Genomic DNA, 72089 nt, shown 5'->3' on the forward strand with positions numbered 1-72089 from the left:
CAAATATCGTATGGTTTCACTTATATGACGTATCTAGAATAGTCGAATTCAGAGAGACAGAAAGAATAGTGGTAATTAGGGGCTGCAGGGAGAGGAGAAGGGGAAGTGATTGTTTAATGAGCTTCTGTTTGGGATAATGGAAAGTTCTGGAAATGGATAGTGGTGGTGGTTGCACATTGTGAATGTACTTAATGCCACTGAATTGTACACTTAAAAATGGTTAAAAGGTTAACTTATGTTATATATATTTTACCATAAACAACAACAACAGCAGCAGCAATGACAAAAGGAGACAAAATTAGACTATCACATAGAGTGCTGGGCTTAAACGAGATAATTCATGTGAAGTGCTTAGCATAATGCTGGGCTTATAGGGAATCCTCAATAAAGGAAGGACAAATGTATTTCTAATAATTGGAACCATTTAAAGATGGAAAGAGCTTCCTTGGGGATGAAATAGTGAGTTTCAGCTACTGGAAGTGTTTAACAGGAGGCAGAACAGACTTCTAAGTTTTGTATGCAAATGAATCGCCTGGGAATAGTGTTAGAATGCAGATTCTAATTTAAACAAGTCTTTTGTGGGGCCTGAAATTCTGCATTTCTAACAACATCAGGTGATGTTGATGCAGCCAAGTGAGCTAGATGATTTTTTGGGGTGGGTGGATGCTGGAGAAGGTATGTGATAATCTATCAGGTGGAGCATAAAGTTAGATCTCTGCTGTCCAGTACGGTGGTCAGATTGCCACACGTGACTATTGAGTATTTGAAATGTATCTAGTCTGAGATGAGTTGTGAGTGTAAAATATACAAGAACTTAGTATAAAAAGAAACTGTAAAACATCTCATTAATACTTTTTATATTGATTACATTCTGAAATGATCTTATTTTGGTTATATTGGGTTAAGTAAAATGTTAAATTTTTTAAAACGGCTATGAATGGAAGGTGATCGGGCAAAATCTAGAGGGTGTCACAGAGTTAGAAGAGGATTTTCTTTCTTTGGTAGCCTGGAAAGAACATGAAGTTAATAAGAAAGGGAGAAGTTGGCTCTCCAGGATCAGTAAGGGGGCGGTGAGTGAGAGAGCAAGGTCTACAAGGAGGCTGGAGGTAAGGCAAGGTTTATGTGGCATGTATACAGTTATAGAAAAGACGGAAAGACTGGAAAGAAACACATAGAAATGTTAACGCCAGTATCTGGGTAGTGGGGATGACGTTTACATTTTATTTTTACTTCTTTTGTAATATATGTTTTTGTATTTTCCTTTTTCCTCCATAAAGAGGCATAACTTGGGCTTCCCTGGTGGCGCAGTGGTTGAGAGTCCGCCTGCCGATGCAGGGGACACGGGTTCGCGCCCTGGGCCGGGAAGATCCCACATGCCGCGGAGTGCCTGGGCCCGTGAGCCATGGCCGTTGAGCCTGCGCGTCCAGAGCTTATGCTCCGCAACGGGAGAGGCCACAACAGTGAGAGGCCCACGTACCCGCCCCCCCAAAAAAAGAGGCATAACTTTTAAAACCGGGGACTTTTAAAATCGGGGAAATATAGAGGGACCATAAATTAGAAGTAGCCGGAAACACTGACTTTAGCACAAGGCCACCCCGCAGGAACTTGTGACAGGAACATGCAAATCACAAGAGTGATAGTATAAGCACGTGTGTAGGCATAGAAAGAGGACTGGAAGGAGGTGCTCCACACTGTTAAGAGGAGTAGTCTTTGGATGTTTGGCTTTCAGGTAATTTATACCTTCTTTCCACTTTTGTATACAGTTCAAATGTTTTATAATGACTATGTACTTTTTTACAATCAGAGAAATGAAGCTATTGTACTTTCAAAAAATAGGTATAGTCCTTTATCACAGAAAATAATAGTCCCACTATATTCTGCGTGGATAAAACCACATCTTAGGATCTTGCCTACTGCTGGCCTGGAAGAAGCAAGTGGCCGTACTGTGAACTGCCTATGGAGAGGGCCACATCGTGGGAAACTGGGGACTGCTTCAGGGGCTGAGAGTGGCCTCTGGCCAACAGTCAGCAAGAAACTGAAGCCCTTGTGGTACAGCTGCATAGAAGTGAATTCTGCAACAACCTGAGTGAGCTTGGAAGTGAATTCTTCCCCAGTTAAGTCTCGAAATAAAAACACATTCTGGCTGACACATTGATTGCAATCTTGTGAGACTCAGAGCCCGAGGACCCAGCCAAGTCACGCCTGGAACTCCTGACCTGCAGAAACTAAGAGACAGTAAATGTGTGATGTTTTAAGCCACTAAATTTGTGGCATTTTTTTTTAACACAGCAATAAAGAACTAATAGGGCCTCCCACCAGCAGTGTCTGAGAATTTGAAATGCTTTCCACCAAACCTCTTGTTTTTTTTTTTATAACATCTTTATTGGGGTATAATTGCTTTACAATGGTGTGTTAGTTTCTGCTCTACAACAAAGTGAATCAGTCACACATAAACATATGTTCCCATATGTCTTCCCTCCTGCGTCTCCCTCCCTCCCACCCTCCCTATCCCACCCCTCCAGGCGGTCACAAAGCACCGAGCCAATATCCCTGTGCCATGCAGCTGCTTCCCACTAGCTATCTACCTTACTACGTTTGTTAGTGTGTATATGCCCATGACTCTCTCTCGCCCTGTCACAGCTCACCCTTCCCCCTCCCCATAACCTCAAGTCCATTCTCTAGGAGGTCTGCGTCTTTATTCCTGCCTTACCCCTAGGTTCTTCATGGCATTTTTTTCCTTAAATTCCATATATATGTGTTAGCATACGGTATTTGTCTTTTTCTTTCTGACTTACTTCACTCTGTATGACAGACTCTAGGTCTATCCACCTCATTACAAATAGCTCAATTTCGTTTCTTTTTATGGCTGAGTAATATTCCATTGTATATATGTGCCACATCTTCTCTATCCATTCATCCGATGATGGGCACTTAGGTTGTTTCCATCTCCGGGCTATTGTAAATAGAGCTGCAATGAACATTTTGGTACATGACTCTTTTTGAATTTCGGTTTTCTCAGGGTATATGCCCAGTAGTGGGATTGCTGGGTCATATGGTAGCTCTATTTGTAGTTTTTTAAGGAACCTCCATACTGTTCTCCATAGTGGCTGAACCAATTCACATTCCCACCAGCAGTGCAAGAGTGTTGCCTTTTCTCCACACCCTCTCCAGCATTTATTGTTTCTAGATTTTTTGATGATGGCCATTCTGACTGGTGTGAGATGATATCTCATTGTAGTTTTGATTTGCATTTCTCTAATGATTAATGATGTTGAGCATTCTTTCATGTGTTTGTTGGCAGTCTGTATATCTTCTTTGGAGAAATGTCTATTTAGGTCTTCTGCCCATTTTTGGATTGGGTTGTTTGTTTTTTTGTTATTGAGCTGCATGAGCTGCTTGTAAATTTGGAGATTAATCCTTTGTCGGTTGCTTCATTTGCAAATATTTTCTCCCATTCTGAGGGTTGTCTTTTAGTCTTGTTTATGGTTTCCTTTGCTGTGCAAAAGCTTTTAAGTTTCATTAGGTCCCATTTGTTTATTTTTGTTTTTATTTCCATTTCCCTAGGAGGTGGGTCAAAAAGGATCTTGCTGTGATTTATGTCATAGAGTGTTCTGCCTATGTTTTCCTCTAAGAGTTTGATAGTTTCTGGCCTTACATTTAGGTCTTTAATCCATTTTGAGCTTATTTTTGTGTATGGTGTTAGGGAGTGATCTAATCTCATACTTTTACATGTACCTGTCCAGTTTTCCCAGCACCACTTATTGAAGAGGCTGTCCTTTCTCCACTGTACAAACCTCTTGTTTTGACAGTCCTTTTAACTTCGGCCATGCTGGTGGGTGTGCAGTGTGATTTTAATTTTAATTTTCTAGATGACTAATAATGTTCAGCACTTTTTCATATGCTTATTGGTCATTTGGATCGACTCTTTTATGAAGTGTCTTTCAAGTATTTTTCCGATTAAAAAAATGAGTTGCCTGTCTTTTGGTCACTGAGTTTAGGAGTTATTTATACTGGATATGAGATGTTGTGGGATACATTATTAAAAATCTCTTCTCCCAGCCTGGAGCTTGCCTTTTCACTCCCTTAATCATGTCTTTTAATGAAAATAAAAATGTTCTCAATTTAATTTGTTTTTTCCCCAGTTTTATTGCGACATAATTGACATAATATTGTATTAGTGATGTGAACTTCACCTCAATTAATAAAAAAAAAAGGTCTTCTGACTCCAAATAAAATTCTCTTTTCATTTTTTAAGACCAAATGTTTCTCTTGGGAGAGTAGAAAGATGAAAGCACGTTTTGGTTCAACATAAGTGAGAGTTTTCAGAGTTGTCAAATAGTGTAATGGACTGACTTGTGATCTATACTTACACTGGAAGCATTCTAGCAGGGACCGGACAACTGTCTATAATGAATATTGTAGAAGGGACTGCTAAATCTCCTTCCAACATGAAGATTCAAGGATTCTATTCTCTTGAAGAGCTTATCTCTTGGAGAGATCAGAATTTGAGCATAACACAAGACAGAGTATAATCAAATATAGGTCTGTGTGGTAGAGACTACAAATAGAAGGCGATAATGTTGGAAACAAACTAAGCAAACTGCAAATGTGTCAAATAAAAGTGTGCTATGTGTTTATAATGCTATTTTTAAATTCATCTATTGTAGATCTTTTAAAATAAGTCATTTGAAAACAGTGCTCCTTTTTAACAAAATTTACCTAGGTGGTTGGTGAGATTAGCCGGTAGTGGCAGTGGCTGAAGAGACAAAAGTGCAGTGCAGTCTCGTAGAAAAGCTAAGATAGTGATTTGGTCACAAAGAGAGCCAAAATTCTACAAGGTTGAGCAATCTGGATGTGAGGGACAGGCCCAGGCCACAGCCACAGCTGGACATACAATTCATGTCACTGGAGAGAGTATAGTCCTTCCAAATAAGAAAGACTCTAAGCTACAACCCCCTTAGTGTGGCTGAAAGGGAGTACTTTGCTGAGACGTAAATTTAAGGGTATTCGCATTTTGGAATGCATGTACGGGTTTCTCACATTATCTCTATATTTAGTAAGGAAGTTTCTGAAGGTAACAAGGGTATTATTAAAGTTGAAAGCAGTATAGCAGTGGTTAAGAGCCTGGGCTCTGAAGTCAGAACTGAATTTGAGGTCTTAACTTCTTAAGACCTCAGTTTTCTCAGCTATCAAAAGGGGGAAATAATAGCGCCTGTCTCATAGGGTAGTTGTGCGCACATCCTTTTGGAACAAAGGTATTCCCAAAATTTATTCATTTAACAAATAATTATTTAGGGCCACAGGCCTTGCATTGACTTACTTTTACTTATACTCAACGTCTAAACCATAGTATTTTGTATTCTTGCGTGATTACGGAACTTCACGCGAGAGGCTTAAAAACATAGCCCATTGGTTCACGTAATTATCTATGGTGCTTTGAAGTTATTCCTTCTGGCTCCTGGGGTGGGGCTAGAGCCCGAAGCTGGTCACCAGGCCCTCTCATCATCTTCTGGCTGATTGTGAGGTGAGGATTAACTCGGATTTCCCCGTTAGTATTTCTACTCTTCATTTTCTTTATCTTGAACTTTTTATGGTCCCTTTTCTGCTTCTAACTTGCTCTTTCTCAACCATGTGCTTTGAGCACCTGGCGACCTCAGACCTGGTGCTGAGGTTATTTGCTTATTTGATCTTTATTTCTGCCCCCACCCTGTCCCACTCCTCACCCCCGCCCCACTCCCCCCACAGCTCAGGCACCTCTGTAAATACCGCTCACTCCCTTTCCCTCATTTTCCCACTTTTGTTTTAAGCATTTGCCCCGCCCCCTCACATTCCCTCCTTTTTGGTACTCTGCCCGCAGGCGCCCCGCTCCGCCCTTTCACTCTGCTGGCTCCGCCCCTCGTACCCCGCCCCTCCTTTCCCTAGTCCTTGTACGCGCGAAGTGGGTGGTGATGCGGTGACGGGGCGACATCTCTGCACCCACGTTAGCTGCAGAAGCTGCCAAATTTCTCATGTCTTAGCCTCCTCTCCCTGCACCTCCCTAGAGTCGGGTTGCCCCGTCTGGGCCTTTGCGCCTGCAGCCTGCCCGACTCCTCCGTTAAGACCCTTGTCATTTCCGCCTCCTATTTCGCGCCTTCTCTTTTAGGCTCGGAGGGGGCGGAGTTGGAATGGCTGTACCACCGTTGCCGAGGCGACGACTTGGTTACTTCCGTTGGTACCAATACTTCCGGGTTGGCGTTGCAGTGGCGCTTCCGACTGTGGGAGCCTCATCTTCCCAGTCGTCCGATGAGCCCGAGCAGGTGAGGGGGAGCTCCTGGGCTTCAAGGCTGGGGAGCGGGGCTGGGCCGCGCCAGGCCGCGCGGGGCCGGGCTGGCCTGGTTCCCGGCCTGGGAGGGGCTTAACGGTCCTTTGGTCTCTCTCTCCCCTCAGCTGAGTCCCTTCCCTGTCTTTCACTCTTCTGGCATCGGTGGTTTTACTTCTTCGATTGAACCCTGCTTCCTCGACCCCCCAGGGAGGCCGCCTCCTTCAGGCGCCTCCCTTCTCTCCACGAACTCGCTCTGACAGCTGAGGAACTGGCAAGATCCTGCTACCCAGAGGGTGAATGGGTATCTTTCCCGGAATAATCCTAATTTTTCTAAGGGTGAAGTTTGCAACGGCGGCCGTGATTGTAAGCGGAGTAAGCAAACACCTCCATTGTATTAGTGTGACGGATGCTGTTGAAAGATGCTCCCCTTCAGTTTCTACCCCCTGCCACTCCTTGAGGTCAAGGCATTGAAGGCATCTATTAAAATGCAGTTCAGCTAACTAATTGGGATGACAGCCATTATTAACATGAATTAGTTTCTCAGACAAGGTAACAGCAGGGACATTTGTAGTGTTCTGTCAGTGTTTCCTTGTTTTTTTCAGGCTGGGGATGCTTCAAGTCATCATGAACTCTTCCCTCCCCTTCATTCCCTACATCATCAAGTTCCTTTGTGTCTCTATTTTAGAAGTTTATCTCTAACCTCACTGCCAACAAACATCTTGTCTGCTTTACTTCACACCATCCTAAGCTAGTTTCCCTGCCTCTCCTGTTTGTAATCCACTGGTTGGCTGCAGCCCTAGTAGGCTAACTAAATGTGGTAGATTTCCTCAAGTCACTTCCCTATTCAAAAATTTACAGTATCCCTCCCACCCTGCCACACACACTTTGGTTTCAGGACTTTCAACTTAACCTGTTCCTTATCATACTTTTTGTCTGATACTGTTTCAGTCAGATAAAATAATTCTCTGTTCCAGTTAGATTGCACTCTTCCTTCTGAGTCAAACCATACTGATGCTTGCCTCCACATGCTGTGTTTTCCCCCACATTTGTATCTATCCATCCTGTTCTCCTCCCCGCACCCTCTCCTTACCTATACCTATTGCGATTCTACCTGCCCTCTGTCAAGGCCCACTTTAAGTTCTCTCATCTCCATAAGCCTTTTCAAATTATTCAAGCCCATGCGGATTGTCTCATTTTCCATGCTTCTCCTGCTCTTATAGTTTGTGCTACATAGTTTGGCACTTATTTTTTTCTTTAATGAACTACTCTGATTTCTTCCACCAGTTTATAAGCTCTTGAAAGGCAAGAACTGTATTTCATACAACTTTTATCCCCACACCCATCTCCTTAATTATCCAGGAAACATAAATATTGTCATGGTGTTAGAACATATGTTGTGTGTGTGTGTGTGTGTGTGTGTGTGTGTGTGTGTGTGTGTGTGTGTTTGTTTTAAACATCATGTTTATACCCATAGCACATTTGGGCATTTAGTATGCCTTCAATAAACATTTGCTTGACTCTCCATTATTACCTCCTGAATCTGAGAATCTCTAACGCCTACTCTTCCTTAAAGGAGAAAGCAAGAAAGGCACCTGCATTTTTCTGACCAGATCTTTGGAGTAGTGTAACAGGGTTATGTAATTTGTGTTCTAGATATTCTTCTCACTCTTTAGGCTATAAGATTTCCCTTAGTCAGACCTCAGAATACATGTCTGCATTTTGAAGGCATTTTTCATTGGCTTCTTAACACGATAAAAATATTTAAGGTACTATATTTCTACTTCAACTCAGATATGACTCTTTTCTTTTACCCATATCTGGGGATAGCCCCCACAAGTCAAAATCATTTTTAGAGTGCTTGGGGTATTTTACACAAGTAATTCTCTGCAACAAAAGCCACGGGAGAGAATTAGTAGGGAGAGAATCTCTGAGGACCAGCAAAGTGTTGTGTACAGTGTGTAGCATTGGTCAGGTCCAGTAAGTTAACTTTCAAATTTTCCCTGTAACCTTTTACATACAGGCTGTATACATGCATAAAGGACATCACACTGGAACCAACCAAGTATTTATCAATAATGGACGTGTACCCAGTTCTGTACCAGCTATTGTAGGGGTTATAAAAAGTACTGTGAGACATGGTGTCGGCCTTCAGGGATCTTACCTAGTTAAGAGAGAAAATGACATGGGGCAACCAGAAGATAAACCTCATCCTAGTCATTATTTGTATGCCTGAGATTTAAGATATATAAGGGATACATGAAGGCTCAAAAGAGCATTATACAGCTGTGGAATAGCTATGACATAACATGCATGCATATATACAGCCTTATGTAAAAGGTTTTAGCTGACATTTGAGTGATTCAGTAGTGTGATATGGCCCCTACAAAAGTGACTGAAATTTTCAGCTGTAGTAATTGAAGTGTAATATAGAGAATGACAAAAATGAGCACAAAGTAGGGTAGCCAGTCTTATTTTGCCAAATAAGAACACTAAACAGTATCAGCTACCAACTACTAATACATTTCATACAAGAAAGGTGATTTTTAAAAAATGCTCCAGGAGTAGGAAGAACATGATCTTGTAATAGTCCTTTACATTAAATACATTTAGCTGAAAGGCACTAGGTGCCCTTATTTTCTTTAGTTCAAGCCAGAATCGTGAACATTTTCATTAAAGAACCACTGGGCTAACGGACCTGAGATTGTGACTGGTCTTTCTGGTCCCTGCTGTGGCTTTGCCCCCTGCCTTTAATTGCTTTATTATTGCTCCCTGAACCCTGAGCACATCTTCTTTATTAAAAGGCTGGGTAGCAGGTAGTCAAGTCAGGCTTCTTCTGCGATGAAAAGAGTTGAAGGAAGTTATAAAGAGAAAGTGTTGGAGACAAGTATAGCAGCCATTTGAAATGTTTGATTGTTTTGGGCAATCTCTAAATTGGTGAATGGAAAGGGCATTCCACCTTGCCCCAACTTAGAGAAGGGATATGCCATGGTCCTTGCTTTTCCATGCCTACCCTCTCATCATTTGTGTCATGTTTTACTATCAGTTGTAATCTTAAAATATGGGCATAGCTGAAAATGTTGATAAGGTAGTATTTAGTACTCAAGACTTATCTCAAGCTGCAGCTGATAATTGAATTGCTTATTGCTACTTTGCTTTTTAGAATTATTTTCAACAGTTTTCCTCCAAAAGAGTTGTCTACTGCAGACTCTGTCAGATGGACTGGCTGATCATACTATGTTTGAAAGGAAGTTTCCATAATTATTTTTCTGGCCTCTAAAACATTTGTCTGCATGTTAGCTATCCTCTCTGGAAAATTGTTCTTTTGTGCTTAGTTACAGAGAATTCCTTATGTGGAAACGAAACAAAACCTTGTCTCCCATAAAAAGAGACTGTGATTCAATGGTGCTAACCCCAGATTGGGCAGTAGGGGAGGTGGGCAGTAAGTATTATCTGTTAAAATGTATATTTGAGTACTTAACTATTCAAAAATGTAATAATGATAATAGCTAATAGTTGAACTAGGTGCCGGGTACTTTTCTAAGTGTTTTACATATATTATTTAATTTTCACAACAACCCTATAATATAGTATTTATTATTATTCCCATTTTACAGTTCAGAAAACTCAGGCACACAGTGGTTAAATAACTTGCCCAAGGTCACAGAACTAATAAGTGGTGGTGTCAGGATTTAAACCTAGGCAAGTCTGACTTTAGAGTCTTCATTCCTGACTGTAAACCACTTGAAGTTGCTTTTGAAATTCAATAGTATGCATACCATGAAGATCTGAAAAAGGAATATTTAAAAGAAATCTGAGAATCCATCCTCAGAAAATAGATTGCTTCCAGCTGGACCAGGATTTAGTAGGCAATGCCTAGAGTAGTAGTTCTTAAAGCGTGGAAGCATCAGCATTATTTGCAAATTTGCAAATTTGCCAGACCACCAATCAAAAACTCTGAGGGTAAGGCCCAGCAGTCAATGTGTTTTAATCTGCCTTCTAGATGATTCTGGTGCACATTGAAATTTGAAAACCACTGATTTAGAAGGCAGAACTGGAAAAAATAAAATCCAAGAGGGAAATAGCTGGGAGTGGCCGGAAAAAAAGGCTGAAAATATTGAGGGTGACAGGTCTAATGGGGGCGGGATGGGGAAGGAGGTGAGGGGGATGGGGAGTAGTATACATTGTTAAAGAACCCAAACATCAAAGAAAAACAATATTTGTATGTATGTGCTTTAAAAGGCCAGGGAAAAGGAGATTCATTAGATGGATGTATGTTAAATGTCAGAGAGAGGAGAGACATCATCCATATTGCCATCATTCCTCTGGGAACCAGAAGGAAGGTGAAAATGTGCTTAACTTACCCTGGGCCTAGTGGGGGGAGGTTGTGTGTAGCTGGAAAGTAGCTAGATGAAATAAAACCCTAAAATTTAGTGGAGAGATGAGAGGACTAAGACTATGAGAGGGTAGTGGTGTCAGTCTGCCTTGCACCTGAATCAAGCTAACTGAATACCATGAACTGCTTTTATGAGATGCCTCAGCCTATATAATTTAAAGTCCAGGCTCCTTCACTTGTAATTGTCTAGTTGGATGTCTAAGTTGGGTGTGCTGGATGGAATGAAACCTCTTCTTTGGGTGGGGATGGGAATAACATTAAAGAAACTAGAGAACGTGAAGGGCACAGGTTGATATTTGAGTGAATCGAACACTTACCTCTACAGAATGGCAGTAAAGAACACATTCATGATCATCACATAAAACAGGAGCCTTCATTTTTTGTCATTCCACCTGGTAGGGTTTTTTCTCTACATTTGTTTTATTTGCAAATTTTGTTGATATAAATTATGTGATCATACACTAACAGATGCTCCTCACTCTTGTGCCTTGTTCTGATTTGTGTTTACTTTTAGCACCAGAAAAGTGCCACTGTAAGCCATGAGATGTCTGGTCTGAATTGGAAACCCTTCGTATATGGCGGCCTTGCCTCTATTGTTGCTGAGTTTGGTAAGAAAGTGAAAACTGAGAAACCTGCTCCTTAGGGTATAGATATGGTAGCGTTATTTGTTTTTTGTTTTTTTTTGCGGTACGTGGGCCTCTCACTGTTGTGGCCTCTCCCGTTGCGGAGCACAGGCTGCGGACGCGCAGGCTCAGCGGCCATGGCTCACGGGCCCAGCCGCTCCGCGGCATGTGGGACCTTCCCGGACCGGGGCACGAACCCGCGTCCCCTGCATCGGCAGGCGGACTCTCAACCACTGTGCCACCAGGGAAGCCCGCTTGCCCTATTTAAAAAAAAAATTATCATAAGAAAGTAATGTACTTTAAAAAAATATATTTATTTATTTATTTGGCTGCACCGGGCCTTCGTTGGAGCACGCAGGACCTTCGTTGCCGCGTGCTGGATCTTTGTGCGGCATGTGGGATCTTTAGTTGTGGCATGCAGGATCTTTTAGTTGCAGCATGCAGGATCTAGTTCCCTGACCAGGGGTTGAACCTGGGCCCCCTGCATTGGGAGCACAGAGTCTCAACCACTGGACCATCAGGGAAGTCCCGCCCTATTTGTTTTAAAAACTGTTGTCTCAAAGCTATCAAGTAATATTTTCTTTATATATGGAATCTAAAAAAAAATGGTTCTGATGAACCTAGGGGCAGGACAGGAATAAAGACGCAGATGTAGAGAATGGACTTGAGGACACGGGGAGGGGGAAGTGTAAGCTGGGATGAAGTGAGAGAGTGGCATGGACATATATACACTACCAAATGTCAAATAGATAGCTAGTGGGAAGCAGCCTCAGAGCACAGGGAGATCAGCTCTGTGCTTTGTGACCACCTAGAAGGGTGGGATAGGGAGGGTGGGAGGGAGATGCAAGAAGGGGGAGATATGGGGATATATGTATACGTATAGCTGATTCACTTTGTTATACAGCAGAAACTAACACACCATTGTAAAGCAATTATACTCCAATAAAGATGTTAAAAAAAAAGATGTACACCTTAAAGAAAAAAAAGTACTACAGACGGTATGGCAAGTGAAGTTAAGAAAAGTCAATTTTAGGAAGCTGTTTTGATAGTTTAATTATTTGTTAATTTGCTATGCTTAGGAAACATACATGAAAATATAGAGGGAGTGAGATAAGATAGGGGTTTCTGTTATATTCTTATACAAGTGGCCTTTCTTTGTGCTCAGTTGTTTATAAATTTCTTAGTAAGTATTCAGATTTCCTTTTTTCAAACCTCTTTCCCATTTTAGAAGATTGACCAAGATCAAACCAGATTCTTTTCTATTTGATTTTAATTTTGAAATACTTTTAGATTGCGTTTTTTCATCTTCCAAATTTTCTTTCCTAAACTGTTCATAAGTGACCCCAATCCACTAGTTTTTATTGACTTTCTTGGCATATTGTCTGGTGTTATGATATCAAGGTCATCAGTGACCAGAGCTGCATAAATATCTTGTTAGTTTTAGACCTTGAAATAGTCCTTGAAATATATTTTGCCAATGTAATGACCACTTCTCTGTGTTGATATAATAAGAGAAAGAAGTTTGGTTAAAGAAAATTTCCCACTCAGCACTGTGCTGGTGTTAGTCCTGAATTACCTAAGGAACCCAGATGAGTAGGCCAAATAGGACTTTGCCATTATCTTTCATAATACTAGAAAACTATTTCTCATAGACAGATAAAAGAAAAAACCCACAAAACTTTGTAATAGTATTTAAGAGTATGTGGAGCAGCAATCCCATGCTTTCCTATCTTCTTGGTGAAGATTTGGGGAGATTTTATGAGGGAGAAGTAGGGAGACTTGAGGTGGGAGGGGGCAGAAGGAAGAGACAGATAAATGCCAGATTGTATGTTAACAGATGAAATTAAAACATTTACGTATTTTGCATTTATACTGTATTAGGACTATCCTAAAGCACTTTATTATATCACAGTTTCAGTTATACTGTGGGTCAAATCCTGCTGCCTAGATATAGTACATTTCACTTTATCACATACAACTCTTGTCCTCTGATAGTGATATTTAAGTAGAGACCTAGGTGTTAGAAAAAGAACTTTGTCTTATGTTTTAAAAATTACCATTGGCTTAAATTCATCCAAAACTTAACTGTGATTCTTTGGAAAAACTTATAAATGAGTGTGTTCCTTCACAGGAACTTTCCCTGTGGACTTGACCAAAACGCGACTTCAAGTTCAAGGCCAAAGTATTGATGTCCGCTTCAAAGAGATAAAATACCGAGGAATGTTTCATGCCTTGTTCCGAATCTATAAGGAAGAAGGTGTATTGGCTCTGTATTCAGGGTGAGACTGGACTCTTTCCTTACGTCACGAATAGAAATACTTTTTTGAGAAGCCATGTATTTCAGCTGTCTGATAGTTTGTGCCCTTTATATTCACCATTTCAACTTATAATTCAATATTGATGTGCCAGTTTATATTTCACCTGCTTGTAAATCTTGAGCTTTGGATCTTGTGTTCATTTGGCTATAAGCAATACATTTTAAAGTGGATATCTCATTGCAGCATTGGCTTTTTCCTGTTTTCCTGAGAGTCATCCATAGCCACTGTGAATAGCGGCACCAATTCGCAGTATATATTTCTGTGATAATCTTCCTGAGTTGCCAAATACTGACTTGTAAAAAAATTTTTCCTCTTTAAAGAAATACTATTCTGGCAGTTTAAATAGAAAATGCAGAATGAAAGAGCGGGAGATCCATCATTTTTTTGGGGGGGTCATCTTTTGGTTATTCATATGTCAGTGGTTTATTGTCCAGTGTGTTGTTTATCTGCTGCCAATTTACTAGTCCACTCCTGCATCTAGGGTACCAGTTTATTGCTCAGAGAATGGATATCAGTTTTATTATTAACTTACATTAGCCTTAATTTCAAAGATAGTTTACTTGGGGGAAAAAATCAAGTATTACATCCTTAAGCAAGTGAATCATGGATCATCTGTTTCACCTTGTTCTTTTATCAGCACAGATGATCACAAGATTATTTTTTTCAGATAGCAAGCAATAAAGTCAGAAATATGCATGTTTTGTCATCATTTTAAAATCTTAACTGTTTGAGCTGCTGCTGTCTTTCTATTTATAACAGCTAAAGTATACTTCTGAAGTTTGGAAGAATCTCAAAGGAGGTATGAGTGAGAATGTCTCCAGTTTATAAGCAGAACTTAAATAGGGTGAAATCTTGGCTCTGGTACCTCCTTGATAGGATTGAAGATATATCTGCATCTGCTAGGAAGTAAGGTTGATTTAAAAAAAAAATCTATGAAGTGGGTAACGGTGTATACTTTTTCTACATTACTGGATTCAATATGCTGATATTTTGTTAAGGAGTTTTGCATCTAAGTTCATGAGAGATATTGGCTTGTAGTTAGTTTTCCTTTTCTGTACTGTTTTTTTGGTTTTGTTAGCAGGGTAATACTAGCTTCATAAAATGAGTTGGGAAGTGTTCCCTCTTCTGTTTTCTGGAAGAGATTGTGTAAGATTGGCATTCATTTATTAAATATTTGGTAGAACTCCCCAGTGAAATGATCTGGGTGGGCCTGGAGAGTTCCTTTTTGGGAACTTTTAAATTATAAATTAAAAAATTTTAATGATTATGAGATTATTCAGATTATCTATTTCATCTTGATCGAGTTTTGGTAGTTTGTAGTTTGCAAGGAATTAGTCCATTTCTTCTAAGTTGTTGAATTTATGAGCATAAGGTTGTTTATAGTATTCCTTTATTATTCTTTTAATGACTGCAGAATTGTAGTGCTATTCCTCGTTTTATTCCTGTTGGTGACATTTCTCTTTTTACTACTGGGACCCTTGCTAGAGTTTTATTAGTTTTATTGATTTTTTTTCAAAATAACTTTGTTTCATTGATTTTTCTTTATTTTCCTGTTTTCAAGTTTATTAATTTATGTTCTTTATTATTTACTTCCTTCTGCTTGCTTTGGGTTCATTTTGCTCTTCTTTTTTCTAGTTTCTTGAGGGTAGGAACTTAAATTATTGATTATTTTGAGACTTTCCCTCTTTTCTAATGTAAGCATTTTGTGCTATAAATTTCTCTCTCAGCACTGCTTTGGTTGCATCCCACATATTTTAATAGGTTGAATTTTCATTTTCATTCAATTCTATTTATTTAAAAAATACACCCATGTCACCCATGGATTGTTTAGAAGTATCATTTAATTTCCAAGTGTTTGTGGATTTTCCTTATTGATTTCCAGCTTAATTCCATTATGGTCAGAGAACATATTCTATATGATTTCAATTATTTTAAATTTTTGAGGTTTGTTTCATGACCTAGATGTGCTCTCTTGATGAATCCATGGATGCTTGAAAAAAATGCGTATTTTGCTGTTTTTATGGAATGAGGGGGGTGATGGAAGTGAGTAGGCTGTCTAGATATGTATAATCTGTGAGTGCATGTTAAGTATAACTGACTTTCTTTTTCTTTCCTTCTTTCTGGCAGAATCGCTCCTGCTTTACTAAGACAGGCATCATATGGCACCATTAAAATTGGCATTTACCAGAGCTTGAAGAGATTATTTGTAGAACGTTTAGAAGGTCAGTATAAGACTCCTTATTCTCTTTTAAGGTAACACTCAAAGGGATTGTTGAAATCATGCTTAATGAGAAGTGTTCATCACAGGGTGCCTGAGAATGGGTAGCAGTCATTGCAAGGGCAAAATAAGCTTGTACTGATTTGGGATTAATCCTTGCAGAGGTGATGTATAGGTTAGAGGGACCTGCTCTTCAAGTTTGTCCCTTTTCCTATCAAACGAACAAAAAAAGGCTTCTGGTCATCACAGAGAGAACATGGAGCAAACTTGTTGAGAAAATTAATGCTGTCCTCATCTACAAGAGGACTTCAACTATAAGGAATCCTCTAGCTGTGGGTTTTGATAAGCTTTGGTCAGGTAGAGTAGTTTTATATATATACAAAATATGGCCACCTTAACCCACATTCAGCATTACCATATGTCTCTCTATTTGCTGCTGTAGCTTTTTCAGCTGGATACTATACTAAAATGGTTATTTTACTACAGGCCTGAGGCTGTTGCATAGTTGGGGACAGCTGGAGAGCTTTTCGGTTGGTAATGTCCTTTGAATTGCTTTATTGTCTAAGTCAACTTTTTCTGGAGCCTTTTTGCGGTACACGGGCCTCTCACTGTCGTGGCCTCTCCCGTTGCGGAGCACAGGCTCTGGACGCGCAGGCTCAGCGGCCATGGCTCACGGGCCCAGCCGCTCCATGGCATGTGGGATCTTCCCAGACCGGGGCACGAACCCGTGTCCCCTGCATCGGCAGGCGGACTCCCAACCACTGCACCACCAGGGAAGCCCGGTTTACCTAGGTTTTAACTTGTAGGCTCGCTCTGGTGAGGAGGCGTGGTGAAGATTGAATTTTAGAACAATACGCTCTGTGGTTTCTTTGTTCTTTTTTCTAGCTGAGAGGATTTAGTTCCAAATGACTAGTTTTTCCACATTTAACTACAGAAATCTTCTGTCAATAAATAGAGGCTAGTAGATAATATGGCCAATTAAAATTAATATTTAGGTATTTTTTTTCCTATTAGACATAAGATTTTATCCTTTAACATTCGGTTCCTGAGTCTTTAGAGTTGATGATTCTCCAGAAAAAGACTTAAAAATTTTTTTCTTTAGATGTTTGAAATGATTGAAGGAGAAATAGTACATTCTGAATTTATATGGAATATTGGCAGTTATACAGAATAATAGGATATATTCCAGTGTGTTTTAGAAATATCTATTTTAATTTTATATGTTTCAGTACTGATTTGGAACCTAGAAATATTTGAGTTTCTTTATTTTCATAAGCTTTGTGGTTCATTTCTGTAGTCAGTTCTCTGACATGGTTCCCTTTCTCTGATAGCTCAGCGCTCTGTTCTCAGAAACTGGTACCTCTTACAAGCAGACCTTTCTTTTTTTTGTTCATTTTTACAGATGAAACTCTTTTAATTAATATGATATGTGGGGTAGTGTCAGGAGTGATATCTTCCACTATAGCCAATCCCACCGATGTGCTAAAGGTAAGAGAAGTCTGGCAGCGTTGGATGTATGCAGTGTGACACGAAAAGAGCATGATCTTTGAGTCAGATTTGGGCTCAGATCCCCACTCCGTCACTTGCCAGCTGTAAAACCTTGGGCAAATCACTTAACTGCTTTAAGCCTCAGTTTCTTCATTTGTAAAATGAAGATAATTCAGTATGTATTGCATAGGGTTGTTAAGGATTAAAGATAATATATGTAAACTGTTATCATTGTACTTGGTAGGTAGTTGATGCTTAATAAATAGTAGTCAATTTATTATGATGTGCATTAATCCATTGGTCTTCAAACTAGAGTATGCAAACCTTTATAGGTTCTTTCCAAGGGGGCTATGCAATTTTTTTGGGGGGGGGGCTATGCAATTTTAAGGGAATCAATTTCCAGATCCCTTACTTTCTTTGTACCCTTCTCAAAAACTGATCTGAAAATGAGCTTGTGTTTAGAACAGCCCTTGCCCCACTTTACAAAAGAAAGGCACATTCCCCCACCCATTCCAAAACACAGTATGGTATATTGACCTGTGGTGTAACCTGGAGTATCAGACAAAGAGATAAAGTGAAATACAGTTTTTAGAGAAGCCTCCTTTAATAACTAATTGAAATACTGTAAATCTATAATGTCGCTATCTTTTCCTGTCTTATCCATATTTCTATTAAGAATGAGATTTGGCTTTAAAATGATATATTTTGGCCTATTAGAGATATTCTGAATTCAGAACCAGAACAGTATAGGTTAGTGGTGCTGAGTTTTTTTACAACGTAATTGAATTTCTTTCAGATTTTATCAAAATTCAGAATAAAACATTTATTTAATAATATCAATGATATCAATCTATATCTTATTTAATCTAATAATCTAACTTAATCTAATAATAGCAATCCGCATCTTATTTTTGAGATAAAATCGTTAACATTTTTTACTTATTAACTCATTTACACTTATGATAATTAAAAGCACTAAATATATGATTAAAATGTGTAAGAGGATCCCAAGTTTTTAAAAATCATTTTAGGGGGAATGTGAGAAAAAAGAGTAAGAGAACATATGTTTTATTTATTTGAAACCACAAGTGGCTAGGTTGGTGGAGGGGAGATCTATTGTGATTCAGAGTTTTGAGAACCGAGAGAGTGACTTGAAAAACAACACACGTGAAAGAAACCAGTGGTGGTTGATGAAGAAATGATATGAAATGATATTTCTGGGTTAAATTGAGAATACTTTAGCTACAGAATTTTTATATCACTTTAGATTTACAGAACAAGTATTTTGAAGATAATTGACTATATCCTAAAACTCTAAAATATGTGCAATATAATTACACTGGTTAGAATGTGCTTTTCAAGAACAATAATATTTAATTCCCTAAAACTTCCTTTGTTATCCATCAGGGTCCTAAACTTAATCATATAAGTGATTCACTTCAATTTCCTGTTGCTCTGACCTGTCTGGTACAATTACAACCATTGACCAATGCTACAATCTCCCTTTTCCTTTCATATCCTTAGGTAGGGCTGAGTGGTGAGTGGTGCTGGGACGTGGAGGGTCGGGGGTAGTCACAATCCTATATAGGAGTTATAATCACAGTTGGGCTGTTTAATTCTTTCATTTATCCTTGAATAGATCTTTCTCTGAACTACGTGCCGCTTCCTTGCCTTTGTGCATGTAGTTCTCTTTTTGCCTGCAATGCCTTTTCCCCCTTTCCTCATGAATTTATCCTTCAAGACTGCTCAGGAACAGGGCCAAGACTAGGACAAGGGAGATACTCCCCTTGGGTGCAAAATGTAAGGGTGTGCCAAAAAATTCAATAATCAAGAGAAATAACATTTTTATGCAATATTTTTCAAAAATTAAAATGAATGTGAAAAATTCATGATGAACAAAATAGCAATATTTTGTACAATCGGTCTCACTCACTCTAATCCCGCCCTGTTGGATCCTGTCTTTAATTACAGTTTTGATACTTGGTTCATCATGGGTTTTTGTGCATTAATTTTGATTTTTAAAAATATCACATTAAGATATTATTTATCTGGATTACTGAGGTTTTTTACAACCCCCCCCCACTACATTTTGTGCCTGAGGAAAGTGCCACACTTGCCTCACCCTCATCCCAGCCCTGGTCAGGAATCACCTGCATAAAGAAGTCTTCTACTTACCATAGGATATTTGTGGTTTCAATTTGTCTTTGTGATAGTTTCTATTCCATTTTAATTTGGTTTAGGTTTTATTTCAAAACTCTTAGTAGTAGCAGTTGACTTTCCGCATAAAAACATGCTGCTGTAACATGATTTACCAAGAGCATTTATTAAAACCTAGAGTTGTGCTTCATGAAAATCAGGCCTACATTTGGGCCACTAGTACTTAGTGACTGACTACTATGATCTATATGTGCATTCGGTGGAAATTGTACCAAATCTTTTACATGGCCTTTTAATGCTGTATCTCCTTTCTTGTGCCTCTCAAAGGCTACTTTGCAGAATACAGTGTCATGCTTTTTACAAGTAAAACTCAATTTAAGGTCTTGTAAGCATTAAATTATATTTTTAAACTTTTTTCCTGCTTTTTATACTTCAATAAGCAATGCATGTTCAATGTAGTAAAAAGTGGAAGGCAGGAAAAAAACACAAAAGAGAAAAATGCCCACTTGGAGCTTCATCACTTAGACGTAAGCCACTGTCAACATTTGGGTGTGTATGTTCAGTCAGTCTCTTTGTTGAACATATGGTTATTTTTAAGTCTACATGTTTTTGATAAAAATGATATACCATACATACTGCTTTGCAACCTGCTTTTTCTATTTAGCAATTAATTGTTGACATTTTCCAATATCCACAAATATTATTCTACAATAAAATTTTATGGCTGCATAGTATTCCCTTAAATGGATGTATCATAGTTTATGCAGCTAATCCTTTGTTGTTATTTTTGGACATATAGGTTGTTTATAGTTTTTCACTAAACTAATCATAGTTTAAATGGGTTATTTTCTATCCCTACAGAGTACTCATTCTTTCTTTTCCCCAAATTTTTTTCCAACTCCAGAAATGATGGACTTAGTATGAGGAATGTGAGGCTGATAAAAATTGTCTTTATAAAATATACTTTGACACAAATTACATTCTTTCTATATGTAGCTTAAGTCATTAATTTCATCATAATAGTAAGCTGATTTTTAATTCCCAAATACTGTTTTCTTCATTTTAAATGAGTGAAACATCTCAATTTGGTTCTCTGTCAAAATAAAATGTTCACCTCTTCTGATTTTAGATTCGAATGCAGGCTCAAGGAAGCTTGTTCCAAGGCAGCATGATTGGCAGCTTCATTGATATATACCAACAAGAAGGTACCAGGGGTCTGTGGAGGGTGAGTACTCTTTTCTTGGTATTATTCTTTACACAGTTGCTAGAATTTGCAAAACTTACCTTTTATATAAAGCCATAAAATTGTGAATTGTCACCTTATACTATGTAAGATTCTTGGTAACCTAAAAAATAAGGTAAGAAGCTCCTTATCAGCTATGAAAGGACCAAAACTTATCAGTTGTCTTTATTTCTGCTTAATGTTTGGGGATTGTATGTGTGAGAGAAGTTATATTGTTTGAGATAGCCATTTTGGTTTGTTCAAATTCACAGTGAGTTTAACTTTTCAATCTATATTTTTGCCAGTTTTGTATTAACACAGCAATGTATGTTTATGGTAGTCTCTGTAGTGCTTATGATCAAAATTTATTGCCTAAAACAACTTTTTTAACATTATAAAAGGTAAAAGATATACTATAAAATGTTGAGAAAGTATATAAAAGATAAAAATATCCAGTAGTCCCACTAGCTAGAGATATCACTGTTAACATTTTGTCGTATTATCTTCCACTCTTCTATCTATACTTTTTTTTTAACATCTTTATTGGAGTATAATTGCTTTACAATGGTATGTTAGTTTCAGCTTCACAACAAAATGAATCAGTTATATATATACATATATTCCCATATCTCTTCCCGCTTGCGTCTCCCTCCCTCCCACCCTCCCTATCCCACCCCTCCAGGCGGTCACAAAGCACCGAGCTGATCTCCCTGTGCTATGCGGCTGCTTCCCACTAGCTATCTACCTTACGTTTGGTAGTGTATATATGTCCATGCCTCTTTATCGCTTTGTCACCGTTTACCCTTCCCCCTCCCCATAGCCTCAAGTCCATTCTCTAGTAAGTCTGTGTCTTTATTCCTGTTTCACCCCTAAGTTTTTCATGACATTTTCTTTTTAAATTCCATATATATGTGTTAGCATACAGTATTTGTCTCTCTCTTTCTGACTTACTTCACTCTGTATGACAGACTCTAGGTCTATCCACCTCATTACAAATAGCTCAATTTCGTCTCTTTTTATGGCTGAGTAATATTCCATTGTATATATGTGCCACATCTTCTTTATCCATTCATCCGATGATGGACACTTAGGTTGTTTCCATCTCTGGGCTATTGTAAATAGAGCTGCAATGAACATTTTGGTACATGACTCTTTTTGAATTATGGTTTTCTCAGGGTATATGCCCAGTAGTGGGATTGCTGGGTCATATGGTAGTTCTATTTGTAGCTTTTTAAGGAACCTCCATACTGTTCTCCACAGTGGCTGTAACAATTTACATTCCCACCAACAGTGTAAGAGGGTTCCCTTTTCTCCACACCCTCTCCAGCATTTATTGTTTCTAGATTTTTTGCTGATGGCCATTCTGACTGGTGTGAGATGATATCTCATTGTAGTTTTGATTTGCATTTCTCTAATGATTAGTGATGTTGAGCATTCTTTCATGTGTTTGTTGGCACTCTGTATATCTTCTTTGGAGAAATGTCTATTTAGGTCTTCTGCCCATTTTTGGATTGGGTTGTTTGTTTTTCTGTTATTAAGCTGCATGAGCTGCTTATAAATTTTGGAGATTAATCCTTTGTCAGTTGCTTCACTTGCAAATATTTTCTCCCATTCTGAGGGTTGTCTTTTGGTCTTCTTTATGGTTTCCTTTGCTGCGCAAAAGCTTTTAAGTTTCATTAGGTCCCATTTGTTTATTTTTGTTTTTATTTCCATTTCTCTAGGAGGTGGGTCAAAAAGGACCTTGCTGTGATTTATGTCATAGAGTGTTCTGCCTATGTTTTCCTCTAAGAGTTTGATAGTTTCTGGCCTTACATTTAGGTCTTTAATCCATTTTGAGCTTATTTTTGTGTATGGTGTTAGGGAGTGATCTAATCTCATACTTTTACATGTAGCTGTCCAGTTTTCCCAGCACCACTTATTGAATAGGCTGTCCTTTCTCCACTGTACATTTCTGCCTCCTTTGTCAAAGATAAGGTGACCATATGTGCGTGGGTTTATCTCTGGGCTTTCTATCCTGTTCCATTGATCTATCTTTCTGTTTTTGTGCCAGTACCATACCGACTTGATAACTGTAGCTTTGTAGTATAGTCTGAAGTCAGGGAGCCTGATTCCTCCAGATCCTTCTTTCGTTCTCAAGATTGCTTTGGCTATTCGGGGTCTTTTGTGTTTCCATACAAATTGCAAAATTTTTTGTTCTAGTTCTGTGAAAAATGCCAGTGGTAGTTTGATAGGGATTGCATTGAATCTATAGATTGCTTTGGGTAGTAGAGTCATTTTTACAATGTTGATTCTTCCAATCCAAGAACATGGTATATCTCTCCATCTATTTGTATCATCTTTAATTTCTTTCATCAGTGTCTTATAATTTTCTGCATACAGATCTTTTGTCTCCTTAGGTAGGTTTATTCCTAGATATTTTATTCTTTTTGTTGCAATGGTAAATGGGAGTGTTTTCTTGATTTCACTTTCAGATTTTTCATCATTAGTATATAGGAATGCCAGAGATTTCTGTGCATTAATTTTGTATCCTGCCACTTTACCAAATTCATTGATTAGCTCTAGTAGTTTTCTGGTAGCATCTTTAGGGTTCTCTATGTATAGGATCATGTCATCTGCAAACAGTGACAGCTTTACTTCTTCTTTTCCGATTTGGATTCCTTTTATTTCCTTTTCTTCTCTGATTGCTGTGGCTAAAACTTCCAAAACTATGTTGAATAAGAGTGGTGAAAGTGGGCAACCTTGTCTTGTTCCTGATCTTAGTGCAAATGCTTTCAGTTTTTCACCATTGAGGATGATGTTTGCTGTGGGCTTGTCATATATGGCCTTTATTATGTTGAGGAAAGTTCCCTCTATGCCTACTTTCTGCAGGGTTTTTATCATAAATGGGTGTTGAATTTTGTCAAAAGCTTTCTCTGCATCTATTGAGATGATCATATGGTTTTTCTCCTTCAGTTTGTTAATATGGTTTATCACATTGATAGATTTGCATATATTGAAGAATCCTTGCATTCCTGGAATAAACCCCACTTGATCATGGTGTATGATCCTTTTAATGTGCTGTTGGATTCTGTTTGCTAGTATTTTGTTGAGGATTTTTGCATCTATGTTCATCAGTGATATTGGCCTGTAGTTTTCTTTCTTTGTGACATCCTTGTCTGGTTTTGGTATCAAGGTGATGGTGGCCTCGTAGAAGGAGTTTGGGAGTGTTCCTCCCTCTGCTATATTTTGGAAGAGTTTGAGAAGGATAGGTGTTAGCTCGTCTCTAAATGTTTGATAGAATTCGCCTGTGAAGCCATCTGGTCCTGGGCTTTTGTTTGTTGGAAGATTTTTAATCACAGTTTCAATTTCAGTGCTTGTGATTGGTCTGTTCATATTTTCTATTTCTTCCTGATTCAGTCTTGGCAGGTTGTGCATTTCTAAGAATTTGTCCATTTCTTCCAGATTGTCCATTTTATTGGCATAGAGTTGCTTGTAGTAATCTCTCATGATCTCTTTTATTTCTGCAGTGTCAGTTGTTACCTCTCCTTTTTCATTTCTAATTCTATTGATTTGAGTCTTCTCCCTTTTTTTCTTGATCAGTCTGGCTAGTGGTTTATCTATTTTGTTTATCTTCTCAAAGAACCAGCTTTTAGTTTTATTGATCTTTGCTATTGTTTCCTTCATTTCTTTTTCATTTATTTCTGATCTGATTTTTATGATTTCTTTCCTTCTGCTAGCTTTGGGGTTTTTTTGTTCTTCTTTCTCTAATTGCTTGAGGTGCAAGGTTAGGTTGTTTATTCTAGATGTTTCCTGCTTCTTAAGGTGGGCTTGTATTGCCATAAACTTCCCCCTTAGAACTGCTTTTGCTGCATCCCACAGGTTTTGGGTCGTTGTGTCTCCATTGTCATTTGTTTCTAGGTATTTTTTGATTTCCTCTTTGATTTCTTCAGTGATCACTTCATTATTAAGTAGTGTATTGTTTAGCCTCCATGTGTTTGTATTTTTTACAGATCTTTTCCTGTAATTGATATCTAGTCTCATGGCGTTGTGGTCAGAAAAGATACTTGATACAATTTCAATTTTCTTAAATTTACCAAGGCTTGATTTGTGACCCAAGATATGATCTATCCTGGAGAATGTTCCATGAGCACTTGAGAAAAATGTGTATTCTGTTGTTTTTGGATGGAATGTCCTATAAATATCAATTAACTCCATCTCGTTTAATGTATCATTTAAAGCTTGTGTTTCCTTATTTATTTTCATTTTGGATGATCTGTCCATTGGTGAAAGTGGGGTGTTAAAGTCCCCTACTATGAATGTGTTACTGTCGATTTCCCCTTTTATGGTTGTCAGTATTTGCCTTATGTATTGAGGTGCACCTATGTTGGGTGCATAAATATTTACAATTGTTATATCTTCCTCTTGGATCGATCCCTTGATCATTATGTAGTGTCCTTCTTTGTCTCTTCTAATAGTCTTTGTTTTAAAGTCTATTTTGTCTGATATGAGAATTGCTACTCCAGCTTTCTTTTGGTTTCCATTTGCATGAAATACCTTTTTCCATCCCCTTACTTTCAGTCTGTATGTGTCTCTAGGTCTGAAGTGGGTCTCTTGTAGACAGCAAATATATGGGTCTTGTTTTTGTATCCATTCAGCCAATCTGTGTCTTTTGGTGGGAGCATTTAGTCCATTTACATTTAAGGTAATTATCGATATGTGTGTTCCTATTCCCATTTTCTTCATTGTTTTGGGTTTGTTATTGTAGGTCCTTTCCTTCTTTTGTGTTTCTTGCCTAGAGAAGTTCCTTTAGCAGTTGTTGTAGAGCTGGTTTGGTGGTGCTGAACTCTCTCAGCTTTTGCTTGTCTGTAAAGGTTTTAATTTCTCCATCAAATCTGAATGAGATCCTTGCTGGGTAGAGTAATCTTGGTTGCAGGTTTTTCTCCTTCAACACTTTCAATATGTCCTGCCACTCCCTTCTGGCTTGCAGAGTTTCTGCTGAAAGATCAGCTGTTAACCTTATGGGGATTCCCTTGTGTGTTATTTGTTGTTTTTCCCTTGCTGCTTTTAATATGTTTTCTTTGTATTTAAGTTTTGACAGTTTGATTAATATGTGTCTTGGCGTATTTCTCCTTGGATTTATCCTGTATGGGACTCTCTGTGCTTCCTGGACTTGATTAACTATTTCCTTTCCCATATTAGGGAAGTTTTCAACTATAATCTCTTCAAATATTTTCTCAGTCCCTTTCTTTTTCTCTTCTTCTTCTGGAACCCCTATAATTCGAATGTTGGTGCGTTTAATGTTGTCCCAGAGGTCTCTGAGACTGTCCTCAGTTCTTTTCATTCTTTTTTCTTTATTCTGCTCTGCAGTAGTTATTTCCACTATTTTATCTTCCAGGTCACTTATCCGTTCTTCTGCCTCAGTTATTCTGCTATTGATCCCATCTAGAGTACTTTTAATTTCATTTATTGTGTTGTTCATCGTTGCTTGTTTCATCTTTAGTTCTTCTAGGTCCTTGTTAACTGATTCTTGCAATTTGTCCATTCTATTGTCCATTCTATCTCCAAGATTTTGGATCAACCTTACTATCATTATTCTGAATTCTTTTTCAGGTAGACTGCCTATTTCCTCTTCATTTGTTAGGTCTGGTGGGTTTTTATCTTGCTCCTTCATCTGCTGTGTGTTTTTCTGTGTTTTCATTTTGCTTATCTTACTGTGTTTGGGGTCTCCTTTTTTGCAGGCTGAAGGTTTGTAGTTCCTGTTGTTTTTTGTGTCTGTCCCCAGTGGCTAAGGTTGGTTCAGTGGGTTGTGTAGGCTTCCTGGTGGAGGGTACTAGTGCCTGTGTTCTGGTGGATGAGGCTGGATCTTGTCTTTCTGGTGGGCAGGTCCACGTCTGGTGGTGTGTTTTGGGGTGTCTGTAGACTTATTATGATTTTGGGCAGCCTCTCTGCTAATGGGTGGGGTTGTGTTCCTGTCTTGCTAGTTGTTTGGCATAGGATGTCCAGCACTGTAGCTTGCTGGTCGTTGAGTGAAGCTGGGTGCTGGCGTTGAGATGGAGATCTCTCGGAGATTTTTGCTGTTTGATATTATGTGCAGCTGGGAGGCCTCTTGTGGACCAGTGTCCTGAAGTTGGCTCTCCCACCTCAGAGGCACAGCACTGACTCCTGGCTGCAGCACCAAGAGCCTTTCATCCACTGGGCTCCTTAATTTGGGATGATTCCTTGTCTATTCAAGTATTCCACAGATGCAGGGTATGTCAAGTTGATTGTGGAGATTTAATCCGCTGCTTCTGAGGCTGCTGGGAGAGATTTCCCTTTCTCTTCTTTGTTCTCACAGTTCCCAGGGGCTCAGCTTTGGATTTGGCCCCGCCTGTGCGTGTAGGTCGCCGGAGGGCGTCTGTTCTTTGCTCAGACAGGATGGGGTTAAAGGAGCGGCTGATTCGGAGGCTCTGGCTCACCCAGGCCGGGGCGTGATGTTGCAGCCTGAGGCGTGCCGTGCGTTCTCCCGGGGGAGCCGTCCCTGGATCCCGGGACCCTGGCGGTGGCGGGCTGCACAGGCTCCCCGGAAGGGCGTGTAGCTAGTGACCTGTGTTCGCACACAGGCCTCCTGGCGGCGGCAGCAGCGGCCTTAGCGTCGCATGTCCGTCTCTGGGCTCCGCACTCTTAGCCGCGGCTCGCACCCGTCCCTGGAGCTCTCTCAAGCAGCGTTCTTAATCCCCTCTCCTCGTGCACCAGGAAACAAAGAGGGACGTAAAAGTCTCTTGCCTCTTCGGCAGGTCCAGACCCCTCCCCGGACTCTCTCCCGGCCAGCCGCGGCGCACCAACGCCCTGCAGGCTGTTTACGCCGCCAACCTCAGTCCTCTCCCGGCGCTCCGACAAAAGCCGGAGCCTCAGCTCCCAGTCCCGCCCGCCCCAGCGGGCGAGCAGACAAGCCTCTCGGCTGGTGAGTGCCGGTCGGCCCGATCCTCCGCGTTGGAATCTCTCCGCTTTGCCCTCCGCACCCCTGTTGCTGTGCTCTCCTCCGCGGCTTCCAAGCTCCCCACTCCGCCTCCCGAAGTCTCCACCCGCGAAGGGGCTTCCTAGTGTGTGGACACTTTTCCTCCTTCACAGCTCTCTCCCGCTGGTGCAGGACCCGTCCCTATCCTTTTGTCTCTGTTTAGTTTTTTCTTTTGCCCTAACCAGGTACGTGGGGGGTTCCTTGCCTTTTGGGAGGTCTGAGGTCTTCTGCCAGCGTTCATTAGGTGCTCCGTAGGAGTTGTTCCACGTGTAGATGTATTTCTGGTGTATCTGTGGAGAGGAAGGTGATCTCCACGTCTTACTCTTCCGCCATCTTCCCGGAAGTCCCCTATCTATACTTTTTAAAATATTTTTGTTCCTGTAATTTTTTATCCAGTTTTAATCACTTAGGATTGTAATATTAAATAAGACTACTAGTAGTAGAGAGTAGAATGGGAAATCCATTAATAGACTCTTAAAAGAGAGAGCTTTGCTTTTATTATTTCTTTATAATTTTCCCTAACTACTTACTATAAAAATTTTCAAACATACAGACAAGTTGGAAGAACAGAACAATGAACACCTACATAGCTGGATTAAATGACTCAAAGTTTGGCCCTATTTGCTTTATCTACTTATGTATATACACACATGCACACACATACCCATACACACACACACACACACACACACACGTGCACACTCTCTTTTTTTGTTTAAATATCTAATGAGTCTCTCTTTTTCCTTTTTTTCCTAAACTATTTGAAAGGAAGTTGCAGACATCGTGTTACTCCCCTAAGTACTTCATTATGCATCTCCTAAGAATAAGGACATTCTCCTACATAATAACAATACCATTGTCACACCTAAGAAAATTAATAAGTCCCTAATATCTAATACCTAGTCCATATTCAAATTTCCTTTATTGATAAGGTCAGGTCAGTTTTCTTATATAAAATGTTTCCTTGCATTTCCCCTGTATTTCCTGTAAGCTAGAAGTTAGATCTGTTGGCTTGATTAGATGCATGTTAAACTTCATAGATGACACTATTTCATATGCATCACAGCAAGACAAAATGATAGTTTGTCCCAAAATTGGTGATGCCAAGTTCGTTTACTTGTTAAGATGATGCCTACCAGATCTTATCATAGTAAAAGATACGTTTTTTTCCCCCTTTGCAATTAGCAAGTAATTTGTAGGGTAATATTCTAACAACGTGCATATATCCTATTACTTAATGACCTTTCACCAAATGATCTTAGCATCCGTTAATGATCCTTGATGTTTGCTTTTTGATAAAAAGCACTTGGAGGTACACTTTCTTTTCCCCTTCCTTCCTTCCTTCCTTCCTTCCTTCCTTCCTCTTTCTTTCTTTCTTTCTTTCTTTCTTTCTTTCTTTCTTTCTTTCTTTCTTTCTTTCTTTCTTTCTTTCTTTCTTTCTTTCTGCCTTCCCTCCCCTCCCCTCCCCTCCCCTCCCCTCCCCTTCCCTTCCCTTCCCTTCCCCACACTGCACGGCATGCGGGATCTTAGTTCCCTGACCAGGGATCGAACCCGCGCCCCTGCAGTGGAAGTGTGGTGTCTTAACCACTGGACTGCCAGGGAAGTCCCAAGGTACACTTTCTTGATTAGTCTAATTTAAAACCAGAAAATGGAACTAACTAGAACTTTTTTCACAAACTAAGGCGAAGGAAAAGGCAAAGACAGAACAATAAGTAGAATTGGAGATTTTGTCAGGGGAACATAGCTACTTTGTTTTTAATTAAAATAATCTTTTAATTGTGTTAAAATACATATAAAATATCACATTTTTGTACAACCAGTCTCCAGAATTCTTTTCATCCTGCAAAACTGGAACTCTGTACCCATTAAACAACAACTCCGTATTTCCTCTTCCCCTAGCCCCTGGCCACCAACCTTTTATTATCTCTCTATGAATTTGATGGTTCTGGGTACCTCATATAAGTGGAATCATACAGTTTGTCTTTTTATTACTGGCTTATTTCTTAGCATAATGTCCTTACTTAGCATAATGTCCTCAAGGTTCATTCATGTTGTCACATGTGTCAGAATTTCCTTTTTAAGGCTGAATAACATTCCATTATATGCATATACTACATTTTGTTAATCCATTCATACATTAATGGACATTTAGTTTGTTTCTGTATCTTGGCTCTTGTGAATAATGCTGCTGTGAACATGGATGTGCAGATACCTCTTCAAGACTGATGTCAATTCTTTTGTGTATGTACCCAAAAGTAGGATTGCTGGATTGTATGGTAATTCTCTGTTTAATTTTTTGAGGAACTGAACATAGCTACTTTTATGATCCAGGCTACTTACTTCATCCAGGCATGTAAGGAGAAGTGAAGTATATTGTGTTATGTATTCTTTTGACACAGACATGTATTATTTACATATTAAAATATGGGAATCTTTTTTTCATTTCAACAAGGAAATATGTTTACATTTTTCTTCAAACACATGTCTGTATTTTGTTTTCCTGCTTTGATTGTAACATGGGTACTGGAAACATTTCACTTTCACTGGAAACACTTCACTTTCTTCCAAACTCCATTGTAAGAAATAACAACAGGAGTACAGTAATAAAGAGTAACTGGCACTTAAGTCAGAGTTGGACAGATAGTAGAGTAGTGAACTGGAGAGCACTTGCCCTGTTCATTGCTGTCGTACACCACGTGAATCCAGTGTGGCCAAATTTTCTGGGCTTTCAAGAGAAGCTGGAAATTTGCATTCCTGTGTGAAATAGCCATTCCTGTGGTTTTGTTTTTGTTTTATGTTGACAGCTAATTCAGCCTTTTAAGAAACACTGTGTAGGCCACACAAAACATGTCTGTGACCTGAATTCAGCCCGTGGGGCCTTACGGTTCACCAAATTAGTCTTCTGAGGCCATCTTCTAACAGAGTTGAGCAGGTGGAAGGATCAGAGAGGAAGGTACTGCTGGGCCAGCCAGCCTGATCAGCAGAATCAAACATCTTCTGATGACAGCACAGCTACCTCACTTCCACTTTATAAATGGAGTTTGGGAATTTAGAGATGATTGAACTCTTTAATTATAACAGGTATCACAGAAAGCAGTTGTTCCCCATCGTATATTATTTTCAGTTTTTTAAATGATATTTAAATTTAAACACAATTGTAAAAGTAAAACATTCCTTGTGAAAATTTTTACAAAAATTTGGCATGTGTTTGTATACCTTTTCCCCTAAAGTTAGAATAATACTATAAGTAATTTTATGTCTTACCTTCTTCAGCGTTGTAGGCATTTTCTCGTATCATTCATATTCTTCAAAAACAGGACTTTTAATGCTCTGGCAGCCCTATGTTGTAATGTGAGCTGTGATAGGAATACTGTACTAGTGAGTGAAAAGCTGGTAGTGTTATCACAGGAGGACTCATAAGGAGGTACTCCTTTGCCTTGGCCTTCTCCCTGGCTGCATCATACGTTTGCTGTCATCCTAGTGTGTCCTTTCTGCACATCCTAAATTCTGTGAAATAAACTTGAAAGCTCTTTTCTCCCTACTGACTTTTTCTTCCTGGTTTTATTTTTAATAACATCTTTATTGAGATAATTCATATACCATAAAAATTTGCCATCTTAAAGTGTACAATTTAATGTTTTTTGGATATCCACAGACTTGTGCAACCATCACCACTGTCTAAGTTTAGAACATTTTTATCACCACAAAAAGAAACCCCATATCCATTAATGGTCACTTCCCATGACCTCCAACCTTCCCAAACCTAGACAACCACTAATCTAGTTTCTGTCTCTATAGATTTACCAATTCTGGCATTTCTTGTAAATGGAATTATACAATATGTGGTATTTATGACTGGCTTCTTTAGTTTAACGTACTGTTTTTAAGTTTCATCTATGTTTTAGCATTTATCAGTACTTAATTTCTTTTTATGGCTGAATAATAATTCCATTGTATGTATATACCACATTTTGTTTATCCCTTCATCAATTAATAAGCATTTGGGTGGTTTGTACTTTTTGGCTATTATGAATAATGCTGTTATGAACATTCATGTACAAGTTTTTGGATAAATATATGTTTATAATTTTCTTGGGTATGTATCTAGATGTGAAATTGCTGGGTCATGTAGTAATTCTATGTTTAACTTTTGAGGAATTGCCAAAGTGTTTATCACAGTGGCTGCCATATATTGTATTCCCACCAGCAGTGTATAAGTGTTTATCTTCTTTGGGGAAATGTCTGTTTAGATCTTTTGCCCATTTTTTAATTGGGTTGTTTGTCTTTTTATTATTGTGTTGTAAGAGTTCTTTATTTTGGATACTAGTCCATGTATAATATATGATATATACTAGTCCAGATATATGATTTGCAAATATTTTCTCCCATTGTGTGGGTTGTCTTTTCACTTTCTTGATGGTATCCTTTGAATCACAAAAATGTTTAATTGTGATAAAGTCCCATTTATCTATTTTTTCTTTCGTTGCTTGTGCTTTGGGTGTCATATCAATGGTTTTATTTTTTAGTACAGTAAGTAAATTGGAAATTTATAAATGTTCCAGTATTAGCTATTGATTTGAAGGAGTAATAACCCCTATACTTCAGACTTGGATTTTTTCTGTTAGTTTTTAATTCCTGACTTACTTTGTTCACTTTTAGACTTATGTCACTACCAGTGTATTTCCTTGGTGTCTCATGTCACTTATGTTTTGTAGGGTGTTGTCCCAACTGCTCAGCGGGCTGCCATCGTTGTGGGAGTAGAGCTACCAGTCTATGACATTACGAAGAAGCACTTAATATTATCAGGGGTGGTGGGAGACACAATCTTAACTCACTTTGTGTAAGTATGATAGGTTGTACTCATTCCATATATTCAGTACTTTAAGCACAAAAAGCATCTTTCACTGAAGTCCTCAGGTAGAATTGATAATGGGTACATATGGTCTAAATACCTTTTTCTCTCTCATCACCAGAACTTCAAGCCTTCTGATACAGGTACAGAGATTCCAGATGCTATGGGCACTTTGGTACTTGGGGGCAGTGTCTAATACAGTAGCCTATCAGAGGTCTGTAGGATTTGCATTTGTTCATACACAGCCTCTGTATCTAATAAACTCATCTATTATTTGCTTTGGTTAATTTTGGATCAGAAAGAAAATTTTCTCAATGAGAAACAGAATAAAAGGGTGAAATTTTATAGGGCCTGTGAAACAAAACCACAGTTTTGGGCTGAAGACTGTTGCTAATTTCATTCTACGTTTTCTTCATCTTGCAACTTTTATGATATTTTACTACTCAAATGCATTTGGCGTATGATGCTGTGGTTTGAAAAATGTACATAACTAATAGATGATGCATAATACTTCCTGCTTAGAGAACTTGCTAGACTTATATAAACTGTCCCCTTAAAAAAAAAAGGCTATCTGAATTTTGGATTGAAAAGTGAAGGGGACAACTCTTGAATAATGTAAAGATTAGTAAATATTTCCTTTCTTTTTAGATTGTAATGAAAGGGCAAGTGCCAGGTTTTATCTGATGAGTCTGACTCATTGTACATTTATATTTGGACTAATTTCAGTTTAAGCGGGCAGAGGTGGAAGTGGGGCAGTCTGTCTTCTTAAAGTTTTTATCTTTAGTTCCAGCTTTACATGCGGCTTGGCTGGGGCTCTGGCTTCCAATCCAGTTGATGTGGTTCGAACTCGCATGATGAACCAGAGGGCAATTGTGGGACATGTGGACCTCTACAAAGGCACTTTGGATGGTATTTTAAAGGTACGCACACTGTGAACTTGGATTGTATTTTTAATTTTCTTTGATGTCTCAGACCTTCTTGCAGTCTTTATTCTTAGTTGCTGCATTTCATTCTGAAGGTGGAAGAATCATTATGTCTATTTTTAGTAGCCTCTCAGAGTAATTCCTAGGTAGGAAAGCTGTCTCCTTGGCAATCTGCTGATGCACAGTGGTCCTTAATATTATTATTCCAGTTTGAATGCTTAAGACTGCAGGATACTTTTATCAATAGCACCATGTAGAATTACTGATAGAAAGGACTTAACATTATCCCACATTTGCCCATTTCAGACAAGGCAGAGATGCTATAATAGAAAATCTGGTACTTGGTTTCCATTCAGCATTGTACTATTGTTCACGGTTTGGCTTTGAAAGTTTCTGCTATGTTATGTTTGTAGGAAGCTGAATATCATACATGTATTATATATTATATAATCATTCATGATAATACTTCTACAAAAAACAAATTTGGAGCTAAAATATGATATTGTCATATGGTTTCTCAGTTTACTTAACAACTATTATCTATCAGGCACCATTTTAGTACGTACAGAGAAATTACAGTGTACCACATGTATACAAACAGATAATCAACACATCTTGTCAAGTGATAAACTCAGGGGTCTATGGGAGGAAATTTTAGTCCAATTTGGAAGTTTGGGATAGGTTTCCTGTAGATGGAGCATCTAAAATAATAGTAACTCACATCTGTTGAGTGCTTTACTGTGTATCGGGGACTGTCCTAATGAGACTTACATGTATTCATTCATTTAATCCTCACCAGTACAGCATACTGAAGTGCTAAGAGATTAACTAACCTGCCCAAGGTTTCACAGCTAGTAAGTGGGAGAGCTGGGATTTCAACTTAGACCATTGGCTTCAACCCAACATTCTTCACACTGTGGTGCCTTCCTCATGTTGGTGGATGAGGGTTAGTTAGGTTATAAAGGATATTGAATGCTATGCTGAGATGCTTGGACTTATTCTTTTACTTGATGAGGAGCTATCGAAAGATTTTAATCAGGTCAGATCTACGTTTTAAATAGATCACGCTGGCTTTGTGGAGACAGTTGTTCTCAATCTTAGATGCACACTGCAATCACCTGGGGAACATTCACAGCTCTGCACCCACCTTAAACCAATGACCTCAGAACGCCTGGGGTGGGAGCCAGGTTATCAGTATTTTGAAAACTCCTCAGGTGATTGCAATGTTCGCCCAAGGTTGAAAACCATTAATCTAAGGGGATAAGCCTGGAACAGTGGTTCTTAAAACTTTAACATGCATCTGAACCCCCTGGAAGGCTTGTTAAAATGCAGGTGGCTGGGCCCCATCACCAGATTCTGATTCAATAAGTTTGGAGAAGAACCTGGGAATTTGCATTTCTAACCAGTTCCCAGGCAGTACTGATGCTCCTAGTCTGGGACCACACTTTGAGAACCACTGACCTAGAGATAGGGAAACTGATTAGAAGGCTCTTATAGTAGTCTGAGCAAGAGATGATGAGAGCCTGAACTTGAGCATGAATAGTGGGGATAGAGTTGAGAATAATTTAGTTGATAAAGTCAACAGGATTTTGTTGACTTGATGTGGAGAGGTGTGGGAGAAAGAAGATGTCAAAGATAACTTCCCCCCCCCAAAAAAAAGATAACTTCCCAGTTTTTGGCCTTGGTGACCATGTAGTGACATTCATTGACAGAGGCATTACAGGAAGAGGAGCAGGTTTTGTGGGAGACATCACAGTTTTGGATATTTTGAGGAACACCCAGTGAATATATTTGGATATCTTAGTCTTAACTTGGGGGAGAGTTCAGGGGTGTAGATAAGAACCTGGGGAAGCAGTAGTGTACAGGTGTTACATAACTGGAGGGGGAGGCCAAGGAGAGCAGGTAGAGGAGTTCACAGCTTTTTTGCTTTCCTAGCACACTGGAGTATTATAAAACTCCTTCCATTCATTAACAGTGATTCACAGAAGCAGTGATTCTCATACCCTGGGGAGTAGAGTTTGGCAAAAGACCCCCTTTCTATTTCTGACATGCTCACCCTTCCACTTGACAGTCACTGGTATAGAGAGAAGTGGGACCAAGGAAAGAACTCTGGGGAAATACCAACTTTTAAGGGCTTGGCAGACGAGGAACCCAGGAGAGACACCAAAAGGTAACACTTCAGGGAATTCCCTGGCGGTCTAGTGGTTAGGACTCTGCGCTTTCACTGCTGAGGGTGCGGGTTCAGTCCACTGTTGGGGAACTAAAATCCCACAAGCCATGTGGTGCGGCCAAAAAAAAAAAAAAAGAAGAAAAAAAGATAACAGTTCAGAAGATACGAGGAAACTTACAAGCGAGTAGTGTCACAGAAGCCAAGGGAGTAATGAGCTTCAAGAAGGGATGAGCAGTTATTTAATGCTAAATGGAATAGAGAGATCCAGTATAAGGACTGCAAAGTGTCTGCTGGATTTAATATTTTCTAGAGGAGGTTTGCTGGATTGGTGTTTGTAAAAGTCAGATTGCTGTGCATTGAAGAGTGTGTTTAATCATTCATTCATTCATTACAAAAATGTTTGTGTCTTCTGTGCTAGGTACTGTTCTAGGTTGGTGAACAAATAAGTCCTGGCCTTCATGACATTTTAATTCTAATAGGAAGAGACAGATAAACACATAGGAAATGAGGATGAGTAGACAAGTATAAAATACTCTTTCAAGAAGGTTGGCTAAGAGGAGATTGAGGGTATAGTAATATAGTAATAGCATTTATTGAATGCTTATTATGTACCACACACTAGAGTATATCCTTTAACTCTCAGCAACCCTATAGAGTGGATAATATCTTTGCCATTTTGTATAGGAGAGAACTCAGGTTCAGAGTAGCTAAGTATGTACCCAAGATTATATACCTAATAAGTGGCAGATCTGAGATTTAAATCAGGGTTTGTTTGATTCCAGGGTTTATACTTGTAACCACTATGCTGTATGATATTGTCGGAAACATATTTTCATGTTGACAGTAACCTTTAAGTACTTATATTTACTCACTCATTCACTTACTTGCTATTAAAATTCTTTAAAACAACTTTGCTCTTTATTGTCATCATACATTTTTATTTTATCTATAAGAGTGCCATAACACTTTGGTGAATGGAATTATGCATTCATCTCTGATGTAGAAATGAGCAGCTGCAAATCTCATCCTGTTACCTCTATATTAAAACCCTTGAATGGCTTCTCTTTGATGCAAGGTCCATATGACTTGACCCCTTTTTACCTCTACAGCCTTATCTTTGCTACCTTTATTCTGTATTCCAGACATACTGAACAAGTTCTAGTACCAGACTTTTCTTTCATTCCCAAGTTTTCACCCATACCATATACTTTGTTAGATGGCTAGCTTCTACTCATTCTTCAGATTGCATTATTTTTTCATAAAGGCCTTCCCTGACCATTAAACTGTGTATGTGTATGTAGTTCTGTATACTTGCTCTGTCATAGCATTTAATATATTTTAAAAAACATCTTTTTTTAAACATCTTTATTGGGGTATAATTGCTTTACAATGGTGTGTTAGTTTCTGCTTTACAACAAAGTGAATCAGTTATACATATACATATGTTCCCATATCTCTTCCCTCTTGCGTCTCCCTCTCTCCCACCCTCCCTATCCCACCCCTCCAGGCGGTCACAAAGCACTGAGCTGATCTCCCTGTGCTATGCGGCTGCTTCCCACTAGCTATCTACCTTATGTTTGGTAGTGTATATATGTCCATGCCTCTCTCTCGCTTTGTCACAGCTTACCCTTCCCCCTCCCCATATCCTCAAGCCCGTTCTCTAGTAGGTCTGTGTCTTTATTCCTGTCTTACCCCTAGGTTCTTCATGACATTTTTTTTCTTAAATTCTATATATATGTGTTAGCATACGGTATTTGTCTTTCTCTTTCTGACTCACTTCACTCTGTATGACAGACTCTAGGTCCATCCACCTCATTACAAATAGCTCAATTTCATTTCTTTTTATGGCTGAGTAATATTCCATTGTATATATGTGCCACATCTTCTTTATCCATTCATCCGATGATGGGCACTTAGGTTGTTCCCATCTCCAGGCTTTTGTAAATAGAGCTGCAATGAACATTTTGGTACATGACTCTTTTTGAATTAAAAAAATATCTTTTTTTATGTTTCTTTAACTTCATAGAATTCATAAAATTCACCTATTCAGAGTGAATAGGCTTTTGGTATATTCACGGATATGTGCAACCATCATCACCACAGTCAATTTTAGAACATTTTCATGACCTCAAAAAGAAACCCTGTGCCCTTTAGCTATTACCTCCCTGTCTTCCAGCCCTAAGAAACTACTAATGTATTTTTATCTCTGTAGATTTGCCTATTCTGGATATCTTATATAAATGGAACCATACAATATGTGAGCATTTTTTTTTTTTTTGCGTTATGCAGGCCTTTCACTGTTGTGGCCTCTCCCGTTGCGGAGCACAGGCTCCGGATGTGCGGGCCCAGCGGCCATGGCTCACGGGCCCAGCCGCTCCGCGGCATGCGGCATCCCCCCGGACCGGGGCATGAACCCGTGTCCCCTGCATTGGCAGGTGGACTCTCAACCACTGCACCACCAAGGAAGCCCTATGTGAGCTTTTTGACTGGCTCATTTCACTTATCATAATGTTTCAAGGTTCATCCATGCTGTAGCATGTATCAGTACAGGCATACCTCAGAGGTGTGCTTCCAGACCACTGCAATAAAGCAAATGTCACAATAAAGCGAGTCACATGAACTTTTTGGTTTCCCAGTGCATGTAAAAATTATGTTTACGCTATACAGTAGTCTATGAAGTGTGCAATAGTATTGTCTTAAAAAAAACAATGTACATACCTTGATTTGCTAAAAAATGTTAACCATCATCTGAGCCTTCAGTGAGTCATTTCTTTGCAAGAGTAACATCAAAGATTGCAGATCACGATAACAAATATAATATAATGAAGAAGTTTGAAATATGACGAGAATTACCAAAAGTGACAGAGAGATACAAAATGAGCAAGTGCTGTTGGAAAAATGGTGCTGATAGACTTGCTCCATGCAGGGTTGCCACAAACCTTCAATTTGTTAAAAATCCACTATCTGCAAAGTGTAGTAAAGTGAAGTGCAATAAAATGAGGTATGCCTGTACTTTGTTCCTTTTTATGGTTGGGTAATATTCTGTGGTATGGCTGTATCACATTTGTTACATTTTATTGTATAGTTGACCCTTGAGCAACATGAGTTTGAACTGCATGGGTCCATTTTTTTTTTTTTTTTTTTGCGGTATACGGGCCTCTCACTGTTGTGGCCTCTCCCGTTGCGGAGCACAGGCTCCGGACACGAAGGCTCAGTGGCCATGGCTCACGGGCCCAGCCGCTCTGTGCCATGTGGGATCTTCCTGGACCGGGGCATGAACCCGTGTCCCCTTCATTGGCAGGCGGACTCTCAGCCACTGTGCCACCAGGGAAGCCCGGGGGTTTCCTTTTCTCCACACCCTCTCCAGCATTTGTTGTTGGTAGATTTACTGATGATGCCCATTCTAAATGGTGTGAGGTGATACCTCATTGTAGTTTTGATTTGCATTTCTCTAATAATTAGTGATGTTAGCAGCTTTTCATGTGCTTCTTGGAGATCTGTATGTCTTCTTTGGAGAAATGTCTGTTTAGGTCTTCTGCCCATTTTTGGATTGGGTTGTTTGTTGTTTTAATATTGAGCTGCATGAGCTGTTTATATATTTTGGAGATTAAGGCTTTGTCCGTTGATTTGTTTGCAAATATTTTCTCCCATTCTGAGGGTTGTCTTTTCATCTTGTTTGTAGTTTCCTTTACTGTTCAAAAGCTTTTAAGTTTCATTAGGTCCCATTTGTTTATTTTTGTTTTTATTTCCATTACTCTAGGAGGTGGATCAAAACCGATCTTGCTGTGATTTATGTCAGAGTGTTCTTCCTATGTTTTCCTCTAAGAGTTTTATAGTGTCCGGTCTTACATTTAGCTCTTTAATCCATTTTGAGTTTATTTTTGTGTATGGTTTTAGGGAGTGTTCTAATTTCCTTCTTTTGCATATAGCTGTCCAGTTTTCCCAGCACCACTTATTGAAGAAATCGTCTTTTCTCCACTGTATATCCTTGCGTCCTTTGTCATAGATTAGTTGACCGTAGGTGCATGTGTTTATCTCTGGGGTTTCTATCCTGTTCCATTGATGTGTCTTTCTGTTTTTGTGCTAGTACCATATTGTCTTGATTACTCTAGCTTTGTAGTATAGTCTGAAGTCAGGGAGTCTGATTCCTCTAGCTCCATTTTTTTCCCTCAAGACTGCTTTGGCTATTCGGGGTCTTTTGTGTCTCCATACAAGTTTTAAGATTTTTTGTTGTAGTTCTGTAAAAAATGCCAGTGGTAATTTGATAGGGATTGCATTGAATCTGTAGATTGCTTTGGGTAGTATAGTCATTTTCACAATATTGATTCTTCCAATCCAAGAACATGGTATATCTCTCCATCTGTTGGTATCATCTTTAATTTCTTTCACCAGTGTCTTATAGTTTTCTGCATACAGGTTTTTGTCTCCTTAGGTAGGTTTATTCCTAGGTATTTTATAATTTTTGTTGCAGTGGTAAATGGGAATGTTTCCTTAATTTCTCTTTCAGATTTTTCATTAGTGCATAGGAATGCAAGAGATTTCTGTGCATTCATTTTGTATCCTGCAACTTTACCAGATTCATTGATTAGCTCTAGTAGTTTTCTAGTGGCATCTTTAGGAGTCTGTATGTATAGTATCATGTCATCTGCAAGCAGTGACGGTTTTACTTCTTCTTTTCCAATCTGTATTCCTTTTATTTTTTCTTCTCTGATTGCCGTGGCTAGGACGTCCAAAACTGTGTTGAATAATAGTGGCGAGAGTGTACATCCCTGTCTTTTTCCTGATCTTAGAGGAAATGCTTTCAGTTTTTCACCATTGAGAATGATCTTTGCTGTGGGTTTGTCATATATGGCCTTTATTACGTTGAGGTAGTTTCCCTCTATGCCCACTTTCTGGAGAGTTTTTATCAAAAATGGGTGTTGAATTTTGTCAGAAGCTTTTTCTGCATCTATTGAGATGAACATATGGTTTTTATTTTTCAGTTTGTTAATATGGTGTATCACATTGATTGATTTCCATATATTGAAGAATCCTCGCATCCCTGGGATAAATCCCACTTGATCATGGTGTATGATCCTTTTAATGTGCTGTTGGATTCTGTTTGCTAGTATTTTGTTGAGGATTTTTGCATCTATATTCATGAGTGATATTGGCCTGTAGCTTTCTTTTTTTTGTAGCATTTTTGTCTGGTTTTGGTATCAGGGTGATGGTGACCTCATAGGATGAGTTTGGGAGTGTTCCTGCAATTTTTTGGAAGAGTTTGAGAAGGATGGGTGTTAGCTCTTCTCTAAATGTTTGATAGAATTCACCTGTGAAGCCATCGGGTCCTGGACTTTTCTTTGTTGGATGATTTTCAATCACAGTTTCAATTTCATTACTTGTGATTGGTCTGCTCATATTTTCTGTTTCTTCCTGGTTCAGTCTTGGAAGGTGATATCTTTCTAAGAATTTGTCCATTTCTTCCAGGTTGTCCATTTTATTGGCATAGAGTTGCTTGTAGTAGTCTCTTATGATGCTTTGTATTTCTGCAGTGTCTGTTGTAACTTCTCCTTTTTCATTTCTAATTCTACTGATTTGAGTCCTCTCCCTTTTTCTTGATGAGTCTGGCTAAAGGTTTATCAATTTTGTTTAGCATCTCAAATAACCAGCTTTTAGTTTTATTGATCTTTACTATTGTTTCCTTCATTTCTTTTTAATTTATTTCTGGTCTGATCTTTATGATTTCTTTCCTTCTGCTAACTTAAGGGGTTTTTTGTTTTTCTGTCTCTAATTGCTTTAGGTGTAAGTTTAGGTTGCTTATTTGAGATTTTTCTTGTTTCCTGAGGTAGGATTGTATTGCTATAAACTTCCCTGTTAGAACTGCTTTTGCTGCATCCCATAAGTTTTGGGTCATCGTGTTATCCTTGTCATTTGTTTCTAGGTATTTTTTTTTATTTCCTCTTTGATTTCTTCAGTGATCTCTTGGTTATTTAGTAGCATATTGTTTAGCCTCCATGTGTTTGTGTTTTTTACGTTTTTTTCCCTGTAATTGATTTCTAATCTCATAGCTTTGTGGTCAGAAAAGATGCTTGATATGATTTCAGTTTTCTTAAATTTACCAAGGCTTGATTTGTGACCCAGGATGTGATCTAGCCTTCAGAATATTCCATGTGCAGTTGAGAAGAGAGTGTAATCTGCTGTTTTTGGGTGGAATGTCCTATAAATATCAATTAAATTTATCTGGTCTGTTGTGTCATTTAAAGCTTGTGTTTCCTTATTAATTTTCTGTCTGGATGATCTGAACATTGGTGTAAGTGAGGTGTTAAAGTCCCCCACTATGATTGTGTTACTGTTGATTTCCTCTTTTATAGATGTTAGCAGTTGCCTTATGTATTGAGGTGCTCCTATGTTGGGTGCATGTATATTTATAATTGTTATATCTTCTTCTTGAATTGATCATTATGTAGTGTCCTTCCTTGTCTCTTGTAACATTCTTTATTTTAAAGTCTATTTTATCTGATATGAGTATTGCTACTCCAGCTTTCTTTTGATTTCCATTTGCATGGAATATCTTTTTCTATCCCCTCAGTTTCAGTCTGTATTTGTCCCTAGATCTGAAGTGGGTCTCTTGTAGACAGTATATATATGTGTCTTGTTTTTGTATCCATTCAGCTAGCCTGTGTCTTTAGGTTGGAGAATTTAATCCATTCACGTTTAAGGTAATTATCGATATGTATGTTCCTATTACCATTTTCTTAATTGTTATTGGTTTGGTTTTTTTAACATCTTTATTGGAGTAAAATTGCTTTACAATGGTGTTAGTTTGCTTTGTAACAAAATGAATTAGCTATACATATACATATATCCCCGTATCTCCTCCCTCTTGCGTCACCCTCCCACCCTCACTATCCCACCCCTCTAGGTGTTCACAAAGCACCGGGCTAATCTCCCTGTGCTATATGGGTTCTTTTTTGTAGTTCCTTTTCTTCTATTGTGTTTTCCACTTAGAGAAGTTCCTTTAGCTTTTGTTGTAGAGCTGGTTTGGTGATGCTGAATCTCTTAGCTTTTGCTTGTCTGTAAAGCTTTTGATTTCTCCATCAAATCTGAATGAGATTTCTCCAAAGAAGATATACAGACTGCCAACAAACACATGAAAGAATGCTCAACATCATTGATCATTAGAGAAATGCAAATCAAAACTACAATGAGATATCATCTCACACCAGTCAGAATGGCCATCATCAAAAAATCTAGAAACAATAAATGCTGGAGAGGGTGTGGAGAAAAGGGAACACTCTTGCACTGCTGGTGGGAATGTGAATTGGTTCAGCCACTATGGAGAACAGTATGGAGGTTCCTTAAAAAACTACAAATAGAACTACCATATGACCCAGCAATCCCACTGCTGGGCATATACCCTGAGAAAACCAAGGTTCAAAAGGAGTCATGTGCCAAGATGTTCATTGCAGCTCTATTTACAATAGCCCGGAGATGGAAACAACCTAAGTGCCCATCATCGGATGAATGGATAAAGAAGATGTGGCACATATATACAATGGAATATTACTCAGCCATAAAAAGAAACGAAATTGAGCTATTTGTAATGAGGTGGATGGACCTAGAGTCTGTCATACAGAGTGAAGTAAGTCAGAAAGAAAAAGACAAATACCGTATGCTAACACATATATATGGAATTTAAGAAAAAAAATGTCATGAAGAACCTAGGGGTAAAGCAGGAGTGGAGACGCAGACCTCCTAGAGAACGGACTTGAGGTTATGGGGAGGGGGAAGGGTGAGCTGTGACAGGGCGAGAGGGAGTCATGGGCATGTACACAGTAACAAACGTAGTAAGGTAGATAGCTAGTGGGAAGCAGCCGCATGGCACAGGGATATTGGCTCGGTGCTTTGTGACAGCCTGGAGGGGTGGGATAGGGAGGGTGGGAGGGAGGGAGACGCAACAGGGAAGACATATGGGAACATATGTTTATGTATGACTGATTCACTTTGTTATAAAGCAGAAGCTAACACACCATTGTAAAGCAATTATACCCCAATAAAGATGTTAAAAAAAAAAATCTGAATGAGATCCTTGCCAGGTAGAGTAATCTTTGTTGTAGTTTCTTCCCTTTCATCACTTTAAATATACCATGCCACTCCCTTCTGGCTTGTAGAGCTTCTGCTGAGAAATCAGCTGTTAACCTTATGGGAGTTCCCTTGTATGTTATTTGTCATTTTTCCCTTGTTGCTTTCAATAAGTTTTGTTTGTCTTTAATTTTTTTCAGTTTGATTATTATGTGTCTCGGCCTGTTTCTCCTTGGGTTTACCCTGCCTGGGACTCTCTGCGCTTCCTGGACTTGAGTGGCTATTTCCTTTCCCATGTTAGGGAATTTTTTGACTATAATCTCTTCAAATATTTTCCCGGATCCTTTCTCTCTCTCTTCTCCTTCTGGGACCCCTATAATGCAAATGTTGTTGTGTTTAATGTTGTCTCAGAGGTCTCTTAGGCTGTCTTCATTTCTTTTCATTCTTTTTCTTTATTCTGGTCCACAGCAGTGAATTCCACCATTTCTGTCTTCTAGGTCACTTATCCATTCTTCTGCCTCAGTTATTCTGCTCTTGATTCCTTCTAGTGTATTTTTCATTTCAGTTATTGTATTGTTCATCTCTCTTTGTTTGTTCTTTAATTCTTCTAGGTGTTTGTTAAACATTTCTTGCATCTTCTCGATCTTTGCCTCCATTCTTTTTCCGAGGTCCTGGATCATCTTCACTATCATTATTCTGAATTCTTTTTCTGGAAGGTTGCCTATCTCCACTTCTTTTAGTTGTTTTTCTGGGGTTTTGTCTTATTCCTTCATCTGGTACAAAGTCCTCTGCCTTTTCATTTTGTCTATCTTTCTGTGAATGTGGTTTTCCTTCCACAGGCTGCAGAATTGTAGTTCTTCTTGCTTCTGCTGTCTTCCCTCTGGTGGATGAGGCTATCTAAGAGGCTTGTGCAAGCTTCCTGATGGGAAGGACTGGTGGTGGGTAGAGCTGGCTGTTCCTCTGGTGGGCAGAGCTCAGTAAAACTTTAATCCACTTGTCTACTGATGGGTGGGGTTGGGTTCCCTCCCTGCTGGTTGTTTGACCTGAGTCGACCCAGCACTGGAGCCTACCCGGCTCTTTGGTTGGGCTAATGGTGGACTCTGGGAGGGCTCACGCCAAGGAGTACTTCCCAGAAGTTCTGCTGCCAGTGTCCTTGTCCCCACGGTGAGCCACAGCCACTCCCCGCCTCTGCAGGAGACCCTCCAACAGTAGCAGGTAGGTCTGGTTCAGTCTCCTATGGGGCCACTGCTCCTTCCCCTGGACCCTGATGCGCATGCTACTTTGTGTGTGCCCTCCAAGAGTGGAGTCTCTATGATTCCCCCAGTCCTGTCGAAGTCCAGCAATCAAATCCCGCTAGGCTTCAAAGTCTGATTCTCTAGGAATTCCTTCTCCCGTTGCCGGATCCCCAGGTTGGGAACTGACGTGGGGCTCAGAACCTTCACTCCAATGGGTGGACTTATGTGATGTAAGTGTTCTCCAGTTTGTGAGTTACCCACCCAGCAGTTATGGGATTTGATTTTATTGTGATTGCACCCCTCCTACCATCTCATTGCGGCTTCTCCTTTGTCTTTGGATGTGGGGTATCTTTTTTAGTGAGTTCCAGTGTCTCCTGTCTATGATTGTTCAGCAGTTAGTTGTGATTCTGGTGCTTTCACAAGAGGGAGTGAGCGCATGTCCTTCTATTTTGCCATCTTGAACCAATCTCTGTGTCATTTAATTCTAATAACCACTCAGTTGGCGTATGTAGGACCTACAGTGTATAAAACAGAAAACTTAAACTCAAAGCATTTTACACTATTCCTCATCTAATCCTCTGGTCATTCACATGAGGTCATCCATGGCATTACATACACAGAATTTACAGTGATGAAACAGATTCAGAGAAGGACAGTGACTTGCCCAACTCCTCTTCCCCTACTCTGCTTTAGTTGTCTTATTGGTACTTATTATTTGTGAATATAATATATATCAATTTATGTATTCGTTTGTCAGGTCCACTAGAGTATGCACTCCATGAGGGCAGGGAATGTATGTTATCTGTGGCTGTGTAACAAATTACTCCAAAACTCAGTGCCTTAATACAACATGCATTTATTATGTCACAGTTTCTGTGGGTTAGGAATTCAGAGGCAGCTTAGCTGAATGATTTCAGCTTAGGCTGTCTCATGAGGTAATAGTCCAGATGTCAGCTAGGGTTGAAATCATCTGAAGGCTTGACTGGGGCTGGGACATCTGCTTCAAGGATCACTCATGTAGTTGTCAGCAGGAAGGCTTTGTTCCTCTCTGCCTGTTGGCTGGAGGGCTTAGTCTCTCACCACATGGGCTTCTCTTCATGACATGGCAGCTGGCTTCCTCCAGAGTAAACGATCAAAGACAGAACAAGGCAAAACCTTATTATATACAAAACGTTTATAGCATAGCATTGGCGGTGACGTACGTTCACTACTGCCATACTCTATTGGTGACACAGACCAATCCTGATATGTTGTGGGAGGGACTACACAAGGGTGTGAATAACTGGAGTTGGCTTTCATCGGGGGCCATCTTGGAGGCTGGCTAACACAGACACTTTCTCTCTTGTTTACTATTATTACTATTATCCCAACATGGAGAAGAGTACTTTGCATATTGTAGGTCCTTAGTAAATACTTGTTGAATGAGTGGGTGGGTGGATTTAGAACACAAAATGTATGTCTTTAGAAAAAGGACCATTCATGGATTCTAAGTTGTTGGGGAGGGGCATGGAAGATGAGTACTAAAATAAAAATAATTGTCAGATGTAAAATGTAAGGAGAATTCACTCATTTTTTTATTATATCTTTCCGTCAGATGTGGAAACATGAGGGCTTTTTTGCACTCTATAAAGGATTTTGGCCAAACTGGCTTCGACTTGGACCCTGGAACATCATTGTATCCTTTTGGAACATGAGAATGGAAGTACATGCTTCAAGCTCCCAGGTAATTCTAGGCTATAGGAAGGAAAATTTGATTATTGAAGCCTTTAGGCAAGTGAGAATCTACTCAAGCATTCTAATGGTGACCACTGCGGGTGGAACTAAGTACAGAAATGGCTTTCAGTTGGAGTCTAATACAAACTAAAGGGATTAGAAAAGAAATGCCAAAGTTTCTTTTCCTCTTTAAAACAAACAACAACAACAAACACAGCCAAATCTGGAAGGGGCTAGGAAGTTTTGGGAAACCCTGCTAGGAGATGTCCACAGGAAGGTCCATGCTGAGGTAATCCATATTTCCTACCCCTAAGTGTATGACTAAAATAGCTGGGGAAATAATAAGACAGAAAACATTCATAGAGCAAAAGAATCCAGAGCGAAGCAGGGCTCTTTCCTCATGGATGACCCTCCTTCCTTTAGCTGTGTTTGAGTGCCTCCTATGGGAAGAGCCATGAATTGGATAGTGTGTGTGGTGGTGTTTGTACAGTGGTGAGCACTTCAGGGTTGAAAAGTAATCCTTGCCCTTGTGGAGTCTATAGGTTAATGGAGATAGTATCTCCCTCCCTCCTTGGGATTCCTCTGATCGCCTAATGTCTGTAACAGTTACTCTAGCACTGAATTATTTGTCGTTGATGTTCTTGGATATTTGTGTGTGTGTGTGTGTGTGTGTGTGTGTGTGTGTATGGCCTGTTTGCCCCTGAAGAATATAAATATGTTAGAATTTTAACATGTTTATATTGCTAAATGCCAGCAATCAAAATTGGCACATGGTGGGCACTCAACACATGCTTGATTTGCTAGATATTGTTTTAAAAAAGACTTTTAAACAAATGCAACTTAGAATAGCACAGACTAAGTACCTCAATTTAAGAGAATGCAATGCACAATTTTAGAACCGGGTTTGACTTTCAGTATCATCCCAGTGATCTTCCATGACTTACTCTTCAGTTTTTTATTACATACGAGCAGCTCAAGAGGCTTCAAATCTAAGGACTGAATATATGTGAGCCAAGCCCTGCCAACCTTTCTACTCTTCTTTTCCCTTTTTCTGTGTTCTAATGTATTTTGACAAAGTTGTAAGTGTTTACTGAATCATTGGTCTCCCAAGGCCCTCCTGATGGAAGAACGATAGGATGGTTCAAAATTGCTCATGTGTTTGTGTTGCCATGTGAACTTTTCCCTGAGAGGGAGTATTAACACTGAGACTCTGGCCCCAGATTGGTATCTTCTGTGAAGATGGATACTGATAGATGACACTCAAAATGACCTTCTCTTCAAATGTGGGTTAAATGTAGTTTGTTAGCCCCAGACTTGGGCTAGAGCAGAAGGCATAGGCCAGGGCAGTTACTGCTATTTATGTTACAGACCTCGGTTCTCATTAAAGTATTTATTGGCAGAATAACTTTGGCTTTGTCTTCATTTACTGTTTTCTCAGTTGCCAGATCTTTATATTATATTCTCCAGAAAGCAATAAAGAGAAGGTGACTATGAAGTTGAGTCTGGACTCCCAAAGCACATTTATGGGAATGGACTAAGTACATTGTGCTTTCCCATTGCCATTCATTGTCATAAGGCCACTTGTAAACATCAGACAAGTGGTTCTATCCTAAAGAATGCATAAACAAACAAGGGGCTCATTTGGAAGTTTCCACAGATAAAATGCTGAAAGAGGCTTAAGATAGAACCCTGTGTGCAGGGTTCTAATTGTCTTACAGGCAAAAAGTTCTGGCTACTTTCTTGTACCAGAATAGTGCCTACCACATTGTAGGCACTCAAATATTTGTGAGATGAATACTTTAGTTCTTCATCTTTATCCATTCATTCATTTGTTCAACAAACATTTATTGTTATCTATTATGTCTTAGATGCTGGGGATGTAAAAATAAATTAAAACATAGTCTCTGATTTCAAGGTCACATTATAGTAGGAGAAACAGACATGTAAGTAGGTACTAAGTACAGTACAGTAGGTACTAAGTACTGTCTGAGAGATGAACTAAGTGCTGTAGAAGCACAGAGGAGGAAACAGACAATTACCTAGGGGATTGGCCAAAGGCATCATAGTGGAGGTGACAGTTGTGCTAAAAAGCAGATGTTACCAGGTAGATAAGGCAGGGAAGGACATTCCAGGCAGGGGAATGGGGGAAATTTCAACATGGCTGAAATAAAGGGTTATGGTTTTCAAATACCACCTGAGGCAGAATCACCTGGAGATCTTGTGAAAATGTAGATTCTTGCACCCTGTCACCTGAGATCCTAACCTTATTTGGGGCAAAGGCATTTGCTTTTGTCATAGGCACTTGATGGAGGGTGATCCTTAGATTACACTTTGAGAAGCACTTGTAAAGAAATATGGGCTAGGGACTTCCCTGGTGGTCCAGTAGCTAAAGCTCCGCCCTCCCAATGCAGGGGGTCTGGGTTCGATCCCTGGTCGGGGAACTAGATCCCGCATGCATGCCACAACTAAGAAGTCCATATGCCACAACTAAGAGCCCACGTGCTGCAACTAAGCCCCGGTGCAGGGCTTCCCTGGTGGCGCAGTGGTTAAGAATCCGCCTGCCAATGCAGGGGACACGGGTTCGAGCCCTGGTTCAGGAAGATCCCATATGCCGCGGAGCAACTAAGCCTGTGCGCCACAACTACCGAGCCCACGCGCCACAACTACTGAAGTCCACGTGCCTAGAGCCCGTGCTCTGCAACAAGAGAAACCACTACAATGAGAAGCCCGCACACCACAACCAAGAGTAGCCCCACTCGCCGTAACTAGAGAAAGCCCGTGTGCAGCAACAAAGACCCAACGCAACCAAAAATAAATAAATAGATTAATTAATTAAAAAAAAGATCTGGTGCAGCCTAAATAAATATTTTTTAAAAGTAAGGTGATTTGAAAACAGAAAAGTAATGTTAATTTAAAAAAAAGAAATATAGACTAGAATGAAAGGAAATTAGAATAGTGTGGCCAAAAGGGTCAAATTGGGAAGGGTCTCTATATATCCTAAGAAAGAGTTTGGCTTTTATCCTGGAGGGAGGGGCCAGGCAAAGGAAGTTTAAAATAGGGAATAATATAACCAGCTTTTATTTTTTAGGAAGATAATCCTTGTGTGGAGGGTAGCCTGGAAGGGAGCAACCCAAACAAGGTTAAGCCCCACTGAGCTTTACTCCCCTTTTTGTACAGGTAGACAAAATAGGGTCCAGAAAAGCTAAGAAAATTTGTCCTAAGTCACATAGCCTGATTATGGCAGATTTGAGGCCAGCACATAGTTATCAGATTCCTTCTCTGTCTCATTCTACCACCCCACAGTGTCTTCTTAATTGTCAATCTAAAGTACTACCTTTTCAAAATAAATTTTAATAGACTTAATTTTTTAGAGAAGTTTTAGATTCGTAGCAAAATTGTGTGGAAGATACAGAGATTTCCCGTGTACCTCCTACCCCCGCACACATGCAGCTTCCCCTTGATCAAAATTCCTCACCCAGGGTGATTAATTTGTTACAGTCAATGAACCTACATTGGCACATCATTATCAGTTCACATCCATCATTTATATTACGGTTCACTCTCAGTGTTATACATCCTGTGGGTTTTGACAAACGTATAATGACATGTATGCACCATTATAGTATCATACAGAATAGTTTCACTATCCTAAAAATCCTCTGTGCTCTGCCTATTCAGTCTTCCCTCTCCCCTAAACCCCCAGAATCCACTGATCATTTTACTGTCTCTATAGTTTTGCTTTTTCCAGAGTGTCGTATAGTTGGAATCAAACAGTATGTAGCCTTCTTAGGCTTATATGGGCTATACTATATATAAGTATATATCACTTAGTAATATATACTTAAGGTTCCTCCATGTCTTTTCATGGCTTTATAGCTCATTTTCTCTTTTTTCTTTCTGAATGTACCACAGTATATTTATCCATTCACCTACGGAAGGACGTCTTGGTTGCTTCCAAGTTTTGGCAGTTATGAATAAAGCTGTTATAAATATTCATTTGCAGGCGTTTATGTGGACACAAGTTTTCAGCTCATTTGGTTAAATACCAAGGAGTGCAATTGATGGATTGTATGGTAAGCATATGTTTAGTTTTGTAAGAAACTGCTAAACTATCTTCCAAAGTGGCTTATCAAGCTTTTATGTGCCAGATACTGTTTTAAGTGTATTATGTTTATAAAACTGTTTACATCCTTTCAACGATCCTATGAGATAGGTACTATTCTTATTTTTCAGGTGAGGAACTGAGGCACAGAAAGGTAAAAACTTCATTCCTAGGAAATGGCAGAACCAGGATTCTAACCCAGGCCATCTGGGTCATGAGCCCATGCTTATAATCACCATGCTAGAGGTGTACTGACTTAGCCTTGTCCAGGGTCACTTAAAGTTTATGGCAGGTGAGCAGTAAAGAATACTGATTTCATTAGTTCCCCTGTCTTTATAGCACCCTGGGAGAAAGAAGGTCAATGGTCGTTGTGGTTGATCACTCTTTGACACTTAACTGTAAGACTAGATTTAAATTACTTTCCTGGAGACCTGTGACTGCAAATATATCATTTTCTTCTTATTCTCCACTTTCTACTGCTTCCTTATGTTTCCTTTGTTGGCCTTTCTTCTCCATGACCTCCTTCCTCACTATCCCCCTCTTCCTCCCCAGTCTAAGTGAGCATACCATACACACAGGAGTTTGTTCTTGTTGTATGTAATACTATTTATTGAAGAACAGATGTCACTGATTTCTTTTTTTTAAAGTCTTTATTGAATTTGTTACAATATTGCTTCTGTTTTATTTTTTGGCCCCGAGGCATGTGGGATCTTAGCTCCCTGGCCCACACCCCCTGCATTGGAAGGTGAAGTCTTAACCACTGGACTGCCAGGGAAGTCCCAGGTCTCACTAATTTCAAATTGAATAATTTGAACATGGGACTAGACTTCTCACCCTCTTTCCTCCTGTGCAAAGAAGTCTGTTGTTAGGCTTATAAATTTATGGGAGGAATGATTAAACTTCTAAGAACCTGATTATAAATACTTCTTTTCTATTCACTAAAACATATCCCTTAAGGGATAATATTTTTGATCTTCATATCTTCTCAGTTAGCATGGCCACTCGCATTAATCTTAATTCCTGAGGTTTCAGTAAAGGATATCTCTTCTCTCTATCCAGTGTCTCGGATCAGCATCAGAATTCAGTTGTATTAGGGGCTGTGCCTAACTCATTATAAACACTCTTCATGCATCCTTGGCTCTCCCGTTTATTTAGCAAATAAGAAAAACAATTTAACACATCATTGCATAAGATTACTAAGGGACCTGGTAATCTTAAAGTGGTAGTTGGAATTTTGGATCATGAGCCCGTTTTCCACATTTGAAATAACCCCACAGCCATTCAGCTCTAATTTCTTGGTTCAGTTTTCTTACTTTTTAAACCACCTCTGAGATGACAGAGATGACTGAGATGACATCAGTTTGCTCTTCCATAGGATGTGCTTTAGTATTTGTCGAATGGCTCAGTGGGCAAATCCGCAAAACTATTATGAGTGGTAAAAGCACAATGAACAGTTTTGTAAGACAGCATCGCATTTTACTGGACCAATGACTGTTATCTCAGCATGTTCATCATCTTTTTAGTGCCATAATGTCAACTCAGTTGAGATAGAACTGGAACCAATATGGATTTATTATATTAAATGGGAAATATAATTCAATCATGGAACTATTGGGTAACATCCACCAAATGAAAAGAAACCTAAAAAATTAGAGAACCCCCCAGCCCCCAGGTTCTTGGTCTGATTTTAGTCCCTCTGGAGCTTTGGAGCAAATGAATTCTGCCCGTGCCATTGTGTAGAAGGCATTTTGAAAGAAACAGGAGCTGCTTTGTGCATTAAAACAGACTCTGAGACCCTTAGCAGCTGCATTAGTTGTTTCTAGGACTCCTCATGAGAGGGCTCTTTGAGCTCAGTGGCTGCTTATGGTCCCAACAGCTTGTAAATCCAGTGAACATATGGCTGGCTAGTAGCATGTTAAGCTCTCCCACACTTCACCCTGCCACAGTGGATCCATTAGGTGGAGCACATCTTTCCTGGTCAGCAAGGCTGCGAGACCATGGCTTCGAGGCTTCAGCTGCATCAAGACCTGGCTCCTGGCTCCATGTGATCATATTTTCATATTCTCGTGCCTATTTAGCATTTCATGGTATTGCACAAAGCCACTATCAGAAGATTTTAAGAGTGAAAACACACTGAAATTGGTATCTGTATATCACACGATGCTGTATCAATGATGCAGTTGTCCTGTGAGGGGTGTTGTTAGACTGCTGTGTCCCATTAGTCCAGAATTCTGGATTTGCAGATTAACTCTAGCAGTAGGGCATAGCAACAGGTTTCCTTTTGTTAAAAAAAAAACTGGTCAGCCCCCTTGGTATGGTTTATGCTTTCAGGAAGCCATGCACTTTTATTTCTTTGAGATATTCATATCACTGTGGTCTGTTCATTTATGGCTCACTTTTGACTTCTCATAGCAAATATCCTAGGGAAACATTACCTTTCAAGAAAGGCCAGCAAAAGTATGAATCAAAATTCTTATAAGTGTTTAATGCTCCTTGACCTAGTAATACTACTTTGGAGAATTTTATCTTAGGGGATTAAACAGACATGTCAAAGATTTATATACAAGGGTATTTACAGTGGTATTATAACAGTGAGAGATTGGAAATAACACAAATGTACAACTATAGAAAAATGGTTAAAATATTATATACTCATGTTGAAAAACATGCAACCCTTAGAACTCATATTTTTGAAGAAAGCTTAATGACATAGGAAAATAGCACAATATAATATTAAGTGAAGAAAACAGATGAAGGAAAATAACAGTGATCATCTCTGGGTGGTATAATTATGGGTAGCTTTATGATTTTCTGTATATTCAAAAATTTCTAAAATGAAAAAAATTGCTTTTATAATCAGAAAAAAAAAATAATGAACATCATGTATACATCAATATATAGCTCTAAAAGAAATCCAGGAAAGCTGGAGTAGTTTTAGCACCTAGCCCTCAATAAATGCTTGTGGGGTAGGTAGATGGATGGACAGATGAATGAATGAATGCCAGCTGACACTTGTAGGTACCATCATTGAGTTTATATGATTGCAAGAAATAACAAATGAAGATTTATTAATTAAAAGGAGAAGATTCCAGACCAGTCAGCCATTTGAAGGATGACATGGAAGGTACTGAAGGAGTCACAAAATAAGTGAGTGGCTGATGGCAGCAAGGGGTTGGGTCTGGCCTTGGGCCCATTGCTGTTCTCATTGCCCAGCTGTCAACACCATGTTTCCTCTTGTTCTGTGTGTCCTTGAAGTATCTCTCGAGCCTGCTGTTTTCACTGGTCTCTGTTTAGTTTGGCCAGTGACTGAGCATGTGAGTCACAAGTTCATTTCCCATGTGAACCAGTAAACACTTCACCATATAGGAAGAAGATATCCCAAGGCTAACTCTGGCTGGCCAACTCTCAGAGATGGGCTTTTTGGTCATGTGGACAAGCAGGAGAGTGTTGGTGGATCAGGGCAACCTGCCTCTAACATTTGTGAAACCACTCAAAATGACCCTGTCCAGAGGGCTGTGTGTACTGTTCTTGAGGGTAGTCCTCTGAAACGGAGGTATGCTGTACATAACATTAGCTACCCAAGGAATTAGTATAAAACTTAGTCATGTCACAATGTTTTTTAATGGATTCACAATAAGCTTTTCATGGAAATTATAGATGGGACCAATTGATCTACATTCTGTCCTATAAGGTCTTAATATCTTTTTGGCTATTTTGATCAAATTGCTGAACAGGATCTGGCTTCTCTGCAAGTCCATCAGGAGACAACATTGGATGTGTGAATGAAATCTAAATGTCTCCACTCCAGTGCATTCCCTTATCTGTGCAGGAGCCTGCGTCAAAGAAAGCCATTAGACTCTTTAGCATAGCATTCTGTATCTCTGCTCTTGGTGGCTTATTAAACACAGTGTTCTTAATTGCGGTTACTCTTAAACCCAAGAATATGATAACAGTGCCTTGTTTATATCTGCTCTGTCTTGATCCTGCTAAAGTATTAGATTTATGTTTGTCTTTTCCAGCCTGAGTCACCTCTCATCACTCATTTTTCCTAATGTCTGCAGATGTGACGGATTCCCTTAAATTGGTCAGCTGGATGTTTTATTCTTTAGGTTTTTTAAGGAAGAGGAAGAGAACATTTTCTGAGTACTAACAATGAAATGTGCTGTGGTGTACTAGGCATTTTCATATGCATTGTCTGAATTAATCGTCACTATAGCCAAATAAGGTAGGCATTATCATCCCAATTTTACAAATGAGGAAACTGTGGCCTTGAGAATTTAAATGACTGAATCATAATTTGAACACTGGTCTGTTGGACTTCAAAGCCTGTGATTTTCCCACTGCTCACACTGACTCCCAGGAATAGCAGGGTGTTTTAGACTGAACCTCATAACACAACAATCAGCTGGCCTCCCCTTAGCTCCTGCCTTTCTCCTGTAACTAGCTTCCATTCCACTTTGCTTGTGTTACCTTGGGAAGATCAGTCCTTTGCAGCAAGGCCAGGAAATTAAGCTTTGAACCACCAGTAAGGAGGGCATTGATTTGAGCCTGCTTTCAATTTTGTCCCCAAACCCAGTTACTATTTGTGTTTGTGTTTGGTACCAAATCCCAGACAAATCAATTCATACTGTTTTGGTTTCTTCTGCCCTTTTTTGTTGTCCACTCAGCAGCTTTCTAGGGAGATAATCTAGTTGAGGGCCTTAAGAGACAAACTCTCTAGGAATGTACTGTGGAGACCAGGAGGTTGTGGAAAGGGTTACAGGAAAGCTCAGGAAGGCTGAGCGTGGTTCCTGGGTTTCTTCCCCACTCTATTCTTGTAGTTTCTGCTGCCAGGGTTGCCCAGGGGGAGCCTGAGTATAATTCCCAGTTGCCAACAGTCATTTTCTGTACCTGCAAGAAAGCAGGATAAGGCTGGTCTCCTGGGCCATTTTGGAGACATCCTCTTATGCAACTGAGTTTCCTAGGAAAATGCAAATTTGGGAGTAAATGGAAGAAGGTCAGTCTCTGAGGAGCAAAGTGGGTCCAGTGTGGAGGGCTTGGCAGTGCCTTTTTTGGTACCTACCCCTTTTTTCCCTTTCTTTCCTTTCAATGTCTCAGAATCTGTGGTTTGGCATCGTCATCAGCAAGTAGCTACAAGTGACATAAGAGGCCAACTGAGGGGAAGGGGCACCACAGAGTTAGGAAGGTGGTGGGTTGGAGGGGTAACAGCAGAAATAATTACAAGACAGGCGATTTGCCAAAGAAACACTGTTTTGAACACCGTGAAGTGTGGAAAAAGACAAGCTTTAGTATCTAATTCAGGTTCCTACATTCGTACAACCTCACTACATAAAATGTCTGATTTACATCAGGGAGGGCAGGACCCCTCATTTCACCAAAGCAATCACTGTAGTACACAGTTAAAAAGAACAGAACCTCATTTCTCTAGTGCTGTGCTTTCTAATATGATAGCCACTGGCCACGTGTAGCTCTTGAGCATTGGCACATGGCTAGTTTGAATTGAGGTATTCTATAAGGGTAAAATACACACCAGACTTCAAAGATTTGGCATGAAAAAAATAGGGTAATAATCTTTTATATTGATTACACGTTGAATTAATGTTTTAGATATATTGAGTTAAATGAAACATTATTTTCGCCTGCTTTTTTTTTTTACCTTTTTAACATGACTACTAGAACATTTAAGATTACATAGGTGGCTTGCATTAGACTTCTATTAGACAGTGCTGCTCTAGTGTATTCAAAAATAAGATTTGAGTTTAAGCATCTTTCCAGTAGTACACTTCTTGCTTTGAGTAAGTATACCTCTACAGGAGAAACAGACTCATTGCAAAAGAAGGGCAGGGAGGAATGGAGATTTGCAAATGGGGAAGCTGATTATAGAGTGAAGTCAGCACCCTGCCTTAGTTACCTCTCAGTTTGAGGTAAGGAGGTGCAGGGGGTGGTCAGTTGCTGGAAGCAAGTGCTCTCTTTTCCCTAGCTCCACCTGGTCTCCTAGCTGGGGCTCTGAGAAGGGAGAGAGGGGCACTTTGAAACTTGTCTGCCCTTACCATCTTAGCCGTCAAGCTCTGAGTGGGAGATGGTGGTGATGTGACGGGCACTTTCCCTGGGCCCCTGTGGGCCACCATCCCTGGCTGAGAGAAGGAGGAGGAATGCGGCGAGCCCCTTCTTCATTCCCAGGGCCATCTGGGAGAACTGTTGCCGTATCTCCTTCTGCCAATAGGCATAGATGAGTGGGTTGAGCAGGGAGTTGCCCACACCAAGCAGCCACAGGTACCGTTCCAGCACTGGGTAGAGGTGGCACTCCTGGCAGGCCACCTGCACAATGCTAGTGATAAGGAACGGGGTCCAGGACAGAGTGAAGCTGCCAATGAGAACGGCCACAGTGCGGACAGCCTTGAAGTCACTGGGGGTCCGTGGGGGCCGGTGAGCCCCGGCTGGGGCTCCTGCATGCTCTGTCTTGCGGATCTGCTGGCTGTGCATGGAAGCAATCTTGAGTATGTCACAGTAGAAGAAGACAAAGAGGAGCAGGGCTGGGAAGAAGCCAACGCAGGAGAGGGTCAGCACGAAGCGCGGGTGAAACACAGCGAAGAAGCTGCAGGGCCCCTTGTAGGCGGTCTGCTGGAATACGCGGACCCCGAGTGGGAGGAAGCCAATGAGGTAAGACACCAACCACAGCCCGGCAATGCAGGCCCCGGCCATGAGCCCGTTCATGATCTGGAAATAGCGGAGGGGCTGCTTGATGGCAAGGTACCTGTCAAAGGCAATCAGCATGACCGTGAGGACAGAGGCAGCTGCAGAAGAAGTGACAAATGCCATCTGAAGGCTGCACAGGGTCTTCTGTGTGGGCCGAGCCGCGCTGGAGAGCTGGTCTGTGACTAGGCCAGAGATGGCCAGGCCAAGCGAGGTGTCAGCCACAGCCAGATTCAAGGTGAAGCTGAGACCGACACCATCATTCTTGTGGATCAACGACAGCACAGCCATGACCACTAGGGCATTAGCAGCAATAATGAGGGAGGCCAGGATAGCAAGGATCACTCCAAATGAGAAAGATGACTCCATGTCTTGAAGTGGCAGTATTTCCACTTACCAGGGCATGCTGGCTCTCCAGCTCAAATTCTCACGGTGGGGAGGCAGAGCGGTGGGTTCAGAGCTGCAACGCAGTGCCGGCCATCGCTGGCAGTCCAGGCCGGCAGCTTCCTTTCTTTGGGATACTGCTGGTCACTGAGAATCACTCCCCGTCTCGTTTTCAGTCCTCAGCCTCTTGCCTCTCCAACTCTCTGAAGGCAGCAATCCCAGCGCAGACCTTTCCCTGGGTCCTGAGCTAGTCCCTCCTCCCACCACCAAGTTACTAGACAACTCCCAAGTACCTGCTGCCCATTGTCTCACCAGGCTCCCTCCCTTCACTGATGTTTCAAGGACTTTGGAGAGACTCGGACATTCATCAGGTCTTCCGTCTGGCAGAATATATAATTGATTCTAATCACACTTTTTCTTTCTCCATAGCTTGATCTTAGATGTCCACTTCTTTTCTTCCTAAGCCTCAAGTTCTAGCTTAACAACTAATCTCAGTTTAATTAAGCATTTGCTTAATAACAAATTCTCAGTTACTATTATGTCTGCTTTTAATCAAGCAAGATGATCATAATCAGTTGAAGTGGGAAGCGGGGCAGACAAGCTATTTTAGGGTCTAGCATACTTTCAGGGGAGTTACCACACGCTTAGGCTGTTTCTTTTTTTTTCTTTTTAACATCTTTATTGGAGTATAATTGCTTTACAATGGTGTGTTAGTTTCTGCTTTATAACAAAGTGAATCAGCTATACATATACATCTATCCCCATATCTCTTCCCTCTTGTGTCTCCCTCCCTCCCACCCTCCCTATCCCACCCCTCTAGGTGGTCACAAAGCACCGAGCTGATCTCCCTGTGCTATGCGGCTGCTTCCCACTAGCTATCTATTTTACATTTGGTAGTGTATGTATGTATGTGTATATATATATATATATATATATATATATATATTACATCTTTATTGGAGTATAATTGCTTTACAATGGTGTGTTAGTTTCTGCTTTATAACAAAGTGAATCAGCTATACCTGTTGTTTCCTAACACCTCAGATTCTAATTCTTTCAAATAGGGTGTGCTGGTCCCCTATTTCTCATCCCTCAGAACTTGATTAGGTGAGGATTCAGAAGGGCAGGAAAAGCAAAACAGAATTGTTACTAGCTGTCATTCAGTTTAGAATAGAGCCTACTCCCTGTTGAGAGCTGCTGTCTATTGGGTATACTCACTGAGAACTTTTTCTGCACTATGTTGGACCATGTCTCTGGTCATGAGTTGTGGCTGCCAGTCTTGTACTTTCTTTCTTTCTTTCTTTTTTTTTTATTTCAGGGCCACACCGTGAGGCATGCAGGATCCCTGACCAGGGATTGAACCCATGCCCCCTGAAGTGGAAGTGTGGAGTCCTAACCACTGGACCGCCAGGAAATTCCCTGCCTTCTACTTTCTCGATCCTGTAGCTTTGCCTTTCTTTTTTTTAAAAAAATTACTTTATTGAAGTATAGTTGATTTACAATGTTGTGTTAATTTCTACAGTACAGCAAATTGATTCAGTTATACATATATACATGTTCTTTTTCATATTCTTTTCCATTATGGTTTATTGCAGGGTATTGAATATATTTCCCTATGCTGTATGGTAGGACCTTGTTTATCCATCCTATACATAATAGTTTGCACCTGCTAATCCCAAACTCCCAATCCCTCCCTTCCCCACCTTCCCTCCCCCTTAGCAACCACAAGTCTGTTCTTTATGTCTGTGAGTCTGTTTCTGTTTTGTAGATAAGTTCATTTGTGTCATATTTTAGATTCCACATATAAGTGATATCATATGGTATTTGTCTTTCTCTTTCTGACTTACTTCACTTAGTGTGATAATCCCTAGGTCCATCCATGTTGTTGCAAATGGCATTATTTCATTCTTTTTTATGGCTGAGTAATATTCCATTGTATGTATGTACCACAGCTTCTTTATCCATTCATGTGTCGATGGACATTTAGGTTGCTTCCGTGTCCTGGCTATTGTAAATGGTGCTGCAGTGAACATTGGGGTCCATGTATCTTTTCGAATTAGAGTTTTCTCTGAATATATGCCCAGGAGTGTGATTGCAGGATCATATTAGCCTTGTTTTTCTTGATCCTGTAGACTTGAGGTATCTCTGGGACAGGAGAAGGGGAGGTGAGCTCCATTCTGGAAAGTATCTACTCTAATGTTTGGTTGTGGAATTTTCCATTTTCCTGGGATAGAGTTAGGCCAAAGGGCGGCAGTGTTGCTGAGGCAGGTGAGATGGGCCCAGGGAGGGCGGCTGTGTAACTCACTGCTATTTTAGATTGTATATCCATTTGCTCAGGTACATTAGAACTAACCTTTTGCCTGCTACTCTCATCTTGGATACCAAGAAGAGAGGGGTGGGGAGAAGAGTGGTGAGAAGCTTGTTTACTCAGTTCAGGTCAGAGCACAAATGGGAAAGGTTAGTGTTTTAAGTGAGGGAGTGAAGAGCAAGGTGCAGAGTTGGAAGCAAATATTATATTCCAGGATGTTTTGACAGTCTGAGAGGACCTTTGGCAGATGTCTCTCTTACAAAGGATCAGAAAGGTTGTGGCGTGGGGACTTGGTATTCTGGTTGCCAACCTGAGAACTGTTTTTATTCTTTGGTACATCCATTAGGAGGCTGGTTTCAGTCACTTAGCACCTGGCCTAATTTTATACCTGGATCTAAGGTGTGCTTTTGTTTCCCCAGCCCTTGACTCTATGTGTGGCGTCAAGGTGGCCCTTTTCAAACCCATGCTAAAACTCAAGAGTGCATCAGAATCCCCTGGAGGGCTGGTTAACACCCAGATTCTTGAGCCTCACCTCCAGAGTTTTGAATGTGTTAGTTCTGGGGTGGGCCCAAGAATCTGCATTTCTAACAAGTTCCCAGGTGATGCTGATGCTGATGCTGCTCTAGTGAAATGCTCTAGTGAAACAGTTCTTAGCCTTCGCTGTGCAGTGGAATCACTTGTTGATTCCAAAACTAGTGATGTTTGGGTCACACACCAAGGGATTCTGATGTCATTAGTCTGGGATTTGACCTCTGCATCTGGAGTTTTAAAAGGTCTGCAGGTGATTCTAATATTCAGCCAGGGGTGGGAACCACTGTCAAATGGCAGAAGCACAGGCTCTGGAGTCAGGGCACCTGGGGGCCAGCCTGATGCTATTTCTGTGCTTTTGTGTGGACAAATGACTTCACCTCTCTGATTTAGCTTTGGCTTCCTCATGTGTGACATGGGGGCAATAATACCTACCTCTCAGTGTTGTGGGTATAATAAAAATGAGATATGATGGATGCAAAAAGGCTTTATGAACAGTAAAATGTTACACAGGTATTTTTCTTGATTTTCTTCTATCCTCTTGTTAATCAAAGGGTGTATCAGATCAGGAACATTGGTATGACCTGACAGCTTGGTAGAAATGCAAATCTCAGGCCCTGCCCAAGACTTACTGATGCAGAGTCTGCATTTGAACAAGATCTCCAGGTGATCTGTAGGCATGGTAAAGTTGTCCTTTCCTCTCTCCTACTGTCAGGTGCCTGGTTGTATTAGTTTCATTTTGCTGCTGTAACAAACTACCATAAACACAGCGGTTTAAACCACACAAATTTATTATCTTAGTTCTCAAGATCAGAAGTCCCAAACTGGTCCCACAGGCTCAAATCAAGGTGTTGGTAGGGCTGCATTCCTTCGGGAGCCTCTAGTGGGGAATAATTTCCTTGTCTTTTTCAGCTTTTAGAAGCTGAGCACATTCCTTGGCTCATGGCACATCACTCAGACCTCTGCTTCCATAATCACATCTCCTCCTCTGACTCTTACCCTTCTGCCTCCCTCTTTTAAAGGACCCTGTGATTACTTTGAGTCTACTCGGCTATCCATGATATCCTCCCCATATTAAGATCCTTAACCACATCTGCAAAGTGCCTTTTGTCATGTAAGGTAAAATACTCATAGGTTCTGGGGATTAGGATGTGCACATGTTTGGTGGTGTGGGGACCATTATTCTGCCTATTGCACCAGTATTCTCTGCTGCCCAGGTCTCTTTTCCCTCCATCCCCAACAGATGCTCTTCTCAGTCTACTTTTCCTTTGCTCATATCCTAGACAGTTATTTGTTTTCTTTTAGCCGTTAACACTTCCCTGTTTTCTGTCTCAGGAACCCACACACAGATTCAAACTAATTTAGGCATCCTTGGAAAATAGTGAGCTCTCTGTCATTGGAAGTATGCAAGTAAACGATGAATGCCCACCTGTCAGGAGGGCCTTAGAAGGAGATTCTGCAGTGGTGCAAAACATCATTATTCCCACTGAATTGTCTTTCACTCCCTACACAATCTGTTTTTGATGGGCCTCCAAGAGTCTCCCTTAGCTCTCTCCCTTCATTCTTAGCTACCCCCATCTCTGTGTTTCCCTTGGTATTTTCTACCCCCTTTCCCACACCACCACCTGGTCTCAGCTGTGTGTCCTAGATCATAGCCACAGAGAACATGGCTCCTTCCTGGGAGGTTGGTTGCTGGTCCTTACAGTCCTGGAGCAGACTGAGGACTCTGAGTCTCCAGTGTGGAGCATTGACAAGGCAAACAAGCTGGGGTTGAGAAAGGGAAGAATGAAAGGGCTTAATCTCCGGTCAAACTATTCTATAACGAATGCATTAAAGGCTGGTCACATGAGCTGTCACCAAGGATGCAACAGGGCGCTTCATCCACCCCTAGGGAATGGGACAAAGGGCCACAGGTTTCAGCTGGAATGGGAGTGCAGGAGATGCCAGGCTTCAACAGAGCCTGGCTTTGGAGCCAGGCTCGTGGGAGAGGAGCTCTAGGAAGATATTCAAGACAAGTTACACCTGATTTCTCATGGTGCCTAGACCAGCCATCTGCCGGTGATGGTTTAGCTGCATCTTTCCCAGGACTTTAATATCTCTTCCTGAATGAGTAGACTGGTACATCCATTACTGTGAAATATTATGCAGTGGTGTGAAAAGAATGGGATGGGTTTATATGTCCTGACACAGAGAGACCTCCAAGACATGTTGTTGGTTGATAAATCAAGTCAAACATCAATATGTAGAGTCTGAACCCACTTATGAAAATAAAACCCCAAACCTCAGCTAAATGTATAGAGAGGAGATTGTTAACAGTGAGTGAATAACTGTGAGGTGGGCAGTGGGATTGATGGGGGGTGAAGAGAGACCATCCATCATGATTTACTTTGAATACTTCTTACTTGTTATATATTCTCACAGTGAGGATGTATTCATGTAATTTCAAAAGAAAAAACCTCCTCAAAACTCCCCCTTCCTATTCCAACTCAGGCACTAGTTTGCAAAGGCCTTTTTCGGACTATACAGAAATGCACACACACACATTCTCAGACAGCCATTTCCAACTGTTTCCTGAGGAAGATCTGGGGGCTGCAGAAGGGGTGGGGGATTGTAACAATGCCTGGGGGTATGTAGAATCTGAGAAGATTATTGTTAATATTAGTAATACCTACATTTTATCACACACACTTTACATGTGTGATCTCATTTATTCCTCACAATATCCACGTGAAATGATATTATCACCAACGCACATGGAAGTTCATTGAAGCTAATTAAACTGCTCAGGGTTCCACAGCTAGCAAGGGGTGGAACTGGGGTTTGAACCCAGGTCTGCCAAGCCTCAGAGTCTATATTCTTCTAACTCTGTCAGCTGGTCTCTTCAGAATTGTAACGTTATTACAGAAATGTAAATTGCTGACCAGAGAAAGGGTGAAAGCTGTGTGGCATCATCTGAAGGCTTTGAAAACCTGTGCCCAGCCTCATGAAGGATGCTAGCCCTCACCACATACAAGAAGAATGCTGCCAGCCTACATGCAATGTCATTGTGACTTGAGCCAAGACAGGCCCGTCCTGTGCTTCTTTTCTGAGGGCTTTTCTTGCCCCTCAGCTTGTCTCTCTGATCGCCCATCTGATCTAGTCTTTTCAATGATGTGTCTCAGTGATCTGGCTTCTCTGCCCTGTGGCCCACCCACTCCTTTCCCTAATCTGCAGACTGTCTCCTACTCTCTGGATCAGTGTTTCTGGATCATTCCTGCTAACTAGCTTCTTCACCTTGGTCTCTATATGTCATTCTGTGATATGGCTCAGCAACAGAACACCCCAGAAAAAGTCTGGCTCAGATAGTGAAAATGAGGACAGTAAAAGCTGATCATGCAGGGAACATTTTGGAGAATAGGGAGTAGAGCACTAGTCATTGGGTTGGAGATTGACCTGAGTAGGCAGGCTCCTGTCATCCCTCAAAAATGCTTTTCCGGGTTTCCCTGGTGGCGCAGTGGTTGAGAGTCCGCCTGCCGATGCAGGGGACACGGGTTCGTGCCCCGGTCCGGGAAGATCCCACGTGCCACAGAGCGGCTGGGCCCGTGAGCCATGGCCACTGAGCCTGCGCGTCCGGAGCCTGTGCTCCGCAATGGGAGAGGCCACAGCAGTGAGAGGCCCACGTACCGCAAAAAAAAAAAAAAAAAAAATTGCTTTTCCATTCAGCTCCAGTTGGATTGGCCCAGCTCTGTTCCTCACCCCATCTGGTATGATTGTCCCATTCAGTTCAGTTCAGCACACACACTCCATAGGCCTGCATGCCAATGGGGATTTAACATCATGGATTTAGAGTAAATGTGATTTGTGATTACAGGAGGCTCCTCTTGGATCAGAGCCATTTACTCCCCCAGCAATTTCTTCTTTACTCTCTCACTTTCTTCTCTGGAACTGGATTCTGCTTTCAAAGTCAGCTTATCAGAAATCTTGGCTGCTTCTGAAATTTGTGATGCTTGACGTGTAGAAAGCTGCTGCTCTGGGCAGTGGAGGAAGGGGAAAATGACAGCCAGGTGGTAAAAGGACATCTGTTGTGTGTCTTCTAGAAGGCAAACTCACTCCTGGAAGCAACTTGGCCTCTTGCTCCTCAAGAGTTCGGGATTCTCCGTCCAGTTACTTGGGATTCTACCTAAAGCATCAGATTGCCAGGGACCAACAGTTGTGCTGAGCCTGGCGGGGAGCCCATAGGGGTGCAGTTGTGCTTCCAGTTCACCAATACCTGACTCACATAACTCATGCCAGTTCTCCTGCAACACCTTCTTGCTAAGCTTTGCAGACTGTTCTCAATTATCTGTGGATGACAGTATTCACAGATAATCAAAGGTGCTTATCTAAGGCAGTTATCCTTAGCTGTTATTGTGGTATTTTTTAAAAACTGAAGTATAGTTGATTTACAATGTTGTGTTAGTTTCAATTGTACAGCACAGTGATTCAGTTATACATACATACATATATTTATACATATATATAATCTTTTCCAGATTCTTTTCTAAGTTATTACAAAATATTGAGTACAGTTCCCTGTGCCATACAGTAGGTCCTTGTTGTTTACCTATTTTGTATATAGCAGTGTATATATGTTAATCCCAAACTCCTAATTTATCTCCCCACCCACCTATCCCCTTTGGTAAAGGTAAATTTGTTTTCTATGTCTGTGAGTCGATTTCTGTTTTGTAAATAAGTTCATTTGTATCATTTTTTAGATTCCACACATAAGTGATACATGATATTTGTCTTTCTCTGTCTGACTTACTTCACTTAGTATAATAATCTCTAGGTCCATCCATGTTGCTACAAACGGCATTATTTCATTCTTTTTTCATGGTTGAGTAGTATTTCATTGTATGTATGTACCACATCTTCTTTATCCATTCATCTGTTGATGGAAATTTAGATTGCTTCCATGTCTTGGCTATTGTAAACAGTGCTGCAATGAACATTGGGGTGCATGTATCTTTTTGAATTACGGTTTTCTCTGGATGTACATGCCCAGGAGTGGGATTGCAGGATCATATGGTAACTCTGTTTTTAGCTTTTTAAGGAACTTCCATACTGTTCTCCATAGTGACTGCACCAATTTACATTCCCACCCACAGTGTAGGAGGGTTCCCTTTTCTTCATACTCTCTCCTAGCTGTTGTTTTTGAATCATAGAACCCTTTAAGAATCTGATGGAAGCTGTGGACCTCCCTCTAAAAAATGCACATGTTCATGTACATACACATCATACAAACAAATTCAGGGTCTTCATAGACTCCCTGAAGCCCACGCATGGATTCAAGCTAATGTCCCAGGAAGAGATGATAAGATCCTCTGTTAACACAATGTATCATTTCTTATTCCCTTTAGTCCTCCAGGAAACCTACAAATCAGGACCAGATCTTTGAAACAAATACATTTAAACAGCTTTCTTTAACTCAAGTAAAGTGTGGCCTGCATCCATTGTTTTAGGCTTCTGTTTTGCTTCCATCAAGCAGCATTGCCCCTAAGTCTCCAGTGTGGGAGCAGGTAAGTACAGGATGGCATGCTGCTTAGATTTATGGGTCCTCTTGAGTCAGCCTTCCTGATGGTGACATTGTTTTTGGATCAATTGAAATAAGTGGATGAAAACACTGAAAAATTAAAGGTGCTTCTACCAAGAGACCTTTTCTGTAGTGTCTGACAATGTTGATCACCGTTCACTCTTCTTGAATCCTACTTTCTCCTGCTGCTTCATCTTCATCTGTCATCCTCCTCCTCATTTCCTTTGTTGGCTCCTCAGGCACTTTGACTCAACAGTTTACCAATGAATTCATAATCTTTCTCCCAAACCAGTCTTCCTCTCTGCCTTTCTTGCCTCGGCAGAATGTCATTACCCAGCTAGTCTTGAACCAGAAATCTAAGCGTCATCCCTAGATGTTTCCTCACCACCCACATTTACTTCAATCAACATATTGTGCCACTGAAGTCTGTTGACTTTGGTCCTGCCCATCACAGCCAACTGCTCTCCCAACATAAGAACTTGTGCACCTTCAGTCTATTCTCCATAGTGGTTCCAAGGTGATCTAAAATAAAATTGACAATTTCATTCCCAGGGTTAAGGGAGAATGCCAGGATTATATTTTTCCCCCCACATATATGTTTTCCCTTGAGACTGAGCATGTTCACCTTTGTATTCTCAGTACCTAATGCAGTATCTGCGTATAGCAGGTCCTCAACAAAAGCAGCTGCCTTGTTGGTTGGCTGAATGACTGAATGACTGAGCCATATGATCACCTCTCATTGCCTACAGGCTGGAATCTGACTTTTTTAAAAACATCTTTATTGGAGTATAATTGCTTTACAATGGTGTGTTAGTTTCTGCTGTATAACAAAGTGAATCAGCTATACGTATACATATATCCCCGTAACTCCTCTCTCTTGTGTCTCCCTCCCACCCTCCCTATCCCACCCCTCTAGGTGGACACAAATCACCGAGCTGATCTCCCTGTGCTATATGCTTTCCACTAGCTAGCTATTTTACATTTGGTAGTGTATATATGTCCATGCCACTCTCTCACTTCGTCCCAGCTTACCCTTCCCCCTCCCCGTGTCCTCAAGTCCATTCTCTATGTCCTCTGCATCTTAATTCCTGTCCTGCCCCTAGGTTCTTCAGAACCATTTTTCTTTTTTAGATTCCATATATATGTGTTAGCATACGGTATTTGTTTTTCTCTTTCTGACTTACTTCACTCTGTATGACAGACTCTAGGTCCATCCACCTTACTACAAATGACTCAATTTCGTTTCTTTTTATGGCTGAGTAATATTCCATTGTACATATGTGCCACATCTTCTTTATCCATTCATCTGTCGATGGACAGCATTTTTCACAGAACTAGAACAAAAAATTTCACAATTTGTATGGAAACACAAAAGACCCCGAATAGCCAAAGCAATCTTGAGAAAGAAAAATGGAGCTGGAGGAATCAGGCTCCCTGACTTCAGACTATACTACAAAGCTACAGTAATCAAGACAATATAGTACTGGCACAAAAACAGAAATATAGATCAATGGAACAGAATGGAAAACCCAGAGATAAACCCACGCACATATGGTCATCTTATCTTTGATAAAGGAGGCAAGAATATACAATGGAGAAAAGACAGCCTCTTCAATAAGTGGTGCTGAGAAAACTGGATAGCTACATGTAAAAGAATGGAATCTGACTTTCTTGGCTTCGTCTACAAGGCCCTTCACAAAATGGCCTGAACTCTTCCATCTTCATAGGATGTCCTGCCCCCCATTCCATCCCCTGGTCACACTATACACTTTAAAAAAATTGAAGTATAGTTAATTTACAGTGTTGTGTTAGTTTCAGGTGTACAGCAAAGTTAGTGATATAAATATATATATATATTCTTTTTCAGATTCTTTTCCATTATAGGTTATTACAAGATATTGAATATAGTTCCCTGTGCTATACAGTAGGTCCTTGTTGTTTACCTATATAATATTTGTCTTTCTCTTTCTGGATTACTTCCCTTAGTATGAAAATCTCTAGGTCCATCCATGTTGCTGCACTTGGAATTATTTCATTCTATTAATGGCTGAGTAGTATTCCGTGTGTGTGTGTGTGTGTGTGTGTGTGTGTGTGTGTGTGTATGTATATATATATATATATATATATATATATATATATATATATATATATATACACCACATCTTCTTTATCCATTCATCTGTTAATGGACCCTTAGGTTGCTTCCATGTCTTGGCATTGTAAGTACACCATACACTTTGATGCTTTTGCCTTTGGTGGTTCTTCTTCTGCTGGTTCCTCTGCTTGAAACGCTCTTTCTGCATGGCACCCATCCCCTATCTTCCACCTGCATGGTGATTGCCTTCAAGGTCCAGCTCAACTGTTACCTGCCTTTCTGTATCTTTACATGACAATCTGCTTTCCATCCCCAGCTCCCTCTGACCCCAAGGAATCAGAATTAACTGATTCCTTATCTAGTTCCAATAGCAGTTCACTCATGTCTTCATTTTGACACTCATCCTTTTGTGTTATATTTATTCACATATGTAATTGTCTGGCAACATTGTGAGCTGGTGTCTTGTGGTCTTGTTCACTGTAGTATCCCCAGCATCTAGCCCAGCACCTAAACACTCGCAAACACAGGATATGACTTTATGTTGGTGTTAGATGTGTTCTTATTTATTTTTTTAAATATATTTTTTAGCTTAAAAAGATACCAGCATGGAATACCACCTCCTTTGCTGTCACCCTGAGATAAACCACCAACATCTTTTGCCTGAATTATTGCAGAGCTTCCTAACTAGTCTTCCTGCTTCTACCTTAGGCATTCCCCCTCCCACTTCCCCGCCCCTGGCCACCTCCAATCTGTGGCCAAAGTGATCCTGCTAAAATGTAAGTCAGACTAAAATCCTTCAGTGGCTTCTCACCTCACATTGAGTAAAATCCGAAGTTGCCACCCAACATGGCCATGCCTGATTTGCTCCCCTGAACCCCGCTTATCCTGTGCATAGTGGCTAAGGGTACAGACTTTGAAGCCACACTATCCTGGCTCTCCCATTGTGTGACCTAGGGTAAGTGACTTAACCTCTCTGTGCCTCAGTTTCCTCATCGGCAAAATGGGGATTACAGTATCTCCTTCATAGAGCTGTTGTCAGAAGTAAATGAATTAATATGTGTAAAGTACCTAAAACAATGTCTGGAACATGGTGGGTATTAAATTGGATTTTGTTAAATAAACAAAAATTTGTCATTCTTTCCCTTGCCTGCTCCTCTCCAGTCACTCTGGCCTCCTTGTTGTTTCTCAAACACACTCCTGTCTCAGGACCTTTGCACGTACTGTTCCTGCTACCTAGAACAGTCTTCTCCCAGATACCCCCATGGCTTGCTCCCCAGATACCCCCATGGCTTGCAGATCTCCACCTCCATGTCACTTTATCGGGGGCGCTTCTTTGACTGACACCCTTTATAAAATACCAATACTCTCTCACTCTCTGCCCCCAATGCTGCTTTATTTTTCCTTCATAGCATTTATCAACATCAAATGTATATTTATATGTCTGTTTTCCTTCTTTCCCAACAAGAATGTAAACTCCATAAGGACAGGAATTCCACTTGCCTTGTTTACTGTTATAACCCCAGCACTTAGAACAGTGTCTAGCATATAATAGTTGCTCAATAAATATTTGTTGAATGAATAAAAGACAAAAGCAAGAAAATTAAGATCATAACATGGCAATAAAAAAGTGTGATAAAGGTAAGATAGCTGGATAATGGTAAGAAAGTTCTAACAGTATAGAAAGGGACAAAGGGAAAATAAAAGCCTCTTTCCCCCTACCTTCATCTGTTTCCCTAAAGGTAACCATAGTTGTGTTTTCAGTTTCATTAACCAATAAGTGTATTGTGTGCTTGCTATGTGTGCAGGAAAGTGTTTGAGGCTTGAGGTGCTGAGAGCTTAAAGATGCAGTCTTTACCTTCTGGGATCTCACAGTCTTTTTGGGGGGAGAGCATAAAAGAGCAGCAAAGTGCTGCAGAGTTCAGAAGTGAGAGCCATCACTGCAGGCTGGCAAGGTCAGGAAAGGTTTCCTGTATGAGAGATGCCTTGATGAGAGTTTGGAGCTTGGGCAGGTTTCAGTTAGAGAGAGGCGAGTGGCCCAGGGATATGGGGCTCTCTCAGAAGAGGTATCTGGATTGGATAATGAAAGGGGCCCTTGAGGGAATGGATAGAAGTGGAACCTGGCTGAAGTTGAGGCTTCATGGTGAGGCGCAGTGGGAGAAAAGACTGGAGAATAGGGGCTGGGGCAGTTATAAGAGTACTGAAAGAGCTGGGAGGCATGTGACAATGACTCAAAACACCACAGAGTAGACGGATGTGTTTTATAGACACTGCAGTGACACAATTATTAGGAATTGGTGATTGGATATATATATATGTATATATATATACATATATATATATATATGTATATATATATATATATTTTTTGTGGTACACGGGCCTCTCACTGTTGTGGCCTCTCCCGTTGTGGAGCACAGGCTCCGGACGCACAGGCTCAGCGGCCATGGCTCACGGGCCCAGCCGCTCCGCAGCATGTGGGATCTTCCCGGACTGGGGCACGAACCCGTGTCCCCCGCATTGGCAGGCGGACTCTCAACCACTGCGTCACCAGGGAAGCCCTGGATATATATTTTTGGGTGAGTAATAGGGAAGACTGACGCATGACATCCCTGTTTTTGAACCTGGGCAACCAGGAAAATGGTGATAACATTGGGATGTGGTGTGGTGGTGGGAAGTGGAGAGATGAATTTGTCTAGACATATTGTTCAGCTTTTCCTTGAATGTGGGGACTGCCTTCAGTTTCCTTAGCATTACCCACTGAACCTAAAAGTGACCTCTGCATACAATGGGTGCTAAATGAATGTTATTGGTGGAGAAAGGAGTAGAAGCTGGGAGAGCTAAAAATCTTCCTAGTTTACCTGGGACATCTCCATGAATGTGCTTCCACTTGGTAGGAATTGGTAGGTAAGATGATGCCTAGAGATTTCCATAAGTCTGAGTGGAAAGGGGATGGGAATCCAGAGGACCCTCTGAATTTAATGTCTGAGAGGAGGACCAGCATTTGCCATCCAAGCTGGCTATTATTTCGTTCATCTTATTCTCCTCTTTTGCTTCATCTTCTTTTTGAACTCTGATGACTAAGGCCCAGGTATTGCTCCGATTCTCTCATTTCACAGTTGCCTGAAGAATCCAGCCAGATAATACTGCATGCTAGTTTACCACTTTGCAGTGACTACTTCAACCCTACAACTAAGCAACCTAAGGTTTCTAGGAGCAGATAAAACCCATATGCAATCTGTCACTGTTTAGTTTTCATTGCCAAGGTAATTCTACAAAGTTAATGAATAGCTGGGTTGGAGTAGGGGAGGGGAAAAGACACAGAATGAATGAAGAGAAACTGTCATTTATGGGCAGCCTCTGTTCTGCTTCTTGGCAAGAGTACATCGTGAACCACTGAGGGTACAGTTGTCATCATCACCATCGTCATCAAAGTACTTTTATGAAGTGCCTAGTTTCTGGGGCTCTGAGCTAGGCCTACACAGACAACTACACAGCTCTGGAATTTCACTTTTAGACCATGCATGATCTGAGACCAGATACTGATGTCCACATATGCAAGATGGATTCAAGTCTTCAGTATGGTTTATTCACACATTATATGCCACCACCTCTTCTACATGTTCCTGATTATTTCTGGAGTAAAATCTATCAAGCAAATATACCCTGTCCCCTCGATGATATTATAGCTCTTTGAAGGCAGAGAACCCAACCTTACAATCCTGTCTACAGACTTTCTATACAGGACAAATACAGATGCTCAGTAAGGATTGATGAATCAGCC

General features: G+C 40.4%; 2 protein-coding genes across 4 annotated transcripts; one reads left to right on the forward strand and one right to left on the reverse strand.

The window, feature by feature from the left end:
* Positions 1-6164: 6164 nt before the first annotated feature.
* On the forward strand, positions 6165-47966 carry SLC25A14 (solute carrier family 25 member 14; the record flags this gene model as incomplete). 3 transcript variants are annotated; one of them, XM_082864689.1, is made up of 10 exons in its annotated part: positions 6165-6296; positions 11209-11302; positions 13449-13596; positions 15763-15857; positions 17256-17341; positions 20628-20723; positions 32409-32533; positions 33330-33465; positions 46529-46609; positions 47599-47966. In XM_082864689.1, the coding sequence occupies 10 exons, from the start codon at positions 6165-6167 to the stop codon at positions 47638-47640; spliced, it is 1035 nt and encodes a 344-aa protein (XP_082720815.1). In that variant the 3' UTR covers positions 47641-47966. The 3 variants fall into 3 exon arrangements, with proteins under 3 accessions (XP_082720815.1, XP_082720816.1, XP_082720817.1); XM_082864690.1 differs by lacking the exon at positions 6165-6296 and adding an exon at positions 6599-6673; XM_082864691.1 differs by lacking the exon at positions 6165-6296 and adding an exon at positions 6599-6664.
* Positions 47967-56803: 8837 nt separating this feature from the next.
* On the reverse strand, positions 56804-57811 carry GPR119 (G protein-coupled receptor 119; the record flags this gene model as incomplete). The annotated part of the gene is made up of 1 exon (XM_082865180.1): positions 56804-57811. The coding sequence occupies one exon, from the start codon at positions 57809-57811 to the stop codon at positions 56804-56806; it is 1008 nt and encodes a 335-aa protein (XP_082721306.1).
* Between the last annotated feature and the right edge of the window lie 14278 nt (positions 57812-72089).

The sequence above is a fragment of the Leucopleurus acutus genome (genome assembly GCF_964270905.1).
Source record: "Leucopleurus acutus genome assembly, chromosome: X".
NCBI classification, from domain to species: Eukaryota; Metazoa; Chordata; class Mammalia; order Artiodactyla; family Delphinidae; genus Leucopleurus; species Leucopleurus acutus.